The 62172-nt window shown below is 34.7% G+C and overlaps 2 protein-coding genes across 2 annotated transcripts; both read right to left on the bottom strand.

The window, feature by feature from the left end:
• Positions 1-8250: 8250 nt before the first annotated feature.
• On the bottom strand, positions 8251-12499 carry LOC107948488 (uncharacterized). The gene is made up of 3 exons (XM_016883050.2): positions 11937-12499; positions 11499-11870; positions 8251-8951 (listed from the first exon to the last, which is right to left on the bottom strand). The coding sequence occupies exons 1-3, from the start codon at positions 12270-12272 to the stop codon at positions 8454-8456; spliced, it is 1206 nt and encodes a 401-aa protein (XP_016738539.1). The 5' UTR covers positions 12273-12499; the 3' UTR covers positions 8251-8453.
• Positions 12500-24735: 12236 nt separating this feature from the next.
• On the bottom strand, positions 24736-27302 carry LOC107949301 (uncharacterized). The gene is made up of 5 exons (XM_016884020.2): positions 27108-27302; positions 26695-26759; positions 26265-26302; positions 25509-25587; positions 24736-25126 (listed from the first exon to the last, which is right to left on the bottom strand). The coding sequence occupies exons 2-5, from the start codon at positions 26741-26743 to the stop codon at positions 24972-24974; spliced, it is 321 nt and encodes a 106-aa protein (XP_016739509.1). The 5' UTR covers positions 26744-26759; positions 27108-27302; the 3' UTR covers positions 24736-24971.
• Positions 27303-62172: the final 34870 nt, after the last annotated feature.

Genomic DNA, 62172 nt, shown 5'->3' with positions numbered 1-62172 from the left:
TACGAAGTACTCATGATTTTAAATGGATTAAAGCCATCAGCTGCTAGCCCAAGCCTCACATTCCGAGGATCGTTTGCAAAGCTTGAAAATTTACTGTCAAATGATTTCTAAGTTAAAGAATTCGCAGGATGTCTTAATAATCCATCATCGGTCCGTTGATCATTATGCCACCTCATAGATTCGGCTATCTTTGACGACATGAAAAGCCTTTGAAGTCTTGGTATTAGGGGAAAATATCATAAAACCTTGACTGGCTTCTTTCTTAACTGTGCCCCACCTTCTTCTGCATTCACATCTTCTGTATTACTATTCATCCAACGAGACTTACCGTAAACATGACAAGACTGTTGGTTTTTCTGATCACCCCAGTACAACATGCAATCATTAGGGAAATTATGAATTTTATTGTACCCAAGGCCCAAATCTTTTATTAGTCTCTTCAGATCTTGACAAGACTGGGGAATTTTTGCAAATGGAAACATCTCTCTTAGAAACTCTAGCAGCATTGTAAAAGAGTTTTCGGTCCACCCTCCCAAACATTTTAAGTGAAATAGACGAAAGCAGAAGGACAATTTTGAATATTTTGATCCCTCGTAAAGTTCTTCGTTCATTTCATTAAGTAAATTGTAGAACTTCGCCGCTTCTTCATTTGACTCCTCATGAGGTACACTTGTTCCTGTTTCGCAAAAAACATTTCCACCAATATTACAATCATCAGATGCAATAAAGTCAGGTGGAAACAATTGCTTACCATGACTGTGCATATTAAACACATCCCGCAACATACCTTCCATGTCATCTTGTCTATCATACTGACAGTAAGTAGTATCAAGATAAGTCGGATTAATCATTGAAGAGGTTCTACTAGATGTACACTCTCCATGGAAAATCCATTTTTTATACCCCCGAATAAAGCCATCAACAATTAAATGTTCGTAGACTACTTCACGAACATGCCAATTGATGTTGCCACACTTCTTACACGGGCAAAGAATCATATTCTCTTGGCTTGCATTTTGAAATGCAAAATTTAGAAAAGTTTGTACTCCATTTCGATAGGCGTTGCTTACCCTTGACAATTTCATTCAACTCCTATCCATTTCGTTGTTCTTGAAGTCTAAAGTTTACAATAAATTACAGTTACTAAAATAGATAATACATATCAAGTACCACGTTTCTAATGGGTGTAAACTAATTCAGGTAAGTTGCGAGATTTTCAAGTGTATATTTATGTATTACGTAAGTTAAGTAAGTTTTGTAACTTTTGTAAGTTTTGTAAGTTTTGTAAGTTATGTAAGTTATAATATGATATAAACTTATGTAAGGTGTGTAAGTTATGTAAATTATTATATGAAATATATTTATTTATTACGTAAGTTATATATTTATGTATTATGTAAGTTTTGTAAGTTATGTAAGTTATGATATGATATAAATTTATGTAAGGAATGTAAGTTATGTAAATTATTATATGAAATATATTTATTTATTACGTAAGTTATGTAAGTTATATATTTATATATTATGTAAGTTTTGTAAGTTATGTGAGTTATGATATGATATAAATTTATGTAAGGAATGTAAGTTCTGTAAATTATGATATCAAATATATTTATTTATTACGTAAGTTATGTAAGTTATATATTTATAAATTATGTAAGTTTTGTAAGTTTTGTAAATTATAATATGACATATATTTAAGATTAAGATAAATATAATTTCACTTTAAAAAAATTATTTTAATTAAATAATATTTAAATAAATTAATCCAAATTATGTGATAATTTTTAATGATATAATATTTTAATTATTTTTTGTATTATATACCGAAATTAAAATATTGAAGTAAATTTAAGTTGGAAACTTTTCAAATTCAAACAAACACAAAACTGTAAAATAAACGAGTTTGATTGAAATTATGAAGTTGGAATAGTAAAACAATTTAATATAATTATAAAAATGTTACCCATCAACTGAAACTTAATTTAGTAAAAAATGTATTAAATTATTTAATTATTTTCAAAAATAATAAAAATATTGTAATTTTTTCTTTTTATATTTTTATATGAAATCTAGAAAAATAACGCATATTAAAACTTTAACCCAAAATCTCTTAATTTTTAATATTTGAACATTGTTATTTTGACTATAATCTTATTTGTTTTTGTATGAAGTATTTATAAGTACATTTGTTGTAAAAGGTTTTTTTCATCAGCATCAAAACATAGATGTATAATAGGATAAATACATAATCAAAGTTATGTTATTTGATTTTCATTTTTAAAATATCTTTGTTAAGGAAAAAATAGTAAGAACTAGCATTGGATAAATAGTTGCATTTCAAAAAAAACATAAATGATCTACTTTAGAGAAACAATGAGGTTCTGAGAGTTTAGACCTTGCCCGTTGCTGGTAAAGGTTAGCAGCCTTCACTTCAATGCAGCCCCTCAGATTATTTTGTAGAAACACCAACTGATCAACAGCAGCTAGATGCAACCTTACAGTAATAGGGTGTAAAAGTTTCAGATCATCAGAACAAGTCCTGCCTGAAATCAATGACAGCAGTAACAATCAGAATAGCAAAAATGGAACACCATGTACTCTTCCCTATGTTTAAAAATTTCCTTTTGACCACGATGCTAAGTATCATCATGTAGAACCCCAATGGCAGTGACCTAAAGCATTTACTAACGGCTAAAGAGGACTCAGTTGCATATCTCTACTCAATTTAATGTTGTTAAGCCTTTTCATAATCCTGTTAAATATTGACAAGAAATAGTTTCAACTTTATACTTGGAAACAGATTCATATAATTAATCTTAAATTAAAAACATTTAGATTCAATTAAATATGTTTCTTTTATCATATGTTCCATCTTGTTGATAAATAAGCACACATTATTGTTATTATAACAAGAGTTAAGTGCAGTGGTAAAATATATTGTACTCTCAAAGAATAACATAAGTTAAAAGTTTGGAAACTAAATTGTTAAGAAAGATAACCATAGATTCCCAAAAAGATTAATTTTCGTGTACAGTAAAGAAATGGTGATTTAGAAACCAAAACATAAATAGTTGAAACTCCACCAAATTTAAAGTAAATACTCTGGTTGTAATGAAATAACTCAATGAATGACTATACAATTAAAATTGGAGCCTCTGTTTACAATTATATCAGCAATCAATTTCACAAACAACTCATATTATATTATATGCTTATCAAGGTAAAGCTTTAAGAAGTAATGCATTAATTGCCTTCAATAGTGTATATTGATTTTTTCAGTTTCATACTTATTTGCACTTCGATTTAGAACGTAAAGTTTATTTTCATTACACACTTCACCCCCAAAGTGTTAACACAGTTTAAAAAAAATCAACCACTTCTTTCAGCTAATTAAAAATTGCCGCATAAAGAATCTAGGTAAAACCACTTTAAAATGATTAAAATTTTTAAAATGTAAAAAAAAAACAGCATAAAAAGTATTAAACAATATAAATGCTATTAAAAAGTATAAATATATTAAAAATCATATCTTCCTTCCTAACAACTAATTTGGTCTCTTAAGTAAAAGGATGAGGATTTGATATGGGGATTTCGATTCTTACTCCTTTTCAAATTTTATTAGTATCGTTGAAAGTGAATAACCGTTGAAAATGAATAGAACATGATTTGAGAATCATTTTCAAGCAAAATAACACACCATAAGGATTAAAGTAAAAAATGCCAATAATATGATGCACTTAGGCTATCTTGAAAGGCATGTTTCGATTATTGTCTAATGATTTGTTCAAATAACTATTCAAACAAGGGATAGAACATAGGGACAAAACATGGAGCTAAGGTACCAACAGGGTTACATGTATTAAAAACGAAATAGAAAATTATAATCTATTAAGCCTTTTTCCTCTCTTTAATAATAAAGTTTCTAACAGTACAGTCTCTATCAGAAAAGAAAGATTAGAAAGGAAAGCAGAACCATCACCAACATTGGATCTTTGCTAAATGAGAATATGAATAGGTGTCTCCTCCATTTGCTCAAATTTTAGCAATTTGAGACAGCTTTATTTACTAAAACAAATTTAACTCACCTACAAGCTTCATGTGCTTTACTAGTTAAAGCTGGATGCATAAAAGTAGAATGAGAAAGCACCCATACCTTGTGATCAAATTCAGACATCTTCAGAACTATGGGTATTATTATTGGTATAGGGCTAGATTTTTCTTTTCTACCACTACTTCCATTTACTTCTGGTACCTTAATAGTTTCACCTGCATGCACATAAACACTGTTAATAAATAAACTGTCCTATTGCACCTTCACATAGCCTCTAAAATCGACACATACACTATGCTTAAAATGGAGTGAGATGCTATACCAAATAAAAAGCATTTACAGCAGAAATCCACCTTTATTGTCAGAAGCAGTTTCTAGAGAAATGCACATAATATGAATGATTTACGTATGTAGTCGAAGTTTAATACTATATATGCTCCACTGCTAATAGTTAGCCTTCATAGTAAACCTTTTATTTCATGGGATTTGCATTATAATTTGAGGAAAAGAAGGAAAAGCAAGACTTTTTTTGAGAACCGAGAAGAAAATGGGTGAAAGAGTTGAGTGAGGGTTTCAGCTTACCAATTGGTTAGGAAAGAGGACTGCAAAGGTGACGCAGCAGATGTTCGAGTCGACGGCGATACAACAGATGGTCGGGTCCGGCGATGGAGAGATGGTTTAGGGATCGATTTGCTGAAAATTTAGGGTTAGAGGGGAAAATTTTAGGGAAAAAACACTTAAGGTTTTTCGGGTGTAATTTTGGGGATAAAAAGGTGGAAAAAAACGACGCCGTTTAGCTAGAAAACTGAATACCGTTTGCGGCCTTTCAACAAAGCGCCACTAAAAACAAAGTAAACGACAATGTTTTACTCACGAAAACACATATTTGTGGCATTTTTTAAACAAACGCCGGAAACGCATAGCTTATTGCGGCGTTTTGGAACAAACGCCACTAGCAACAATGATAAAACGTCGTTTCAAGGATTTGTAATACAAATTTTCGGCGTTTTATGAAAGTGCCACTAAATAAAAATGATAAAGCGTCGTCGTTTTGCTAACCGCTTATCATGTTTTGCGGCGTTTTCAGTAAACGCCACTAATAACAAGAGCAACACGCCGCCGTTTTATGGAAATCTCCACTAATGCCTTAAAAATTTAGATTTATTTAACATATAATTTAAAAATAATATAAATTAAAAAACAATCAACTATATACCTAAAAAACTTTAAAATCATTTTAAATAATAGTGTTTTAATTTTTTCCTTTTAAATAAATAATTTTTTAAAATTTAACTATTATTTAAAAGAATTAGATAAAATTTGAAATATTGAAAATTATTTAAAATTTGAAATCTTAAATATTATTCTAAATTCGAAATCTTTAAATTTTGAAATTATTTAATATATAAATTTAAAAAAAACCAATCATATACCCAAAAAAAAAACTTTAAAATTATTTTAAACAATAGTATTTCAAAATTTTCACACTAATTAATTAATTACCTTAAACCCCTAACCCCTATCCCTTTAATCCTATAACTCCTAAACCCTCAACACCTATCCATTTAAGCCCTAAACTCATAACTCATAGCCCCTAACCCCATAACCCTGGCCTATCCTATACCATTTAAACCCCAAACCATAAACCCCTAAACCATGAAACCTTAAACCATGAATAACCATTAACCTCTAAACCTTAAAGCCCAACCCTTAAACCATAAACCAAAATCCCTAAACCTTAAAACATTAACTCATAAACCATAAACCCCTTTCCCATGTCCCCTTAACCATTAATTAAACCGGCCCTTAACCCCTAACCCCTATCCCTTTAACCATAAATCCGTAACCCATAACCCTTAATCCTTAAACCCATAATCCATAACCCTTAACCCTTTAACCACTAATCCCTTTACTTTAAACCACAAGCCCCAAACCCATAATCCCTAAACACATATATAATCTCTAAACCTTAATTAAAATATTAGCTCATAAACCATAAACCCTAAACTATAATGATAATTAATGCAATATTTTTAAATTAATATTATGTCTTTTACGATCATATAAGAATTTCTTTAATATATATTTTGACAAACAATCAGTCATTTACCCAAAAAGCTTTAAAATTATTTTAAATAATAGTATTTTAATTTTTTTCATTTTTAACATATATTTCTTTATTTTCAAATTTTCAAATTTTTTCTACATGTCATTAGTTTTTTCTGAAGAATTTAAATATGCAATTTAAAATAAATTGTATTTTAATCAATATAAATATAAATAAACCGTTTAAATAATAAATATATACATAAAATACTTTTTGCGGCGTTTTTATAAGAAACGCCGCTAATGTCACTAAGGTTTAAAACAAAACGACGGCGTCTAGTTGTTTTTTTTTGCGGCGTTTAATGCTCAACCTATACCGGCGTTTTTTATAAAACGCCGCTAATACTCATCTTTTAGTGGCGTTTTTTGGAAACGCTGCTAATGAAACTAAGGGCCGAAAGAAGCGTCTTGCTAAAATTATTAGTGACGCTTTTACACAAACACGGCTAAAGGTTGAGCATTTGCGGCGTTTGTTATAAAAGCACCGCTAATGCTCGATCTATAGCGGCGCTTTTAGAAAAACGCCGCTAATGTCCTATCTATTGTGGCGTTTGTTTAGAAACGCCGCTAATGCTGAACTCTAGTGGCGTTTTTTGTTCAAACGCTGCGAAAAACCTGTTTTGCTGTAGTGTTCGGCTTGGATTCGATTTGAATCCAAGTCTTTGCAATTTCAATATTTTAGTACTTTTCTTTTACTATTTATTTGCAAACAACGAAATCTTGAGCATTGTCAAATGATTTTGCTATTCTATGCACTCCAATATACTATACAAATAATTTTTTATCTTTTCTCTTTTATATTATTTTGTGTTTTTCCATGATTAATATAATTGTAGAAAAGATGGTTTTTGGGATGATGAGTGGCTAGATCCTTAAGGATATTAACGGGCAAAAGTAGGAGTGATTAACGAAAGAGTTAGGATTTTTCCAATAGGATTAATTGGTGTAAATACATGTGTTCTTAAACCCTAGGCTTGATGACCCTAGGAAGTAATATAGGTAAATAGATCAAGAGACAAGGATATTGAGTAAGTCATGTATGTATCTTAGTCAGGAAAGAAAGATCGGGATGTAAGCATGTATTAGTTGATTAGTTAGGCAGTAGAGGCCGAGAGGTAATACTGTGTAGGTAATAATTAATCTTCCCATAAAACCCCTAAATCTGAAGTTGATTGCAACCATAAAGCGAGTACTATTTAGATTTAATTTTGTTTTCCCATCTTAACCTTTAATATTGGTTGTCATAATATGATTTTTAATAAGTACTATTTAGAACTATTTCTATATATATTTAAATTTAATTCAACCTCTTTTAGGTACGATCCTCATAATACTTCCCTGTGTTCCATTGTACACTAATCTATATTACAATTCGACATATTCACTTGCAGATACCACATTTAATATATATATTTGTACAATTTTAACTCTAAATGTTCGCACGTTTGGAGGGGTTCAGTTATAAATGATGGTTTGATTGATATAATTTATGTATTTTCATTGGTAATTGTTTCGGTAACGTTTGTAGCATTCCGTAACTTGGACCCGGCGATTAGGTCGGACGAGGAGCGTTAAACATCAACTATGCTTTGGTGTAATTATACACATGAAATTTTAATTGTGGTTTAAATGTATACTTGAAACTTTGATTTTGGTTCAATTTTTGTATATTTAAAGAAATAAATACATCAATTTATATTTACATTGGATAAATATAATTACTTGTGTATGCAACGTATAAAAATAAAATGATGTTACATCGATAATAGTGTGATAAATTATGACAATAAATTAAAATCAAAATTTCATGTATAAAATTGTACAAAATAAAAATTTATGTATAACATTTTATATTAAACTAAAATTCATGTGTTGGTTTAATATTTATCCCTTATATAAATTTAGAATTTTTACAATTATAATGTTTGATATATTTTAACATAGTTAAAATATAATTAATTTAAATTTATTATATGAAATAAAATTGTATAATTTAATAAATTAGATAAATTTTAAAAAGACCGTCTAGAATTACGTATATATAAACACTTGTTCTATCAATTTAAAACATTATTACATGGGCAAGAGAGAAAAATAAAATTCCTTATTTCAAACAGCCACACCAAAAGTACCGAATTTATAACATTCTTTTAAGAGCATAATAAATAGGGTTAAAATTAAGATGCGTGATCGATCAACCTTACCCACCAATATTTTATATATATATATTCACGTGTTGATGAAGTTAGTTGTCATAGTGAAGTGGAAGATTAGTGAAACTAATATATATTAATTAACGATCAAAGATATCAGCTGGAGGAATGAAGGAATCAATGGAGAGTCCTTGAACATTGAAAACAACATCGTCAATGCTCCAAAATTCTTCCATTCGACTCCTGCTGTGCTGCATCGACAGCTCCCCGAATCGGAAAACAGTGGCGATTGACCTTCCTTGATGCGCTATCAAGACGCCATCCACATCTCTGTAATCTCCGATGCTGCTTCCGATGGTTGTTTCCCAATAGGCACAAGCACACCCACCTTCATTCTCTTCTTGGGTTTGAACTCTGGTTAGATGGGAGTCCTCCAAGTATATGAGTAACCCACTCTTTTGGGAAAAGTAGCCGTATAATACATGCCTCATTACTTCTGCTGGTCCTTCGTTTCGTTCCATCACCGCTGCACGGTCGGCGCATACTTTTAGGACGAAGCAATCCTCGTCGCCTATTCGTTTCTCGCCTAAGCATTGGGCTTTAGCAAATAAACTGGCTGTTGTCTTTGGATCTAGACCCTGAATTCATCATCCCCGTTAAACCCCATCTTTGTGTAATTAATTAAAATCATCATAACACGTAAAAAGGAATTAAATGAAATACAATACAATTTCTTGAGTCTCGTATATCAAAATCGATTATATATATATATCAATTAATAATGTAACTATGAAATTTTATATAAAAAATATTTTTACCTTTTGAAATAATCAAATATTAAATCCTATCACATATTAAAGCTCCAAAACAAGACAGAAAAGGTCATTCCGTTTTTGCTTTTTCTAATTTAAAAAAAAAAAAAAAGGATTGCGTTTGGATGAAGGATTAGAATGTAGGATTTCATTTTTTGTCAAGTTATCTATTTATTTATTTATAATTTCACATGAATTAATTTATTTGAGTAACAATATTAAGAATTTCAAAATTACATAAAAGATCTCTTAAGATGTTTCTCCTTAGTTAGGAGGGTATAATTGTAAAAAGCTTATTTCTTTCTTTCGGAAATTTCATTTATATTTATAATTTTAACAATATTTACCTACAGTCATGTATAGGGTTATAATATTATCTATTTTCCAAGGCTCATCCATAGCCGGGCTGACTAAGTTGGGATACATTTTATGTATGATATTAACGGTATATATATTTGCTAAGCTCGGTTGGATCTAAAATTCGGTATCCACCCAACCTATTTATATTTATAAATATTTAATTTAAGGTGATTTAGATTCACACCTTGATTTTTTTTCTATTTTTTAGAAAAAAATAATTTTTTATTTAATATTTAGAAAATTTATATATTTTTCATTTATCATTTTTTAAAAATAATTTAATATATTTTTCAATATTTACATTGTAATATTAGATATTTAATTTTTCATATAATATAAAATATAATATATAAGAGAAAATTAATATGCTTTTAATTTAAATGTAATTAGATTGTTAATTGAGTCTTAACTTGATTGGCATGGTATTGTTGTCAATGCATGAGGACATGAGTTCAAGAGTACTAAACCACTTTATCTTTCTATTTATGAGTTGTTCTAAATATATTATCTCAAAAAAAGAGAAGATATGATCAAAACTTATAATTCTATTTTATTTTATTTTATTTATATCTATTTTTATTTTTTAAAAATATTCTATTCAAAATAAAATAAATTCTATTGTGATTGCTAACCCTCCCTTTACTAAAGTTTTTTGAACATGTGTAATTTTATGTATTTGTCATCATTCCCATAAATTGGACAGCAAAAGAGGGAAAAGGATTAGACAAATAGTAAAAAGGGGATGATTTGAGATTAAGTGAATGAATAAATAAATAAATAAATAAATAAAAGAAGGGGGGAAATACCCATAAAAGCAAAGCAAATAATACAGGGTATAGTAAAGAGGGAAAAGCAAAAGGCAAAAAGCAAAAGGCAAAAAAGCAAAAGGCAAAAAAGCAATCCCAAGATGGAAGTGGAGGGTATTGATAGATGTACGTGATTGAGCAATTACAATACATGAGATGTGATGATGTCAGCTTCCAAATAATATAATCCCTACACTCAGATTTATTTTCCTTTCCCATGTTAAAGAAAAGAATATGTGTCTGCTAAAGCATGAGACAATCCCTCCATCCATCCTTCTCATTTATATTCCCATTTTCCTTGGGATTCTCCTCTTCATCTCCCTTCTTATTTTGTCTTTCTTTGCTTTTCAATTTATCCCTACCTTTAGCATAGTTTTATTTCCTAATCTCCAAACTCAATTACTTAGTTAATTTCTTTTCATAATATTGCATGGTTAAGTGGTCATCTAAATACATCAAAGCTATATCATATATAATGTATTTAACAAATATAATAATATAGCCAATGAGATCTTTATATTGTCACTAAAGTAGGGGTTTTAAGATTTTTAACGTTGATGTTTAAATTTTATTATATGAAATAATGTGTGCTTTAATCTGTCAAAACCTATAAAAGGAATGAAAAATACATATATAAATGCTATGAAACTTATGTCATTCCTATTATTACGATAAAAACGATGTCAATTAAAATAAAGTGCAATCAATTTTGTTAATTAATTTAGTTTAGTTTAATTAATTAATTCAAATTATTCAATACCTATAATTTATATGGAAATTAATGATATGTATTTTTCAAGATTTTAATATATTTAATAATTTGCATTACAATTACATCTATATTAAAAAAAATCTTAAACTAATACACTTTGTTTAATAAATCTTCATATTAATTTTTTATTACAAAAATAGTATAAAGACTTCTTTAAACAAAAAATAATAGTATTGTGTTTTTTTGATATATTAGCCATATTAATAAAAAAAATACCGGATGTATTTATACGAATTATTAAAGTTAATTACCTGGCCAAATAAATTATTGAAGTGACAATGTTGGTTTTAGTGATTCTTAATTATGAATTTTTCTCTCCTTCTTCGTCAATTTGTTGTAGTTTATTAATGTTAAATCAAAATAGGAAATTGAAAAAAAAAAAAACCAAGAAAGTTAATAATGGTAAGGAGAAAAATGAATGAAGTAGGTAGATACCTGGATAATGCGGCGCAAGGGACGTTGAGGACCCTTGGCAGCATGTGTGCCAAGCCAAGATGTGTGTCGCCACACTGTTTTGCCATCGCTGCCGGCAATAACCTTGTTGCCTCCGACAACAAGCTCAAGAGACCACATCTCAGGCTTCATTTGCCAAACCACAAAGCACCCACCCATTTCTTGACTCCTTGTCCCTAAACTTTTCACGATGTTCTTCCCTTTCCCTGACCCTCTTGATATCTCCGTCTCACAACATATCATCTTCACACTCCCTGTTGCATACATGTTTTTCGCCCCACATTTCTGCCGCTGTTTCAAGCATCCCGATGCTGCCAAATATTGTTGTATTATGTAATGCGCTGTCGATGTTTCCTACACCATCAAAACACATATATAAGATAATGTACAATATGGCAAGATTATATATGTGAAACTTACGATAGGAATGTCTTTGAGGCGAATGTGATGAATTGGGTGATTAAGTAGCGGAATAGGGGCGAGAGGGCAACCCAAGACGCCAAGCAAAAGTCTTAAATCGTGCCTCCTGGCAGGAGGAATGCTTCCGTTTCCATAAAAATATTTGGACATGGAAAAGCTAGTTGGTGATGATGAAAAAGACGATCCCTTCTGTGTTCGAAACCATTCTCGGATTACTTCCCAAGATCTCTCCTTCTTGTTTCCTTCTTCTTGCATTTCTGGGTCCATTGGTCCTTCCAATAATGGCGTTAGTGTCTGCGTGTACCAGCTTTGCTTCCTTCTTGCTCTTGTCCCCATAGATTTTGATGGATAAAACACAATTCAGTATATATATATCTTCTTTTTCTCCAAAGAACTTAGAGAGTGTGAGATATATAAAGGTTAAAGAAGCTGAGAAACTAATAGAAAAATGGGTTTTTTGTTTTTTTTTATGACAAGATTGAAAAAGAAGGGACTGCTTAACCGTTCAACTAGATAGAGAGAGAGAGAAGACCCAGGGGAGGGGAGGGGAGGGGAGGGGAGGGGGATATGTTAATAATAAATAAACGAATAAAACCCGAAGCACAGTCGCATGTTGGTCTGTCTTTTTCTTTTTCTTTTTTTTTTTTTGTATTTTAATGGAGTAACTTAAGGAAAAAGAGTTGTTAGATATACGAACTTTAATCTTTTAAAATTTAATTTGTATGAACATTTTCTATCTTTACCTTTAATATTCTTTTTGGCTTTTGGACTTGGACTTGATATTTATAACAATAATAATTTTAACATGTTGTGAAACTTTAAATATTGTCTTGAGCAAACCTTTTTTGTACAATCAGGCAGAGTGTCCTTTCTTGAGGCCCGCATTGCCTTTCATTTCCCACCAAATTAATTTACTAAGGTTGATGAAGGATTACCTTTCTTGGAAAATGAAACCATATCATACACCACATTAATTATATTATCATTTTGATTACTCCACCACAATTATAATTAATACAATGTCTAGTATATATGTTTTCAATCTTTGAAACAATTAATGGCCTATTTGTTTTGCTTTGGCCAACAACCTTTTGAAATTCATTAGGTGGCCATCTCGGACTTGACTCTTGAGCAAAGTAACATAAACTTTCTTTGATGTTGAATGAAAACATATATAGGATAAAGTGTATCCAATCAACTTATAAATTTAGTTCATGACTATCATTAATAAACATGAGTTTCATGTTGCCTTTCAATTAGTATCTATTCAAGAAAATTGATACTAGGTATTTAGATTTGTTAATGTGAGCTTGGATCAATATAGATTTGGGTTGATAGTTGAATTGTGAAATTGAAAAAAAAAAAGAGCAATGAGAACATTAGAGTTATGAAAATGTAAAGACTTACAAGAGAAGAGGAAGAAAAAATAAACCTAAATCAATATTGGATTCAGGATTATGTAAAGACTAAAAAAATAAAAGATGATTAATAGTTAAGTTGTCCTAAAGTTTTCTTCAAGAGCCTTTTTTTGCTTGCCTTCCCTTTGCCTTTCATGTGATTTTCCTTGCATTGGAGTCCAAGTTGTTTTGGGATTGACTCCTTTTGTAACACCTCATATATGTCCTGATGACTAGTACGGTTAGGAGATGCTACCAAACACTTTCTTAGCTTATACAAAAAGTTTCTTTTAAAAAACGCCATTTAAGAACTTAATAAAATTCTCTTTCAAATATATTCCAACCTTTAAGAAACTTGAATACATTTTTAAAATTACTTTAAAACATTTCTCATATGTTTGGACATGCACAAAATATAAAATGGGGTTTCGGGGGCTCAAAAAGATAAAAAAAATTTTTAAGTTGCATAGGTGCAGAGACTACAAGTCTCGAGACTTAGGCAGCAAGTATTAAGACTTGGCTTGTAAGTCTCGAGAATTAGATCAAGACTTAGGTGCAGAACTATAGATTTTTAGCTTTGATGGTTGATCTGTCGTAATTCAGTGTAGCAGATTAAACTAGTTTTCACAATCAAGGAGCTTGAATACAAGCATTTTCGTTATGTTTTATTAGTTTTATTTACATTCAATCAAATGTGCAAATTGATTCTTTTATTGATCTTAGGGGCCGAATGAGGCCTAAGGGAGAGCTAACGCACTTTGCGAGTGTGCGGGAGAGCTTTAGAAGGCATACTAAACCAATACTAATCGTTATGTCGCAACACGGGATGTTCGATGTCGCAACATAGGGAGCAGAATGGAGAAAGCTCATGACTGCCTTCGATGTCGTGACATAGATTAAAGGTGTCGCGACATACCTCTAAAGATAGCCCAAGAGGAGTATATTGATTGCCATGTCGCGACACAGGTCCTGGTGTGTCGCCACATCAACTCTGTGACGAAAATTAAACACGAAGCAGAGGTGTTTTGGTCTACACAATCAAACTTAAAGCTCGAGAACATCAACTAACCTAGGGTTAAGGATGACGACAACTTAGAATCTATAATATAGGCTTTTTTAGCACATGTGATGGACACCATTCACTTAGCCTAGATTTTCTTTAGTAAATTTAGTTTAGTTTTTCTTTCATTTTTAGGTTTTAGAATTTATTTCAGTTGTTCTTCGTTGTTCTCAAGAGATTTGAATTATGGAAAGCATTCAAACTTTGTGGATTTGCAATTAATCTCAATACAATTAGGCTTTTTCATATACTTTATACTATCAATTTAATTAGCATGCTTTCTCTTTGTATTGATTCTATATTGTCTATGAAAACCATGAGGAACTAATCCCTCTATGAGGGATTAGCGAGTGGAGGTATGATCTATTGACTATTCTGTAGGGTTACTCAACGGATCAACTATTTAGGAAAGGAAGAACATGAAACAAACCCTAGGCCTGGCAATCCTGGGAAGTCATCAAGGTAGGAATTAACCTAAAATTGGTATGACCCATCTGTTAATACCTTCACCCCAAGCCGGTTTGGACTGTGAGGTCGGAAGATAAGTAGTCTTTGCTGACTCGTTATGTTAGTGGAAGATCGAAAGATCTTGCTAAGGTAGCGACTAGTTGATTGACGAGGAACCTGAAACGACAGTTGATGGGGATTACCGAAGTGAGCTAATCACCCATAATCAAGAATTGATTCATTCTCCTTTTCTATCTCTTGAAGTTTATTTCTTTTATGATATTTTATTTTATTATTATAAAAACCCTAAAAATAATTTATTTTATGTTTTTGTACTATAACTAATTTAAAGTACTCATTAGATCTTTTAGTGTTTAAGTTAGAATTGATTTAGCACTCGCCTCCCTTGGGTACGATCCTCGGAGTACTTACCTATTTTGTTGTAAAACTATATTACAACTCAGCCGGTATACTTGCGGATATCGCCTCATATTTTTATTTTTTATTACAGTATATACACTCTAGACGTTAGTACGTCTGGAGGCAGTCAAGTTGTTGACGCCATTGCTAGGGAGGGAACGTCATTAGTTTATTTTTAATTTTTGCACATAAAAGAATAGTTACAAAATTTTTAAGTTATAGATATGATTTTATTTTAATTATTATTACTAATATTTTCTTTCTGGGTTAGTGTATGACTTGTAATAAGGGTACACCAATTGTAGTTGTCACAAATCCAAAGAAAATAATCCGAAGAAATTGTCAACAGCAACAACAGCAGCAACAACAGATGCAAGTTCTACCACCACCTGTTGCAGGTAACATACAATGTGAAAGTCCACTATTCGGTGATGCTGACGATAACGCCCTAAAACACCTACTGGCACCACAGCTACTCGTAAACATACACATCGCTTGGAGTGAAAGAACCCTAAGGGATTATGCCTTACCAAGTTTAGACATGGTTTAGGAAAGTATAGCAAGGCCGGTAATTACAACTAATAACTTTGAGATAAAAACAATGATGATTCAGAATAATCTGTAGTTTATGGGCACTATGAAAGAGGACCCTAATCAACATTTAAAACGGTTTCTCCAACTCTGTGATACTTTTAAGTATAGCAGGGTCACTAATAACGCTATTCATCTTCAGTTGTTCCCTTCTCTTTGATTGATAATTCCATTTCTTGGTTAAACTTGCAAGCATCAAGGTCTATCACAACATGGGGTAGATTCATATCTCGTTTTTGTTTCTTTGGAATGGAACTTATTTTGTGATTCCTCAAGTTGAATAGTGGATTGTGTTTTTTTTTGTCAACATGTTGTTAACATGAAACTTAACATAAGATGACAACAAGAAGTAATAATTTCCCAAAATCTAGTTAGAAATAATTCAACATTAACAATTCATGCACAATTGAAAAAGTTAAACAAATGAAATCTAAATAAAGCTTTTTGGGAAAATGAAATTTCTTACTACCTTTTTTATTAACCATTAAAAACACAAAGGAGCAACTTTAGAATGCAACAAAGTGGTGGTGTTGGGTTGGGGTTTTAGGGTGATCAATGACAGCTTGGGTAGTGGTTTGGTTGAAGGTCAAGTGCGACAACTTGGTGGTTTAAGAGAGTAGAAGTTACGATTTAAGGAACTTAATGGTGAATTCTTTTTTAGAATTTAAGGGTGGCAAGTTGTGGGTTTATGGAGGGTGAATGACTAAAGGTAGGTGGTAGATTGAAGGTGCACTGGTGGTTGCTGTTGAAAAGGGCAGGTGCTACTGGTTTTACAGGTTGTAGTATCGAGTTTAGAGAAAATGGTGTTAGGTACGGTAGTGGAGAAGTTTACTAGGGTGGTTGGCAGTTTTGGGAGATGGAAAAAGGTGTAATGTGCGACTGCTGGTTGTATTTGTTGTTATGGAAAGGTGGTGAGGTGTGGTGCAACGATGCAAGGAGTTTGTTAAGGTCGCCGACGACTTTAATAGTTGGAAGGAGTGTGAAATGCTGCAATAGAGGGTTTAGATAGGGCCGACAATGGATTGAGGGTTTATGGTAAAAGGGCCAATGATTGGAAAAATAAGAGGGATGAAAAATTTCTAGGGATTAAGGTGTTGCAATTAAAAGTCTAATTGCGAAATCTTATACAACTTAGTAAAAATAAAAAGCGAATATTATCAATCATAATTCTACTGAAATTCTAATAACAAATAATATATATTATTACTTATAAAATATGTGTTTATATATTTTTATTAATTGTTAGTTTCTTGAAAAATATTTACAACAACACAACCATTTATTTAAAATAAATAAATAATGTAACTGCATGTGAAAATTAAAAAAATAGAAAAATTAGGTTAGAACTAACCCTTTATTGAACAAAATCAAAAATTTTATTAAAACACTTAGAAAATACTTTCTCAAAGAATTATATAAAAAGTATTTCTTAGAAAACATTGGAGGGGTCACAAGTGGTCTTGCTTAAAATCTAATCTCCTAGACAAAATTTCTTTGAATATAATAGTTAAGAAAATAGTGTCTAAGTCGATTATTCGAAATCAAAGTGAAAAGTTTAAAGATCCAATAAAATGAAAGATTTTTTATTTCACTTAGCTTTATCACCCCAATAATGTTTAAGGTGTTGACCATTGACTTTAAACCTACCTCCTTTACTGCCATGTAGTTCAACAACCCCATATGGAAAGACTTGACAAATGGTGAATGGACTGGACCAACGAGATCTGAACTTATTGGGAAAGAACTTTAATATGGAATTGAACAATAACCTATTAACCTACTTCAAACTCGTGGATTTGGATGTGTTTTTCATGCCATATTTTTAGTTTCTCTTTACATAGCTTGGCATTTTCATAGGAAAACATTCGAAGTTCATCTAATTCATTGGGTTGAAGCATTCGTTTCTCTCTCGCAAGTTTAAAATCCATATTAAGCTACTTGAGAGCCTAGTAAGCTTTATGTTCTAACTCCAAAGGCAAGTGACAGACTTTCCTAAGAACAAACTGATAGAGAGACATCCCTAAGGGTGTTTTGTAATCTATCCGATAGGTCCACAAAGCATCATCCAATCTCTTGGCCTAATGTCGTCCATTTGGACGGACTACCTTCTCGAGTATACCTTTTAGCTTCTTATTTTCTAACTCAACCTGCCCATTTGTTTGTGGATGGTAAGCTGTGGCAATATTATGTTTCACTCCATGTTTTTTGAGCAATCATTTCAACCATTTGCTCATAAAGTGGGACCCTTCATAACTGATGATAGCTCTTGCGGTTTCGAACCTTGAGAACACATGCTTTTGTAAGAATCTCATCACCACCTTGGCATCATTTTCCAGACACACCTCGGCCTTAATCCATTTAGATATGTATTTTCCATTGCTATTAGAATATACCTCTTACCAAAAGAAGAAGGAAAAGGACCAAGAAAGTCAACACCCCAAATGTCAAATAATTCTACCTTAACAATGTTTCTGTTAGATATGTTTCTAGTCCTCTGGAATCGATAACAATTCTTTACGTAAGCATACATGTCTCTGAACAAAGTTGGCTAAAAGAACCCAACTTCTAAGGCTTTGCTCGAAATACGTGATCCTCCGAAGTGTCCCCCACTGGGAGCTAAATGACAATAATATAAAATATCGTTTACCTCATTTTCTATCGCACATCTCTTGATCATTTGGTCTACGTATTGTTTGAATAGGTATGGTTCCTCCCAAAAGTAGTAATTCACATCGTGAAGAAACATTTTCCTTTACTAGTACGACTTATTAGACGACATCAACCTATAAACAAATAGTTAACATAATCAACAAACCAATGGGTATTTTAAAAATCAAAACCTGTAAGACTGACATTCTTCTTTCTCCCTTCTCATATCTTGGTTTTGGTTGAAAGGAGAAGAAAATAATCTTTTTTTATTCCACCATCTTATATAATTTATGTAATAATGATTTTATTATAATGTTTTATTTAATTTAATGAGAATTTATCAATTAATCATCACTAAAATATCCATTACCGTCCACTATCAATAACACAGTGGTTTATTTGCCATTTCAGTTCCTTGTCCATGTCTTAATTAAAGAATACTCTAGCAAGTTACTTTTACTAGTTTTACAATTTAGTCCAGGTACCTTAATTAATCACTAATTCAACAAATTTACTTATCCAAAATTCAATTCACTTCTAAACTAACTCCAAAAGTATTTTTATTAAATATTTATGGCCTTGGTTTTCGGAAACAAGGTCCCAAAACTGCATTTTCTAAAACCACTGACTTTAGGACCGATACATTTGTACCCTGTTTAACTTTCCAAATAACAGAATAGTATCGTAATACCCTCTTGAATATTAATCAATAATATTCATTGACTCTATCATCTAAAAATAGAATTCTGAACCCACTATTTTCCAACTCCACTGACTTTTGGGTCGTTACATTTACTGTCTCAGCAGACTACCCCGTGTTTACTATCCCGACTGACTTTATTTGTTTCCATAGCCGAGCTATGGTCCTATATCTTAAGCCTTTTAGAGGCGTTGCCTCAAAAGACATTATCGTCATCGCGGTGTCGCCTTATAGAGCCTACTGACTGCTATCACGATGTTGCTTTATGGAACCATATAACTATCGACATTGATTCATCTCGTATCTACCTTTATGCTTGAACACCAAAGTGTCTTCCCCCACCCCCACGCCCCCTAAGGCTCGGAGCTTCGAACATTACAGTTTGCACCTAGCAATCTGAGATGGCGAAATCTTAATCGAATTCCAATTTCCATATTCTTCCGCCCATTCCTCTATATCACTATTCCTAACCTTGATGCTCAAATACCACAATGTCCTATTTGCAAGGCCAAGAGCTTCGCACATCACGAGTGCACTCAGTATCACTATATGGTAGTATCTAACAAAATCTCCCTTTTATCCCATTCATAACTTTGTCTAACCCATCAATAAATCCCTTTCATATTCTACCATTATAAAATAGAATACATGCATATCATAGATGAGATAACATGGAATCATAGTTAATTCATGCATACTAAGCTAAATGGTGGATACCTATATGTCTATGCGATCTAGAATATACTAAGCCTTTCTATAGTTGAAGTGCAGAAACTCACTTGATGCTTCTTTCCTTATCAATTTAGCTTTTCCAAACGCCAAAGTTTCCATTCTCTTGGCAGCTAAACATGACAACCAAAATCATATTTAGACTTAGTATTCTCAGTTTCCTAGAAACATGCAAAACCCCTAGAATGGTTCTGAAAACCCTTAACTTTATTTTCTAATTCTTACATACGCCGATGGACTCAGAACCTTACTAGCTTTATGGATTCTCTACTTTTCCGACTCCAACCTCCTGATTTCTACTCTATGCAGAACTTTTCGTAATCATCTTGTCTTCGAAGCAACAAAGAAGATAAATAAAAAGAAGGAAATGAAACAGGAACGAGAATAATTCTCTCCCCAGGAAGTCATTTCCTTGCTATATATAGTCCTCCCCGCTCAGTTACCAACCTTCTAGAGACCACCTGTTGATAAAAATTGTCTCCCATTAAGGAAACTGTTGGTTCTAATCCAATCAAGCTAAACTTTGATCTCAATCCTGTCCAATTTTAGTTACTAACTTTTACTGATTTTCCAATATAGACCACCAACTTACGATTTCTTTCAATTTAACCCCCAATTGTTCAAAATTTTTGGGTTTACAGGAAATTGAGTGTGAAAAAACCCTAGTAGACTTAGTAGAATAGTAAGGATACAATTGGCATGCCATAGGGATTAGTGTCCACGTTTATATTGAAGACAACTTTTAGTATGAAGACAACGATTTATGTCGTCATAACATGTAAATGCATATTGGGCCTATATTTTAGGGTGTTTGGATGGATGCGCGTTGCAAACAATATGTTTTAGGGTGTTCAACTTGAATCCCAAGTATCCAAGTGTATTTCACTAAGGTTTATGAAGGGTAAAATAAATCAAAATTTTGATTATAAGGCTTCTTAATGGGCATAATGAGCTATAAGTGTAATAAGAGTGATATATGTTAAAAGTGGGGCTAATAAAAAATGATACACAAATTGAATAAGGTGTTTAAATGGCTAATGATAATGAAAAATGAAAACTTAATACTTGTTAACTTTTTCATAAAATTGAGGTGAGAATGTAACACCCCTTGCCTAACTCGATTGTCGGGTCCGAGTTATGGAATGCTACATTCATTGTCGGAGCAACTACATTAAAATATATAATAAATAATCCTTTACACATACAACCCAATTTCCAACACATACAATTCAATTATAGTAATTAAATTTGAGTCTTAATCGAGCTTACGAAAGCTCTTTTATTAATTCGAGCATGAAATAGGATTAAATTGCAAAATTTTAAAGATTCAGTGTAGTGATTTCATCTATGTACTTGTAATTTTCGAACAAATTGGTTTAATAAAAACCCATAATTATGATTAATATCTTAAATACAATTTCCCAAATGGTTTTTCCACGCAAAGCAAAATAAAAGAAAATATTGACTCACTGTAAACTATTACTAAGCGGCTTTATGTGGTCGGATTGTAAGTACGACAAGAAATCTTATATTAGTAGATAATCTAAACACATCCTAAGTCTAATCAGAATTGAACAAATCAATTAAAAATTAATATGTCATCTATCAAGTCCAAATGAAGAGATACCTTGTCTTAGGTATCGAAGCAGTTGACTCCCAAAAGATAAAGGCATAGATGTGATTGACTGGATTGATAGTTCATTAGATAGAACTCAAGTAGAATAGATCCTAGATCCGATTATGGATTTATTCACTTATGATGTTAATGGTGTGGCATACCTTAATTTGAGTGGATGATGGGTCATGTATGTGTGACCCATATAATTTGACGTAAATGAAAGATTGAGTTCAAATAGATAATGAACCAAAAGCTGGTACATTAGGTATACAAATTCTGTATAATGTAGCATCATTCCATTGTTAGGATTAATATGGTGAATTAGGCCATTTCCTCACTCATGGAGCTTGTTTTCAAATGACATTTAGTCATTTTATAAACTTTGCAATAGTTTTAGAATTTGAATTAAATGTTGTTGTCAAGTAAGTTATTAGTATATTTTGAATAATTACATTAGTTGCCTTCAACCATGTACTTAATGGTGTGAAAATGACATTGTAGGTTTCGATAGAGCAATGAAATGAAAAAGAACTTAAGAGGTGAAGGGAAATAAGACAAAGAAGATGCTTGTCATGACCATAAGATGCATTGTCACGAAAATGACCACACTGACTTGACAAGGAGTTTTCTCCCTATCATCCCTTATCGTAACCAAGAGCTCATTGAGTTGAACACCAAGATTGCTTGGTCATTTAGGGTTGTGACAATGAAGTTAATCTTCCCATAACCATGGAGCCACTTACTTCGAAGTGGTTTCAAAGGTTGGAGTCATTGTCGTGACCACAAATAAAACTTGTCGCAACAATGACTATATTATAGATGGTACCCAAACAATGCAACTTTTCTCATAAATATAGTATTACATAATATAATAATATAAAAGCCTATATTATATTATATAAGTATTAATATAAATTTTAATATATATTATATAGTATTAAAGTTTTTACTTAAATTCAATTATATTGTTAATTATGCTCATAATGTTTATATATATAGAATATTTTATTAATAATAGTATGCACAATATAGTATTATATAATATAATAATATACATTATAGTATCAATATTTATGTGTAATTTAGTATATCGCAAAAAATGTATATAACTAAGAATAAATAAAATATTATTAAAATTTTAATATATTAATAAATATTATTTTTATTACACTAGTTTTTGAATTGGGCTTTTAAGTTTTACAAATTGTATTTGTGTATTGGGTTTATTGTTGTTGTTGTTTTGGACTTAAGATAAAATTAGTTTATTTTGGGGTTGAATAACAATAGGTATGTTATTTGGGTTTGGACTTAAGATAATATATTTGGGTTTTGAAATAATTATGAGTATTAAGTTTATAAATTTAGTAAGAAAAACAAAAGCTATTCAATTGTCAATATAGTACTATAATAAATAATAAAATATATTTTCGTCAATTTAAAACCTTTTTCAAATATATACTTTTATAGATACTATCTTCTAATGTTACATGTGTTGCATGTGATTTTATATGTTTAATATTTAACTAATTTTTTAAATATTATATTTTTAATTGTAGTAATTAACGTAAAATAATGTTTCTTATTTGAATTACTGAACGTAATTAAAATATATTAACTTATCCATTCAAATATTATAATAGAATTTTTTTTCAAATTATAATTATACCCTTTTTAACATACTGAAGATATAATATAGTTTTAATTTATATAATTAATGCAAAGTATTATTATTCAAATTAATAACAAATTAACATAATTAACTCTAATATTAATTAAGTGATAATTAAGATGCTTAAAATTTTATTTAGTAATAATTCTATTTTAAATCAATAAAATTAGCACAACTTTTTTAAAAATAAAATTAGTATTGCTTCTATTTTAAAATTACCACAAAATTTTTAAATAATAATTTTAAATTAAATTATAATTATTTTTAAATGTGTAATTCTCACAACTTCAACTTCTAATAAATTATAATTATTTTTAAATGTATAATTATGATAATTTTTATTTTATTTCAACTATTTTTATTTTTAAATGTGGATTTACTAATATGTTGAAAAATAAAGGATATTCTTATCGGTTCAAAAATATTTCTAAACTCATGCTTTTATAAATAAAGAGTGAGATTATAGATTATTATAATAAATCAAATATATAAAATTTATGCATATCATATATTGATATTGTTTATTAAATTCATACACACATCATATAATCATAAATTTTACCTATAAAAAGAATTGTAATTGTTTTGTATAAAATATCTCTATTAAGGTAATCAGTGTCGTACTAGTGAGTGTACCATTTTTGCCCTGATATTGATATGTATCAATGTTGGTGTTTTTAGTTTATTATTTGGGTTTAGTATTTTTTTCACATATATTTATATATTTATAGTCTAATTTTTAGTTTCTTCATAAATTATATATATACAGATGGAAATATATCTTAATTATTATTTTTTAGGTTATTAATAAACTACATTAATGTAAATATAATTATATGCAAATATAATTTTTAAAATTATTAATTGAGTACAGTAACTTTAAAATGTTTAAGATAAAAAAAATATAAGTTATGTTTAAAATATTAAAATTTTATACAAACCGATATTGACTGTTATGCACCAGTATAAGTCGATATAGGCCAAAATGAGTTGAAACACATTGGGAACAGTCAAAACACACATAAACCTGGATTGTACTGAACCTAAATTACTTGATATCAATTGAGGAACATGAACCCAAATTACTTGGCTTCAATTGAGGAACTCTCAAGTATGTATCATCTACCTTTGTTACATATATATATATATATATATAATTTATGTTTTTTATAAGACGAATTTAAACTGATAAGTGTTATATTCAAAATTAAAATATCTATAACTTAAAAAATTTAAAATAATTTGAATTGATCACCAGTCTAAAGCTATCCGTGCCCAAAAAACCAAACTAAAAAAAATTTCAATTCCAAAAAAACCCGATAAAAACTTCCCTGTTTACCACCTCTAATATACATATATATATATATGTATACACTAAAATTAAATAAAATGACTTTTATTTAAGTTTATTTTATAATTAAACAATGTAAATTAAATACGAAAATTTGAAAAAAAAAATTAAAAGCTACAAATTTAAATGAAATTTGAATTGTTTAAATACCTTTTAAAATTTCATATAAATCTTAGAATTCTTCATTTTTTATACGAAACAAGATAATTCAATTTTGGAATTTTTAATATCTAAATGAATGTCGAAATTTCAAAACCTTATCAGAAATTAAATCCTTTCTCTAATTCCCTGCAAACATACCTTGAAGATTATTCATTATCAAAAGGACCTCAACATTAGAATCAAGGTGCAATAGGTCCACAAAATTTTATCAATCGGCTAATCTATCTCCTTCGACTATCCTGCTAATCCTCTTCACTTTCTTTATCCTTTAAGAAGCCTAAAAACGTAAGAGATCCGAGCAGGAAGAATCCACCTGACCAGTTGCCTCCATCAACGTCGTCATCACAGAGTGCAAATCCAGAATCACCGCCATCAAGTTGTGGCAACTTCTCCTCTGCTGCAATTCAATAAAACCATATTAAGCAATTTAAATGACACGTTCTCGTAAACATTTGAAGAATAAAGAGTAGATCGAATCCATGGACTTCAAGTGAGCAACTTATAGTTATAGCCCAAACAAATTATTTATCTACCGCCGTAAGATGCAGCATAAGATCGTGCAAGCTTGGACGTCGCATGGCAAAATGTCAAAAAAGCATGAGAATTGTCTACCGCCATATGTCTTCAATTATTCTAACAAAATCATCTAGCCCTTCATAGCCTTCCTAGTCACCATTTTGGTTAAGGTGGGGTGGCTCTATGTTCACTTGAAAAACACAAAAAGGAATACATCTAACAAATTTTAGCAAAGTATTGAAAGTTTATATGTTTGTTATTACAATGGACAGGAGCTTGGGTGATTGTTGGTGCCTCGCGAGTAACGGTCTGAGTTTGCCCAGATGCGCTGCATGTTGCATTCTGCAGGAAAAAACAAACCAAGTAAAAAACTCAGTGCCAACATCATTAAACCGTCAACTTTTAGCATGTTGAAAGCAGTACACACGTAAACATAAGCATTTATGAATACAAGTTGTGAAGTTTTTCCCATCCAGGGCTCTTGTATTAGAAGATATATAGTATTTTATTTCCTTTACTTAAAAATTGAGAAAATTAGTTCCTATACATTAAAAAATTTCATCCATATCTATTTTTAAAAATTAACTTATTTGACAAAATAACCAAATAGACATGTATCTCGTTAACAGGGACCAATTTTTAATAGTAAAAAAAGATGAATTTTTTTCCAAGAAAACTAGTTTACTCGATGATTTAATGTATAAGAATTAATTTACTCATTTTTTTAGTAGAGGGGACAAAATACAATCCGACTCCTAATACAAAGGTTTCCTTGATACTTTTAGCTTTTCACTATAATTATTTCAGGATTTAAATATGTTTATAATAGTAGAAAACAAACACACATATAATTTTGAATTTGATATCCAACAAAGACAAATAACATTCTCTCTCTATGCTGTTCTTCCGTCCATGATCATTTTAACCATTCTAAACGAACTCGAGTACTTTTCTTTGTATGAAAAATTTCATTAAGTAGCAAAATGAACGAAAAGCAGTTATTATAGTGACAAGCTTACCAAAGCAGCCAGAAGCGAATCCAGAGTGTCAGCCCCCCCTAAAATGAAAAATTATTGTTTAGATCATTTAAAAAATTTTAAAATTTTAAAATAATAAATGTAAAATTGTACTTTGATCTCCTTTAAAATTATAAAAATTTAATTTAACCCTTTAAAAATTATAAAATATAGAATATTAAAAATTAAAATTTCATTTTAACCCCTAAACAAATTTTAGATTGCCTTCTATTTCTTCCAACAATAGACTATAATTCCAAGCCAAGGCCTATTGGCTTAATTCGCGTACAAACTTTGACGGTAAGAAAGCTATCACTGCATTTATTTGCAACTTTGACTGTGTCCCCGCTGAAAAACCGTGACAAAATATTATCATAAAGCAAACATAATCAAATGAGTATTGGAAGAAAATTGGCATAGGAAAAGAGCATACCAGGAGATAGTAGTGGTGGCGACGGGGCACAATCACTCGCAGTCGGCATTTGCAAAGAATAAAACCTGAAATTATATCAAAGCTTGTATTGTCATATTATATATAGATTTTAAGATTAGAATGAATCAAATTCCATCCAAATAATTCATTTTCTAATAACAATAAATGTCATATATGGATTACAACTAAAAATCCTATCGACTACGAGCACATGGAGAAAAACCAATTGAGAGTCGATCCGAAATTCGGAATGAAAATCACCAAATTTCTTTCCTATTTCCGAAAATATAAAACATCGAACTCACAAACACAATTGAAATGGCTAAATCAACTTAATTTAACGAATAAATCCCCGAAATTCGCTAATACAGATTAAAATATAAAAAAGAAGGTGGAAAGGAAAATTGACATACGACAAAGCCAAGAAGAAAAAGATGTTCCCGACTTTGAGCAAGATTGAAGGAGGGAAAGCTGGGAAGTGGAAACTCGAAGAACAACCCTAACTGGATAGCGCTTCAAAAAAACAAAAAAAATTGAAAACAATGCCTTTGGAAGTTTTTTTTTCTCTCTTGGGAAGCAGAAGGAATAGGGGCAATGTGGTATCGAAAAATGTGGTTCCTACACCTATTTTTATAAAGATTGGTCGAGTAATTTTATCTAATTAATAGTTTATTAAGGCTCAAGGACTAAATTATAAAGTTTAATCGCTATAAAATTTTAATTGACAAAAGACTTGAGGATTTAAATAACAATTAGTCAAAGGTCCAAAATGGTAATTAAACCATTTTTAAATGAAAGTTAGTGGATGAAGATGAAATCTTCCACTAAACTTGATTAATGAAAGATTAAGTAAATCAAACTATGATTAGATTACTAAAATTAAATAAGTTTTAAACCTTGTATAAAAGTCAAAGTTAGTGGACACATGCATAATTTTCTTCCGTCTTCACTGTCCACCATATCTAAGGGTTGAGAAAACTTCAAAAATCTTCATTTTACTTTCGGCTATCAATTAGGCATGAAATTTTCAAGTCATTTTCTTATAATTTTTATAGATCGGGGTCATGAGAGCTTGTTTTAGCTAGTCCATGTGCCAATTTGATAAATTGTTAGAGTTTAGAAAGTTTTCATTGTTGATTAATTGATGAATTAGACATTAAATTGATAGATTTTAATCTTAGATTATGAAAATGACTAAATTTTAAAATTAATTTAGCTTGTTTGTTAAATTTGTTCCATTAGAGATCAAATTGAATAAATATAAAATATGTCATGAAATTATATTAAAAACAAAAAGTATAAAGTTTCTAACGAGAATATATGAAATCAGGTTTTAATCTGAAGTTGCTTTTCTTTAAAAAACTAGCTTCCCCCTACACCACCTACAAGAGGGGATCATTACACAACCCCTGCACGAGGTCAACCAACAAGTAGCTATTCAGGGATTGAATCGGGATGCGTCGCATGCTTGATTTAATCAAATTAGCAACTTGGTAAACTGAAACATTCTAAAGTTACCAATGTAAACTAGATGGACTTTAGCTATGCCTTGTTCAGCTTAAAATCTCATAAGTGACCAATGAAACACCGGAACCCTCGGACTACAATCCTTGGGATAAGCTAAACACAATGATTTAGACCCTACCTGGTTGTAGGAAAATCAATTTTTAGTTGTAACTCACTCAACAGAGTCAAACTCGGAAGTCTGGTTGAACGAGTACAAGAGTTTCAATGATGAGACATTATAAGAATAATAAGTTATGATTATTCCAAGTTCAGAGATTTAATTGAATAAAATATAAAACATAAGATAAATAAAAAAATAGATTTATATAGGTTCATGCATATCATGAGATTATGTGAAAATGTTGGTATTTATTTTTTATATAAAATAATTTTATAAATCAATATTTGGATAAAAAAATAGATTTATATAGGTTCATGCATATCATTGTTGCTCATTGACACTATCGCTACCTAAGAGGAATTTCTTTGGCTGTTCTTGAAAAAGAACATGCCCATTGCAACTGTACTTAATGCCTATGAAAAATTGTTTGATTTCCAACAAAAAGAGACCGAAACTTTAGGCCAAACATGGGATAAGTTTAAAAGGGTTTAGAGAAGCCTAATTGGGAATGGGGTAGAGAGAGCCGCGCAATTACAATGTTTTTATGTTGGGATGGATATGGACAGTTAAGGCAAAATTTTATATAATTTCTAGGGAAAGTATCTGGACTAGAACAATGAGAGAAATAACAGTTCTACTTGAGAATGTCAGCATCAGTTATTCTTTTTCTAGGGACAATCAAGCCTTCGACAATGATAAATCTAGTAATATGTCCAAAAGATTGGAAAGCCAGAAAGTTGAAGTCATTCAAGGACTCCCCATACCAGGAACGATCTTGCTCCAGGAAAATCGCAGAGCTTCCGCGCAGAAGGATTACGAATTGGAACCATTTTCATATATCAGAAGTATTGCGTCTATTGAAATTGAGAGTAAGGAAGAATGCCAAAAACTCTCTACTCAAGACATAAACAATTTAACTGAAGAAGAGGATAATGACTTGCGTGAAGACATGGAGATTAAATTAAAGTAAGAGCATGGGCATTAACTTGATTAGTGGAGAACCTACAAAGAACCTTTAGAGCCTTTGGAAGATGCGCCTAAGAAAATTATTCCTTCGACGATTAAACCTCCTAAACATGAATTAAAACCATTTCCTGAAGGTTGAAGTTCGGATATTTGGGTGAATATAACACTTTTCCGGTTATTATCTCTACCCAGCTAGGGACGAAAAGGGTAACTGCTCTCATTCGTGTATTAAGGGCACATAAAAAGGCGATTGGATAGACAACTGTTGACATTAAAGGCACAAACTCATCTCTTTGTCAACTTAAGATATTCTAGGAAGATGGAAAAAAGCCAGTAGTAGACACTCAACGATGTCTCAACCTTGCAATGAAAGAAGTTGTGAAGAAAGAGCTAACTAAGTGGTTACACACCGGTATCGTTTACACTATTTCTGATAGTGGTTGGGTAAACCCCATACATTGTGTCCCAAAGAAAGGGGGATGTCTGTGGTCTCAAATGAGAAAGATGAACTTATCCCAACTAGAACAGTGATCGAGTAACATATATGTATCGACTATAGGAAACTTAATGACGCTACTAAAAAGGATGATTTCCCCTTGCCATTTGTTAACTAGGTGCTTGATAGTTTAGAGGGGAAAGAATTTTACTATTTCTTAGATGGGTATACTAGATATCATCAAATCCCTATTCACCCATATAATCAAGAGAAGACCACCTTCATCTATCCATTTGGTACTTATGCATTTCGGATGATGCCTTTTTGGGTTGTGTAATGCTCTTGCCACGTTTATGAGGTGTATGACATCTACTTTTGTCGACATGATAGAGGAAGGATTGGACATATTTATGAATGAATTTTCGGTATATGGGGATTTCTTCACTGAATGTTTGGGAAACCTTGAGAAGTGTTGAAGTAATGGTCAGCATGCAGCAACCAAGACTGTCAAAGGCACTACATGCAGAAGCTGCTGGTTCACCTAGTCAGCAAGCTGTTTATGTTTCATTTTGTAATTTTAAGTTAGAGTAATGTAACTTAGTTGCTTTATAACTATGTTAGGTTTATGTTTGATGTAATTTTGATGTTGACTGAGCTGATAAATCAGCTTTGTTTGTTTGTTCAAGCTAATTAGCACAAGTTACTATGTGTATTAGTGGTAGTAGGTGAAGTTTAGGTCAACCTACTGTTTTGTCAAGATTGTAAACTTGTTTTATGTATTGGCTTTGTGCCATATTTAGTTCATGAAATGAATTCAACAAGTTATCATCCATATGCTCTCCATTTTTAGTTTTGCTTAAAAATCCATTTGAGTTTTCTGCTTTGTTTCTCCTACAAGTCACGAGACTTGCTCGACAAGTATCCTGTTGAAGCTTGCTGCTGCTGCCTCTTGATCCAACAATTGGTATCTAGAGCCACATTCTTAGAGGACCTGTTGTAGTTCAGTATCAAAACGATGGCATCATCAGGTTTTTCACCAGCTTCACCACCTGTCTTCAATGGAGAGGGCTTCAACATTTGGGCAGTTAAGATGAGGACTTACCTGCAGGCATTCGACCTATGGGAAGTTGTTAACTCAGATGCTGAGCCAGCACCTCTTCGAGCTAATCCAACAGTTGCTCAAATAAGGCAACACACTGATGAAAGAACAAAAAGGCATAAGGCCATGTCATGCATACAGAATTGTGTGACAGATGTGATCTTTATGAGGATCATGGCCTGTGAAACACCAAAGGAGGCTTGGGACAAGCTGAAAGAAGAATTTCAGGGGACTGAGAAAACAAGGCAACAACAGCTGTTCAACTTGAGAAGAGATTTCGAAAATCTCAAAATGAAAGAGGAAGAAACAGTTAAGCAGTACTCAGATCGGATTATGGCTGTTGTAAACAGCATAAGGCTCCTAGGAGATCAATTCAGTGAAGCTAGAATGGTTGAGAAAGTCATGTCCACTCTACCAGAGAGGTATGAAGCTAAAATTTCATCTATCGAAGACTCAAGGGACTTGACAACTATCTCCTTAACTGAGCTAATCAATGCCTTGTATGCACAAGAGCAAAGAAGAGCCAGCAGACAAGAGGAGCACCAGGAAGGGGCTTTTCAAGCCAAAGAAGCCTCGAGCATCAAAACTCATAAAGGCAAAAAGTTCTGGAAAAACAGGCCTAAGCCTGATGCTGCTAGGAGCAGTGACCAACTCTGCAGACATTGTAAAAGAGCTGGTCATCCAGAAGATAGATGCTGGTTTAGACCAGATGCAGTATGCCAACACTGCAAGAAAAAAGGCCATGTTGAAAAAGTTTGCAAGAATAGAAGCAAACCAAGACAGAATCAATTTCAGCAACAAAAGGTAGAAGCTCGAGTAGCTGAAGAAAGCAGTGATCAAGAAGAACATGTTTTTGCTGTGTCATGTGCAGCAAATCAGAAGAAGGGTTCAAAGGGCTGGCTTCTAGACAGTGGGTGCACAAACCACATGTCACCAGATGCAACTATCTTCAAAACCCTGGACAGAACCTGCAAAACCAAAGTAAAAATTGGAAATGGTCAGTTAATCAATGCTGAAGGAAGAGGAGATGTGCTGATTCATACTTCTACAGGTGGCAAAATCATTTCAAATGTACTTTTGGTACCTGAAATCGATAGGAACCTTCTCAGTATAACTCAACTACTTGAGAAAGGTTACTCAGTTGTTTTCAAGAAGAAAGAATGTCAAATTTTTGATCCAAGTGGATCAAACCTTATAACAGTCACCATGACTGATAAATGTTTTGAAGTAACTGGCCAAATGACTCACATTCAGCCTGCATAGCCTCCACTGATGACTCGAGACTCTGGCATCAGAGGCTTGGACATGCAAACTACAAATCCATAGCCCGCATGGTCAATGAAGGTCTGGCAGAAAATTTCATCGATTCAGTGAAGAATGATGAGCTTTGTGAGATATGTCAGCAAGGAAAATTGGCAAGATTGCCATTTCCAACAAGCACAACATGGAGAGCATCAGAGAAGCTCCAGCTTGTGCATACAGATGTGTGTGGACCAATGAAGACTGAGTCTCTCAAAGGAAGCAGGTACTTTATTCTATTTATTGATGACTTAACAAGATACTGCTGGATTTATTTTCTAAAACAGAAATCAGAAGTTCCATCTGTGTTCCTGAAGTATAAAGCTGCTGTTGAAACTGAGTCTGGTTGCAAACTTAGAGCAATGAGGTCAGATAATGGAACTGAGTACACCTCAGCTCAGTTCCAAGCCTACTGTGAAGAAGCAGGTATCAAACACCAGTTGACTAATGTGTATACACCCCAACAGAATGGGGTCAGTGAAAGGAAAAACAGAAGCTTGATGAACATGGCAAGATGTCTTCTGTTTGAGAAGAATTTGCCCAAAAGTCTGTGGGCTGAAGCTGTTAACACAGCAGTTTATCTCCAAAACAGGCTCCCAACCAAGGCTCTGGCTGAGAAGACTCCATTTGAAGCCTGGTTTGGGTTTAAGCCATCACTGGCTCATCTCAGAACCTTTGGTTGTCTGTGCTACACACAAGTTCCAGCTGAGAAGAGAAGCAAGCTAGATAAAAGAGCTCAAGCAGGGATCCTGATCGGCTATAGCTTGGTTAAGAAGGGCTACAGAATCCTAGAACCTGCTACAAACAAGATATTGGTTAGCAGGGATGTTTTCAATGAAAAAGGACACTGGAATTGGGAGAAGGCTGAACCAGAGGCAGTGGCTGAAGATCTCGCAGTGGACCAAGTTGAAAATGATGAAAACACATCTGAAATGGATGTAGATGATGTTCCAATCAGAGGCACTCGATCACTGGCTGATGTTTATGAAAGAGCACAAGTGGCTACTGTTGAACCAAGTTGCTTTGAAGAAGCAGAAAGCCAGGAGGACTGGAAGCAAGCAATGATTGAAGAAATCAGAATGATTGAAAAGAATCAGACCTGGAGTCTGGTTGATAAACCAACAAACAGGAAGATTATTGGTGTCAAATGGGTTTATCGAGTAAAGAACAATGCTGATGGTAGCCTAAACAAGTTAAAGGCTAGATTGGTTGTGAAAGGCTTCAGTCAAAGGTATGGATCAGACTACCTGGAAACCTTTGCACCAGTGGCCAGGCTAGACACTATTAGACTGCTAGTTGCCTTAGCAGCACAAAAACAGTGGCTGATACACCAACTTGATGTAAAATCAGCATTTCTGAATGGATTCCTTGAAGAGGAGATTTATGTGGAGCAACCTCAAGGTTTCAAGGTGTCTGGCAAAGAAGAAATGGTGTACAAGCTCAACAAAGCCTTGTATGGCTTGAAACAGGCTCCAAGGGCCTGGTATAGCAGAATAGATGGCTATCTGACCAGTCAAGGATTTGAAAGAAGTCTCAGCGAGCCAACTCTGTATGTTAAATCAACTAGTGCTGAAACTCAGCTCATTGTCTCAATATATGTCGATGACCTACTGGTGACAGGAGGAGATCATGAGATGCTAAGCAGCTTTAAAGTCAAAATGCAACAGCACTTTGAAATGTCAGACTTGGGATTGATGTCTTACTTCTTAGGCATGGAAGTAACTCAAGCTAAGAATGGGATTTGGCTAAGTCAAAAGACCTTTGCTATGAAGGTTCTCAACAAATTCTCAATGGAGAATTGCAAAGCAACCAGCACACCAGTTGCTGTTGGAGAAAAACTCTCAAGCCAAGACAAGCATGAAAAGGTTTGTGAAACAACCTATCGAAGTCTAGTTGGATGTTTGTTGTATTTGACTGCTACTAGACCTGACATAATGTATGCTGTGAGTCTACTCTTGAGGTTTATGCATTGTTCAAATGAAAGTCATTTTAGAGCTGCAAAAAGGGTTCCAAGATACATCAAAGGAACTTTGTCCTATGGAATGCAGTTTACCAAGGCTGAGAACTTGAAGCTAGTTGGATATTGTGACAGTGATTGGGCTGGTTCCTTGGATGACATGAAGAGCACTACAGGTTATGCATTCAACATAGGCTCTGCTATGATTTGCTGGAGCTCAAAGAAGCAGGGTGTAGTGGCTCAGTCGACTGCAGAAGCAGAATATGTGGCTGCTGCTGCAGCAGTCAATCAAGCCATATGGCTTAGAAAAATTTTGAAAGATATCAATCATGAGCAAAAGGAAGCAACGAGATAATGTGTGACAACCAATCAGCAGTTGCTATTGCAAAGAATCCTGTTTTTCATGGAAGGACCAATCACTTCAACATCAAACTTCATGCAGTTCGGGAAATGGAACAGGCTCATGTTGTTAAGCTGATACATTGCAGTTCTGAAGAGCAAATTGCTGATATTTTAACAAAAGCACTAAGTGTTTCCAAGTTTCAACACTTGAGAGCTAATATAGGAGTTTGCAACATGCTAACCAAGGAGGAGTGTTGAAGTAATGGTCAGCATGCAGCAACCAAGACTGTCAAAGGCACTACATGCAGAAGCTGCTGGTTCACCTAGTCAGCAAGCTGTTTATGTTTCATTTTGTAATTTTAAGTTAGAGTAATGTAACTTAGTTGCTTTATAACTATGTTAGGTTTATGTTTGATGTAATTTTGATGTTGACTGAGCTGATAAATCAGCTTTGTTTGTTTGTTCAAGCTAATTAGCACAAGTTACTATGTGTATTAGTGGTAGTAGGTGAAGTTTAGGTCAACCTACTGTTTTGTCAAGATTGTAAACTTGTTTTATGTATTGGCTTTGTGCCATATTTAGTTCATGAAATGAATTCAACAAGTTATCATCCATATGCTCTCCATTTTTAGTTTTGCTTAAAAATCCATTTGAGTTTTCTGCTTTGTTTCTCCTACAAGTCACGAGACTTGCTCGACAAGTATCCTGTTGAAGCTTGCTGCTGCTGCCTCTTGATCCAACAAGAAGGTTCTTGAACAATTCGAAGAAACGAATTTAGTGCTGAATTAGGAAAAGTGTCATTTCATGGTAACGGAGGGCATTGGCCTGGGACATGAGATCTCCAAAAAAGGATTAGAAGTTGACCAGGTAAAATTTAAAGTTAATGAAAAACTCCGATCCCTGTCTTTTCTGCGTAGAATCCATAATTTTCTGAGACATGTCCAATTTTATCTGCATTTCATTAAGGATTTTTCGCACACCTCTAAACCATTAACTCATCTTTTGCATAAAGATGTTCCGTTCATCTTTGACAAAGAATGTAATCTTACTTTCATAGCATTTAAGGAAAAAATGGTAATCGCCCCTATTATTTGTAGCCCTAATTGGAATGAGCCATTTGTTGTCATGTGCGATGCTAGCAATTTTGCTATCAGGGTTGTTTTGGGTTAAAAGAAAAAAAAGGTTTTCATGCTATTCATTATACTAGCAAGACCTTGAACCCAACCCAATGTAATTACACCAACACCGTAAAAGAAATGTTAGCAGTCGTATTTGTACGTAAGAAATTCTACCCGTATTTGATGGATAATTGGGTTTACGTATACACAGATCATTCATCCTTGAAGTATGTGATGAAGAAAAAAGAAACAAAGGGTTGATTAATGAGATGAGTATTATTTCTTCAGGAGTTTGATTTGTAGATACTGGATATGAAGGGGACTGAAAATCAAGTGACGAATCATTTATCTCGTTTTGAGTATGAAGATAACCAAAAGGAAAGTAAAGCAATAAATGACACCTTCATTGATGAAATTATTTCGTGTCGGCTATTGTTTGGTGAAGAGAAGAACTCTCTCGACACCTTGGTACGTAGACATTGTAAATTAACTTGTACGATGAGTCTTTCTAGTAGAAACGTCCAATCAGTGGAATAAGAATACAACTCATAACACGTGAGATTATATTTGGGAGGATCCTTATGCTTTCTAGCAATGCATGGATTAACTAATACGCAGGTGCGTGGTTGAGGAGGATATGAAGGATATTCTCATAGGGTGTCATACATTTCCATATAGAGGCCACTTTGGTTGAAAGAGGTCTATACAAAAAATCCTACAATCTGGTTTCTATTGGCAAACGATGATTCCTGATGTGTATGAATTTGTTAGAATATGTGATCGATGTCAGAAAACTGGGAACATTTCCATGTGAGATGAGATGCCTCAAAAGGGAATTCTAGAATTGGAAATCTTCAATGTGTGAGGAATTGATTTCATGAGACCCTTTCCCAACTCTTTTGGGAATCAATATATTTTGTTAGCAGTGGATTATGTTTCCACAAGAACATCATTTCAAGAGTTGGGGCACCTAGTGCTCTGGTAAGTGATGAAGGGACACATTTTTGCAATAAACAACTAGAGAATGCACTCTCTAAATACAACATGAAGCATCGCATTGCTACAACCTATCACCCGCAGTTTATTGGTCATGCTGAAGTATCGAATTGATAAATCAAGTATATATTAGAAAAGTCAATAAACCCTAATCAGAAGAACTGGTCCCTGTGCCTAGATGATGCTTTATGGGCATATCTAACAGCTTATAAAACATCTTTAGGGATGTCACCTAATAAGTTACTTTCTGGAAAAAACTGCCACTTACCTATTGAGTTGGAAAAGAGAGCATACTGGACAATCAAAGAACTGAACTTTGTCATGAACCTTGCAAAGGAAGTGCGTCTGTTTCAACTACATGAACTTGAAGAGTTTTGATTCTTCTCTTATGAAAAATCTAATCTGTACAAGGAGAACAGAAAATACACCACGATTGTATAATAAAGAAGAAACATTTTGTGCCTAGAAAACAGGTTTTTTTTTCAATTCTCGTTTGAAGTTGTTTCCAGGAAAGCTAAGGCCACAGTGAACCTGTCCATATACTGTCACTCAAGTGCTAACCAATGGAGTTATGGAGCTAGAAACTGACGAAGTTTGGAGATTCTTAGAAATGGACAGTAAGTGAAATTATATTTTGGTGGAACATCGGACGCCTTCAAGAAGGTTCAATATTTGAAATATGATGCCGATGATTACAAAAGTGTAAATCTTAAGTTGAATGGGGGAGAAGGACTTGAGGAAGTGTCTAACCTTCTTAAGGAAATCTAAACTTCCATACATTGTAGTAATGACAACTTGTTTTGTTTCTAGACTATCTTTTACATTCAACAAACTTACTTTAATAATTTTGATTGTTGTTAGGTTGATGCATCTAACGCTACACAATATGGTGTCAACTCCTTTTTTATTTTTATTTTTGCACTTAGGATAGGGTTTGAATTAGCTTTGTTTAATGTTAGGGCTAGATTACGAAGGGTTATGTTGTTCGAAAGGAATTTTGATTGTGATGTAAGTATTTTGGGGCATTATTCAGTGAAATCGCGATATCCAAGGGTTTGCATAGTGAAATTGTGACTCAACTTGTGATATCACGGTACCTTTAACAAATTTGGAAATTATGGGTTCTATAAATAGGGGAGTATCACGATATCTATTAATGGGTATCGCGAAACCCAATTAGGGTCGAGCTATACCTGTTTAGGGCATTGTGACCTACGTATTTTTGAGGTCTTTTAAACCTCACAACAACCCAAAACCCTTATTTTTCCTCAAACTTCTCAAGAGTCAAACCTGTAGCACCCAAAACACCTTCCCCCATCCTTATTCTTTCGATCCTTTTCAACTTTTCACTTTGGTTGTTATCTATTTTTTCTTGTTTTTATCCTTTTTCTTTTTCCTTGTAGGGGCTAGTTTATGTTGGATTAATGTAAAGACTAATTTTTCAGTAGTATCGAAAATAGTGATTTTGAGGCCACAAATTCGACGAGCAAGTCCGTAAATATTATTATTTAATATTTACGAGTAATATGATGTATTAATAAAATTTAATGTAATGATTTTTGTTAAATTGAAAAATAATTAAGTTAAAGTGGTAAGACCCTAAAGTCAAGTGGTTTTAGAAAATGAGGTATCAGGACTTCATTTCTATAAACCAAGTCGTAAATATTGTATTAAATATTTACAAGATGTTATTAATGTCGTATTAAAATTTGGTTAAGGAATTTTAATGTTTCGATATTTAATTAATTAAAAAGAACTAAATTGTAAAAGGATGCAAAAGTTAATCGCTATAAGTTTATTTGTATTAAATAGGTATAAAAGTATGAAGTGAGGGTTTTAAAGTGTAAATATACCCTATTATTGTGATATACGGTTAGTGGGTGAAAAAATAAGAAATATTATGTATTTAAAATGTATTAATTAAAAGAATTTATATGTTAAGTTAAAATAATGATAATAAAACAGAAAGCCAACATTTGTAATTTCTTTTATGTCTTCTTCTTCCCCATAACCGAAATCTCCATGGAATGATAGGGAGCATTTGGTCAAGTGTAGTTCTAATGCATATTGAAAACGAGATGAAAATCGAGGAGAAGTGAAAATTGCGATTTAGCCCTAGTAATTTGTCATTGTTGCAATTTAGCCAGGTAAGTTCATAGTGATTTGTTATTTAATGTAATTCACTTGTGATTATTATTATTATTCTCTAGTTAATTGATTTATATATATGTAAAATTAATTCAGTTATTTATATAATGATTAGTGTTGCAAATCCTTATGTATATATGAAATTGAGAAGATATTACTAGTAGTGTTTTTCTTGGAATTGTATTAAAGTTATATGAGAATGAGATGAATTTAAGTATGTATACAGAAATGAAAAAGTGCCCCTGAATGCACATTTGTGCCCATGTTTGTACTTCGGTACCCTTGAATGCACATCTGTGCCCTTGTTTATACTTCAGTACCCCTGAATGCACATCTGTGCCCTTGTTTGCACTTTGGTGCCCCTGATTGCACATTCGTGCTCCTGATTGCACTTTGGTACCCCTGTTATACATCTATGATGGCCCTAGTATGGTGTTGTTACCCGAGTATCCGAGTCAAGTTACTAGTTCATCAGGCTAAAGGTTAATGGAATTTAAAAAATTATTTATGTGCTTAAAGGCTAATGTATAGATAAGATAGTAGTAAATGTTAAATGTTCAATGATCTATTTGATCATAAGTAAGTATAATTATATCGATGATTATACGTTAAACTTAGATATTTATATACATATATGAATGAGTTTGGATTGAATTATTATAGTACAGGAAACATACAATGAACCATTTTCAGTACTAATTTTATAAGTACTTCGTGAATGAATAAAATGTATGATTAATCTGTTTATTTAGTTTTCACATTGTTTAGTGAAAATAAGTGATTCTGGATTGATATGTTTATATGAAACTTTGAAATAAAACATGAATTAAAGAATGATTATATGTTAAATATGTAAGTATTATGGTAAGGAAAAACATTTAAGTGAAATGGTTATATGAAATTCTTATAAGGAAAAGTATAGATATGTATATGCGAAGCTACACCAGGTGTCCATGAGAGGTGTATTGAATAGAAAAATGAAATTAGTCCATGATATAATAAAAATTTATCCCTTAGTTGTTTATTCTAACATGTTCAGTAGTTAGGTTACCTTTTTACAAACTTATCAAGTATTATTGCTTACGTTAGTTGTTTTCTTTTCCTGTAGATCATCAAAAAGTTCGATTTGGTTGGAAGCTCATTGGAAATCTATCACACTATCTAATAGTCTATTTCGGTAGTTTTTGATGTTTTGATCAAGGTTATAATGGCATGAATAGGTGGACTTGTGTTTGATGTTAGTTGAAAAGTTTGACATGTATATGTTATTTTGGTTTATGTGCTTTGGTACTTTTGGTGCCTTATTGATATGTGTTGATATGACTAAGATATGATGCATTTGAGTGACCAAATGTTATGTTTATGTGGAAGTTATAATGATCATAACCATGGTATGTTTTGGAAGTGGTAATGAGTTATATGAGTATGATTGAGATGTGGTAAGTGTACATGCTTAAGTATGATTGAATGATTGTATTTGAGGTGCCTTGTATGGCATATTGGTTGAATGTTAATGGTCTATTGAATTGGTTATTTCATGTATGTTTTAGTAAGGTTTTAGTGCTTTGAATTTGGGTGCAAATTGATTTTAGGTACATGCCTGTATTGGTGGTAGAAATGGCTTGAATTTAGCCAATTTCATGTCCACAACCTGAGACACGGGCGTGTGACTTAGCCGTGTGTGACACACGGCAATGCGACACGACCATGTGTCCCTTGTAAATTTTAAGGTTTGCAAGTTAGGCTGTTACACGGCTTAGCACATGGCTTGGCACACAAGGGTGTGAGGCCATTTCGAGAGTTACACGGCTTGACACACAAGTGTGTGGCTTGGCTGTGTGACCTAACTTCAAAGGTTACACAGGCACAGACACGAGTACGGACACGACTGTGTCACCCTATTTTGATTCTTACATGGCTTGGCCACATGACCGTGTGACCCCTGCAATTCAAGTTTTCCAAATTTTTCTTAAATGTTCGAAATGTTTTCAATTTAGTCCCAAATTGTTTCTAAAGTGTTTTTAAGGCCTTGAAAGTCGGTTAATGGACTATATGCATGTAAATGAATGGATTATGCTATGTTAATATTAATGTTTGGAAATGTATGTTTTTATGTTATGTTTATATGGTAATGCTCCGTAACCCTATTCTGGTGACGAATATGGGTTAAGGGTGTTACAATTAACATGATGATGACAAACATCATTGCATAATCCTCCATCAAGGTTCCTAAATATTACAGTGAGTCCCTTACCATCTAGTAAAGTATTGAACTCTTATTCCATCTTTTTGTGTCAATTGTCTTTGTATTGCCTTTTTGCACTATGCCCTTATGTTAACTAAGCTTGAAGGGATCTCACGACATGTCGACGGAATCTATGGTCTCTAGAAGAAAAAAGAGTTCTTTTGATAGCTCCATGGAAGACCATTCATCCAAGAACGTGGCTTCGATTTTGAAGATTATTTTGAAGAGGAGTTTTGGGGACTTGTATGATCATTAGGATGGAGAGAGTTTTGTTTTTGGCCCCAAGGATTTGTAGAATCTTCCATGGTGTTGGAATTTTATGCTAATTTGAAATTTTCTAGGCCACACAGAGTTATCGTAAGGGGTCATATGGTAGGAATTTCACCTTCTATAATTCCTGAATTTTATAATGTCTCGTATTATGAAAATGACGATGTTGAAATACTTAATTTAGGGAATTTTTATAATGTTGATTTGGATAGTATAATCTCGTATTTAATAGAAGGAAAGGGTGAATGGATACGGAGTGGAGATTCGAATCTCCCACTCCTATTATGACCATATTGACCCGCTTAGTGAAACTGTTGATACAATTCAATCAGATAAGAATTTGTCCGTCTCTCAAGTCTAAAACTGTCGACCTCTTTCGTGCCATTTTGTTACATGCTATTTTTCAAGAAAAACGAGTCTGTATAGGGACATGGATTTATAGATGCATAATGCATTATGTAGTACAAAATAAAGTTGGGATATTCTTTCCGAATTTAATCACTAATTTATGTCAACTGGCTAGAGTCCCTATGACGCCAAATGAACAAGTAAATTGCCCAACAAAAAGTTTGAAAGGAAACCCCTTGTACGAAAAAATACATGAAATTCAAGAAGAGTTGCATAATGAGAGAACGTGGAAGCGCAAAAATAAGGAAAGATCATCACAATTGTCACTTAGAGATTCAAATATAGAGAAAATGTTACAACACCTCGTGACAAAGGTAGATGAGCTAATTGAATGGAGACAATATGAATCAAGAATGATTGAGCCGATGAAACCTTATGTTGAGTCTTACGCAAGTAATTAAAGATTGAATGATCTGATCTGGTCGGAGAAACTAAATCACTATAGTGTTTAAGAAATATGTGGAAAAGAATATCAAACAAATAAAGAGACAAATGCAGATGAAGAAATGAAAAATAGTCTCTACCTCAAACAAAGATGAAATAGAAATTATGTTTTCTCTAACGTGACCTTCCGAATGGGGTAATCTTGAAAGATTCTAAAGAGTGACTGAAACGAGCCCTAAGGCTGGCAGTGGTGAATAGTAAAAGAAAACAATCTCTGATAGAGGAAGCTAATTCCAACTCAGATTAGTTACATGCGTTTTAATTTTATTTAATTTTTATACGGTATGTAAACTATTAAACACTTTTGAACTTGTTTTTGGATATTTTTATTTTTTGAATTGCGTGTTTATAAATTAGTAAACACTTTTGAAAGGCTACATGACATATAGAGCTTCATCGAGGAGTTGGATGCCCAAGCTAGTCTGATGCTCTATTCTATGGAAGTTTGACAACATCTTATCCTTTCTTTTAAACATATTGGGGACAATGTGTAGTCTAAGTGTGGGGAGGGGGGCAGGGGGTGCACATAATCTTTATGTGTGGTTATTTTTTTTTCTTGTTTTTATGTTTATTTGTGTGTTCATTTTAGTTTTTATTCATTTTTCAAAAAAAATCACAAATTTCAAAAATATTTTTTGTTTTTTTAATTTTCCAAAAGATCCAAAAATATTTCTTATTTTTGCTTTTATTTTTGTTATTGCATGGTGCTTGGGCTATAATTAGGTAATAAGTTAGTAGTTGTATGTGACAGCTCAAAATTGACCCTAGTCGGGAAGTGGTTTCGGGACCACAAAACCGAGTCTTATAAATAATTAAAGATTATATTCTGTGTTTATGATGTGCGTAAATGCTTGTGTGATAGTTCCATACTTTAATTTGGTCAGTGTATGTGGAATTTATTAGTAGGGACTTATGTGAGACAATTTAGAAATATGCTAGGCAAGTGTTCAAGTGGCCCATTAATATATGTGGGAAAGTGTTTGTCCTTGCATGTCAAATTAGCCAAATTAAAGCATAGTGGCTGGCCATGCTATGGGTGGAAACATGTCACCAACATGTTATGCTAGTGATGTATGCTAAGAAAAATAAAATAAAGAGCATGGTAATTAAACAATGAAAAGGAAGGGTGATGAAAAAAAAATGGTCTCATCCATACCCCCCTTGTTGCCGTGAGTTGAGGAAAGAAAACAAAAAAAAAATGTGTTCATTCTTGAACACCTTTGGCCGAATAGAGGAAAGAAAGGAAGGGGAAGAGCTTGAGAAAATCGGCTATGGTGGTTTGCTAGACTAAGGTATGTTTGATGTTGTTCTTGAGATGCATGCATGTTTTAGTAGTTGACTTGAGTTCTAAAAACCCATGGTTCAATTTTGTGGATTGATGATGATTTTGTGTTTTGCCATTGATGAGTGCTTGAGCTTTTTGATAGTTGTTGATGAAAAGTGAAAGATATGTTAAAGATTAATATGTTAAATTAAGGCTTGGTAAGCTAGCTATTAAGGTGAAATGCTAATGTTAGTATTTGATTTGGTAATAATCTGTTTGGGGACAGCAGCAGTAAGGTGATTTTGGAAAATCGCCATAATTTGTAGGAGTTGAATTAGAAGCTGAGTGAATTATGCCATTAAAGCTTGAAGAGTCTATTTTCTTACAAAAGAAACTATAAAAACAAAAGAGTTACCGATCTTGAGATATTTGAAGTATTGTGGGGCTGAGTCAAAATGACTACTAGATTCCCTGTTCTGTTTTTAGGAAATCATTATAAATTGTACAAAAATGATTATAAGATAAAATTTATATGCTTAGACTCCTTAATGAGTCTAGTTTCAAATGAGATCAAATACAACACATTTTGAATTCTGTAAAATGAGAAATTTGATTCGTAGTGAAGAGTGGTCAGAATAGTCAAACAGTGAAACAGGGGGAACTTTAAGAAAAATCTGGTATTGATTGGCCAAGCCAAAAATTTTGAAAATTTTATGGATGGAAGATATACGAGTCTATATTCAGGGAAAATTAACGGCTAGTGATTTGGAGTTTTTTAGCTCCAGTTATAAACAATTTAGCGACTACTTCTCAGGAAAACAGCTCGTAGTGAATATGTGATTTTGTTGTAAACATTAGTGAAAATTTGCCAATGAGTTATTTATTGACTATTATAAAGCTTACTATAATCTATGTGTGTGAAGGTCAAATCAATATATATATTATTCTGAAAGTAATACTTGAATAGTCGATTAATGACTATTTTAAATTTTGTTGAACTTAAGCTCAAGAGCAAAAGGGAACTAGATCCGATAAAGGCAAAGAAAAGATCACTGAGTAGTCGAGTTGGAACCGTCTTACCCAACACAAGGTAAGTCATTAAGCATGTAGTTGGTATTATTTCAAATGGTCATAATGTTTATGTATTGATGCTGAATGGAATGAATAAATATACATATATATATATATGCATGTACGTATGTGATGATGAAATTGTTGAATGAAAAGAAAAGAGGTAAGATGTACTGAGTTGTTGATCTCGGCACTAAACGTGCGGGTATAACCATTTATGACCATGAGATTGGCGCTAAGTGCGCGGGATTAAATTGTGCAACACTAAGTGTGCGATTTGACTATGTTGCACTAAGTGTGCGAAATGAATATGATGCACTAAGTGTGCGAATTGACCATGCGGCACTAAGTGTGCGAGTTTGACTATGTAGCACTAAGTGTGCGATTTGATTACGTAGCACTAAGTGTGCGAGTTGATTATATAGCACTGAGTGTGCGGACTCAATATACATTCGTGAATCATTATGGACACTATGTGTGCGACACTATTGAGTCGATCGCGGACAGCGGATCGGGTAAGTGTCTTGAGTACATGGCTAATAGGTGCTATGCTTATACTTGGTGTTGAGCTCGGTAAGTTTGAACCTATGTGACAACTATACTTGAAGTCACGTACATAAAATTTATCGTAGGATGGGTGAAAGGCCGTTTAGTCGTTTGATTGTAACGAAAATAAATTGATTTATGAAAATGCTTCAATGTCCTATTGATGAGTATATGGAATGTGAATGCATGAATTGATATGAAATTGAATCGATAGGTTGGAGGAACTATGGTATGGTTCGGAATGGATGGAGTAATTAGCCTCGTTCCATTTTGTTTTCTCTTGTGATAATGTTATTGATGGATGGTAGTGCATAGCTTATGACTTACTGAGTTATAAACTCACTCGGTGTTTCCTTGTCACCTATTCTAGGTTTCTTGGACACATCTCTTTTTGCGTGATCGAGCCGTCATCGAAGTCATCACACCGGATAGCAAGTTTTGGTACTTTCTTCTTAGTTGGCTTAGAAGAACATTTTGGCATGTATAAGCTATTACGTTGTGTTTGAACTTTGGCATGTAAACTTTAAGCCATGCGAAAATGGCACGAATGTTCGATTGAGTTGGATCAAGGGTAGGCATGAAATGGACCTAGTTACTTTCGTAACAGATGCTGGCAGCAGCAGTGTCATGAGATTGAAAAATCACTAAAAATAGTAGGAGTGGAATTAATTGATGAATAAATTATGTAATCGAAGCTCGATGAGTCTGTTTTCATGAGGAAGTAACGAAAAGACCATATGGGCAGTATATTAAGAGATAATCAGATTTTTGTGGGACAGGGCCAGAACGGTTTCTGGATTCCCTGCTCCGACTTTGGAAATTCATTATAAATTAACCAGAGATAATTAGGGGTCGTACCATATATGTATAGATTCCTCTCTGAGTCTAGTTTTCATAGAAATAAACGGCATCAGTATTGAAGCCCCGTGCAGGGAGATATCCAAGTCGTAATGGGCAAAGGTCAGTGTAGTCGACCCCTGCAACATGGGAGACTTTGACTAATAAACTGTACTAATTGGCCTGACCAAAAATTCTAGAAAAAAATACATAGATGGGCACATGAGTCTAGTTTCTGGGAAAAATTACGAAACTGATTTTCGAGTTACGAAACTCAAGATATGATTTTTTTAAAACGACTAGTACACAGATTGGGCAGTGTCTGGAAAATAAATTTTATAAGGGGTTAAAGTCAGTTAACACCTCGTGGTCGACTCCGGTGTCGGTTTCGGGTTCGGGGTGTTACATTTGATTGGTATCAGAGCTATGGTTTAGTCAGTTCTAGGACTACCATAGCACGTATGAGTCTAGCTATACATGCCTTAATGTTAATGTTTAAAAGGGTGATGACTTCTGACGGTTGAAATGTTTTTGTTTTGATTAGTAAATGGATCCCGGTGTAGAAAGAACCCTAGCGGATGACGTTGAGAGCGTAGCGGCTGCTCCTGCACAAGGGACGCCGCCTGTTGAACCTCAGTCATCTGCGAATAATTAAGGTGAGGGGGCTAAACAAGCCTTCTTTACCATGATGAATGAGTGGGTCGCGCAATATGCCCGAACCAACCCGGCTGTCCAACAATTCCCAAATTTGAATAATCCACCCCAAGAGCCTGTAATGCCATCAGTCGCTGATCCTGTGAGGCTGAGTAAGCCACCTGTAGACTTGATTAGGAAGCGTGGGGCCGAGGAGTTCAAGGCCATAGTAACTGATGATGCCGAAAGGGCTGAGTTCTGGCTTGATAACACCATTCGGGTGTTCGATGAATTGTCATGCACACCTGACGAATGTCTAAAATGTGCTGTATCTTTGTTGCGAGACTCAGCCTACTATTGGTGGAGGACCTTGATTTCCATAGTCCCGAACGAGCGAGTAACTTGGGACTTCTTTCAAACGGAATTCCGAAAGAAATTTATTAGCCAACGGTTCATTGATCAGAAGCGTAAGGAGTTCTTGGAACTCAAGCAAGGCCGTATGACTGTATCTGAATACGAACATGAATTCGTAAGACTCAGTAGGTATGCCCGGGAGTGTGTAGCTGATGAGGTTGCTATGTGCAAAAGATTCGAGGAAGGATTGAATGAAGATTTAAAGCTACTAATGGGTATTTTGGAAATAAAAGAATTCGTAACACTAGTCGAACGAGCCTGCAAGGCGGAAGAACTTGGAAAGGAGAAGAGGAAGGCTGAATTTGAAGCTAGAGATTATCGTAAAAGATCGATGGGTAAAGCTCCGTTCTCAGCTGTAAAGAAGTTCAGGGAGGACATTAATAAGTCGAGGGCGACTGCGGGAATTTCTATCAGGGCAAGACCATCGATGGGCTCCCGAGCTACTTCGGTAGCTAGTGTGGGCAATAATCGTCACGAGAAACCTGAATGTCCCCAATGTGGAAGACGACACCTAGGTGAATGTTGGGGCAAGTCTACTAGCAGGGCCTGTTACGGATGCGGTTCGAAGGACCACTTCATTAGAGATTGCACGGAGCTGGATGAGAAGAATAAGATTCAAGGTGCAAGACCTAGTGGAGTGACATCTAGAGGTAGACCACCGAGAATTTTAGGAGGCAGGGGTGGTAGTCAGAGGGGGGCCTCTGATACGGCCGATCGAGCCGAGAACCGTACTCCTGCTAGAGCATATGCCATTCGCGCACGAGAGGAGGCATCCTCCCCCGACGTCATCACTGGTACCTTCACTCTCTTTGATACTAATGTGATTGCATTGATTGACCCTGGTTCTACTCATTCATATGTATGCGAAACCTTAGCAACCAGTAAGACTCTACCTGTTGAGTCTACTGAGCTCGTAATTCGAGTATCAAACCCTTTGGGTCAATGCGTACTTGTTGATAAAGTGTGTAAGAGATGCCCTCTAATAATCCGAGAATCCTGTTTTCCGGCCGATTTGATGCTTTTGCCGTTCGACGAGTTTGATGTTATTCTTGGTTTGGATTGGTTAACCGCGCATGATGCGGTTGTGAATTGCAAAAGCAAGACTATCGATTTGAGGTGCGCAAATAACGAAATAATCCGAGTTGAGTCTGCGGACTTAAGGGGGTTGCCAGCTGTAATATCAGCAATGTTGGCCCAGAAATATGTAAGGAAAGGGTGCGAAGCATACCTCGCGTATGTACTTGATGACAAGGAGTTAGAAAAGAAACCCGAATCGGTGCCGGTGGTTTGTGAATACCCGGATGTTTTTCCTGAAGAGTTACCGGGTTTGCCACCTGTTCGGGAGGTAGAGTTTGGTATTGAGCTTGTACCTGGAACTACGCCAATTTCGATCGCTCCGTATCGTATGGCACTAACCGAGTTAAAAGAGTTGAAAGCTCAGTTGCAAGAATTGACGGATAGAGGTTTCGCTTGACCGAGTTTCTCACCTTGGGGTGCACCAGTATTGTTCGTGAAAAAGAAGGACGGAACCATGAGGTTGTGCATTGACTATCGTCAACTGAATAAAGTGACGATAAAGAATAAGTATCCGTTACCGCGTATTGATGATCTGTTCGATCAATTAAAGGGAGCATCGGTGTTTTCAAAGATAGATTTGAGATCGGGTTATTATCAGTTGCGGATTCGAGATTCGGACGTACCCAAAACTGCTTTCAGAACGAGGTACGGTCACTACGAGTTCTTAGTGATGCCGTTCGGGCTCACTAATGCCCCTGCGGTGTTTATGGATTTGATGAATCGGATCTTCAGGCCGTATTTGGATCGGTTCGTAGTTGTGTTTATTGATGACATCTTGGTCTATTCAAGAGATGAGACCGAACATGCTGAGCATCTGAGGCAAGTGTTGCAAATTTTTCGGGATAAGCAGTTATATGCTAAGTTTAGTAAGTGTGAGTTCTGGTTAAGAGAGGTTAGCTTCTTGGGTCATGTGGTATCTGCATCGGGTATTCGAGTTGACCAGAGCAAAATTTCAGCCATACTTAACTGGAAGCCTCCGAGAAATGTTACCGAAGTCCGGAGCTTTCTAGGGCTCGCCGGTTATTACCGACGATTTGTCAAAGGTTTCTCGATGATAGCCACACCAATGACGAAGCTACTTCAAAAGGATGTTAAGTTCGAATGGACGGAGAAATGTCAGAAAAGCTTCGATCAACTAAAAACTCATTTGACTGAAGCTCCAATTTTGGTGCAACCCGAATCGGGTAAAGAGTTTGTCATTTATAGTGACGCATCCCTACTTGGGTTGGGTTGCGTATTGATGCAAGAAGGTCGAGTTGTGGCCTATGCGTCAAGACAATTGAAGCCACACGAGAGAAATTATCCGACCCATGATCTCGAACTAGCCGCCATTGTGTTTGCATTGAAAATATGGCGACATTATTTGTTTGGTGAGAAGTGCCATGTGTTTTCGGATCACAAAAGTCTCAAATATTTGATGACTCAACGAGACTTGAATCTGCGACAAAGACGTTGGCTTGAGTTGTTGAAAGATTACGAGCTTGTCATTGATTACCACCCGGGAAAGGCTAATGTGGTTGCGGACGCCTTAAGCCGGAAATCACTGTTTGCTTTGCGAGCGATGAATGTACACTTGTCTGTTCTACCTGACAATGTGTTAGTAGCTGAATTAAAAGCCAAACCATTATTGACTCATCAAATTCTTGAAGCTCAGGAAGTCGATGATGAATTGGTTGCAAAACGAGCTGAATGTGTTCCGAACAAGGAATCGGAGTTTCAGATTGATGATGATGGTTGTTTGAGGTTTAGAAGTCGTTTGTGTGTTCCAAGGAATTCGAGTTTGTGTTTGAGCCTTTGTGTTTGAAACCTTGAGTCAAATTTGAGTTCAAAACTCAACCCTTCACAGTCCTTAAACTTTTTATGCTCTATCGAATGGACGTCAAGCCATGAACATCGAAGGTTAGGTAGGAACATTATGGAGGGTTCTTACAAAATGTTCTCGAGTGAATAGTGAAGATGGGCTAAATTAACTTGTAAGTGATTCTTCCAAAAAAAATTGTGCATTAAAAGAAAGAAAAAATATGAAAGAAAGAAAAGCGAGGATCAAAATCATTATGAGAGAAAAGAATAAAGAAATGGAAAACATGCTCAAAACAAGAAAAAGAAAGGAGCATAACCTAATTTCTCGAAGTCATAGTGCACAAACACGAGCTAATATCAACCACCCTTTTTCAATTTTTTAGAAAAATAAGGAAGGTGAGAGAAGGAGAAATAAGGCAGTGAGCTGAAATGATCACATTTGGGAGGAATTGGAAAAAAATTAGTGTGCTATACTTTTCATAATGCTTGAACCATTTTAAGATGACCTTTCCTTGAATCCATACCAAACTCAGCCTTACAACATTACAAGCCTAGAAGACTTTTGGGACTCGAATAAGTTACAAACACATTAATTTGTGTATAGCTTACATTTGTTAGAATGAACATGATCAATTGTTTTTAAATATCTATGTCCGATCCGTATAATTTATTTTGACAGATATGTTCATTTACATTGTCTCTACGTCTATTGACACTTCAACTTTTTTAACTAATATTGACACTTCAACTTTTTTAACTAATCATGTTTGCACTAGGAGTAAGAAAATTAGCTAGATATCATTCTTAAGTTGCATATGAAGTAATTCTCATACAAGTTTGATGTTTTACTGCTATGTAACTTAATTGCCTAATTTAGTCTAAGAGTCATCTTTTTGCATGTTTTGTGTGTTTGCTTAAGGATAAGCAAAGACTTGAGTGTTTGAGAGTTGACCTTACACAAATTGATGTGGAAAATTAAGCTTTTTCGATGCACTTGAAAAGCTTTTTCTTGAGCAAAATAGTGTATTTAGTATAGTTTTTCATTATTTTTATATTTTTGGTTTCATTTTTGTCTATTTTGTGACCAAAATTGGCTGATAGCGCCATTGGGAGGCCTAATGTGTGTTTGAGTGATGTAGGGACATGTTAGAGGTTGAAAATGAGTGAGAATGAAACCAAGGCATAGGGTGTGGCGATATCCACAACTTAAAATCATGATACCTCTAACGGTATATAAGAGTGAAGACTTCCTTTAGTGGTATCACGATACCCTTTTTGGGTATCACGATATCCTCCTCCCAAGGAAGACCTCAAGGCTCAACACTGCCCAAGGTATCGCGATATCCATTTCTGGGTATCATGATACTTTATTCATTAGGGGGAAAACTTAGACAAAAAGGGTAGTCTTTGTCCACCTAGTCCAACAATCACCCAAGGCCAATGTAGGGGAATTTTTAGCAACAAAAATTCACACTTCAAAACAGCCAAAAATTGCAAAGGAGGAGAGACACACACATTAGCTTAGTTTTAGGTTTAGTTTTCTCTAAGTTTTCTTTAGTTTTTCTAAGCACTTTTTTAGGGTTTTTATTTTTCTCTTCTTTTACCTTAGTTTAGGTTTTATTTGTGTGCATTTACTTTTTGTTCTTGTTGTTCTTAGTGTTAGTTATTACTGTAGCTAAGGTTTATTTATATTTTCAGTCCCTGTATCTTGCTTTCAGGACTCTTTAAGCTTTAGTTTAATATATTTCAATTTATTTTACTTTAAATCTGTTAAAGCTTGTTTCTTTTATGTTATTTGCTTTAGATTTCCTGGTTAAATGCTTTTAGTTTCATGTTATTTACATTTTCTTGCATAAAAATCTCAACTTTCACATTTTTCTTAAGTTTTACTTTCATGGCTGCCTTGTTTTCTATTTTCATGTTTATTTCTTTCACTTTAAGCATGAGTAGATAAACCTCAAAGTAGGTTGTAAACTAGACAAAGGACTAAATTGTAATAATTTGGAAAAAAGACTAAATTGTAATGTAACAGCCCGAATTTTAGATTAGTGAGAATGCAAAACTATTTAAAAAATATGGAAATAGCCTAGTGCTTAATTGATAAATGGAAAAACATGGAAAGTAAATTAAAGTCCCAAGTTCGAATCCTTTCCCTTGCAAAATAATTAAAATTTACCAAATCCCTTCTTTTTTTAAGCGTGTGTTGCCCATGCCTAACTAAACCTAGGTATAAATATTATTTTTAACAAATTTGATCAGCCTTTAATCTCATTTTATCCACCCTAGTCGTCTCTCCATTCTCCTCTCCTCCTCTCTTTTCAATTTTTATTTCTTTTTTCCTTGTTGCCATCGCTCGGACCTTTGCACCACCATCTCTTGTTCTTTTCTTTTTCCATAAGATCTTGCACCATTCTTCCCCCAATCTTGCTTTCATTTTTCCTTAATTTTCCAGCCCCAAATTTGAAATTTTAGACCTCCAAGAACGATTCTCATTTTTGCCAAGAAGGGCCCCTTTCACCTAACTTGTGTAAGTTCTTATTTTCTGGCATTTTCTTGATGAATCTTGTAAATTAAATACCCAAAATTTCAGATCTGGAATTTGGGTTATTTTAAATATTTAAAGGGTATTTTTCCATCTTGCTAAGTGTTTTTAAACTTTTTTTTTTTAAAATCAGCCTCAATTTGGCCATTGTTGATGGTGATGCACGCGCTTAAAGGCTCAGAAAAAGGGGTTGTTTTTTCTTTATTTTTTCCATTTATTTCTAGTAAAGTCTTGGGTTCTTAAACCCTTCCTAATTATCCTTCAATCATGTGTGATTAGTAAAAACATCAATCTTGATTAATCGGCGACTCAGATTTGACAATTTGGGAAACATGTTGTTGATTATGGATTGGTGTGTAGTTTTGGTTTAGATGTTGGGGAAATTTTTAATTGATCAAATGAAAGATATTAGTCATGGAATAGCTACTAATTTTTCAGTATTTAAATGTGTTAGGTGACAACTTAAATTGTAATACGTCTAACTCATATCTTTTACTGGAATAGGGTTACAGAGCATTATCGTAAAAACATAACTTAAAAATATTCATTTCTAGACATTTCATTAATCATAGCATAATCCATTCATACAAAAGCAAATTGTCCCTTATTCGAGCCCTCGAGGCCTCGGAAACACTTTAGAAACGATTCAAGACTAAATCGGGAACATTTGAAACATTGAGGAAAAAGTTAAAAAAATTCAAGCTGCAGGGGTCACACAGCCATGTGGCCAGGTCATGCGACTCACACGGCTGAGACACACTCCCGTGTCTCAGGTTGTGTGACTTTCAAAATACGGACACACGGCCATGTCTCAGCCCGTGTAACTCTCTTACTTGGGTTACACAACCAAGCCACACGCACGTGTGCCAGGTCGTGTAAGTTTCGAAATGGCCTCACACGCCTATGTGCCAGGCCGTGTGCTAGGCCGTGTAACTGCCTAACCTTCAACCTTTGAAACCTACAGGGGACACACGACCATGTCGCATGGCTGTGTGTCACACACGGCTAAGACACACACCCATATCTTAGGCTATATGGACAAGAAATTAGTCAAAATTAAGCCATTTCTTTCACCCATTCAAGCATGAATCTACAAGCAACTTGCACATATAACAAAGACCTTAAAACATGCCCAAATTATGCATAATAAGACCAATTCAATAAGCCATTTAACCATCCAACCAATATGCCATAGAGGCATCTCAGCCACAACAATAAAATATACCTAATCATAAGCATAATTAGCCATATTCATACCTATAACACCCCACACCGGTACCCTATGCCGGGACAAAATACGAGGCGTTACCCAACTTGAACACATACATTCTTACATTTTCAAGTCACCAAAATTAGGTCAAACTTAAAAATTTTCGATCTTTATCAGGAACTTAATAACAAATGCCTACGAGGCTTCAAACGTTCATTCAAAACCATTCGAGAATGATTCGGATCTTTCCACAACTCGGAAAAATATTACTGGACACAGGGCACACCCCCGTGTGGGAGGGGCAACACGCCCGTGTGACCGATTTGACATGGTCGTGCTGTTGGCCTGTGTGACTCACACGACCTAAGCAGTACAAGGACACGCCCGTTTCCTCTACCCGTGTGGAATTAATTCTAAATTCACACCTACAGGGGTTTTCACACGGCCTGAAACATTTCCGTGTCCCTAGCCCGTGTCCTAACCCGTGTGCAAAAACCTGGACATTCTGTTTCTGACGTCAACAATTCTTAAGGCTTACACGACCAAGGCACACGCCCGTGTGCTAGGTCGTACCCTTCACACGGCTGAGACACACGGTTGTGTCGCTACCCGTGTGTTTACTATCATGCATATTGACTTGCAAATTTTACGTGCAGGGGACACACGGCCGGATCACGCGCCTATGTGGCGGGCCGTGTGCCTACTCGTGTGGACAAAATGAGGCTATTTACTAAGCCTCGTTCTCACCCTTACATACATAACCTGCATAAAATCACTCTATGCCACAACAAGGGTATATAACATAACCAAAATAGCCACAATGGAGAACATTTCATTTGTGCAATTTACTCATCCATGAAAATATCAACTTCTATTTATAAATCAAAATGAATATTGACCATTATCCATGACCTTATACAAAATAAAGGGATTTACCCCAAGTCAACACATTTGGCTATTTCTCAATGACACATAACATTAAAGTCTAGTCCTATACATGCCATTCACAAAACAAGGATTATAACTATACTAAGTGCTCCAGATGGTAGTTTGATCGTAGTCTCCAACGTCTGTTGAATCCCCGAGCTATTTAAGCAACACTATAAGGAAATGGAGAAGAGAGGGGGTAAGCATAAAGCTTAGTAAAAAGCATACAAATATATAAAAACAACTTTACCATTTAACAACATGATCTTAATACAAAAGTAGGCATAAGCATAACTTATGCATCACTATCCAATTCCCATCATATAGCATATATCGAACTCTCATATTATATATGTAACGAATAGGTACCTGTATTACTCACAACATGGTTATACTTTTCTCATGATCTTAAACCATAACTCTGACCGTTGAACCATTTGGAACATTACTGGATATTCATTAAGCCTCAAACATGGGGTAGGATGCCGATGCCATGTCTCAGACATGGTCTTACACTGGCTCATCATATAGCCGATACATGTCCCAGACATGTCTTAGATTGGCTTACATCTTAAGGCCAATGCATGTCCCAGACATGTCTTACACTAGCTCTCGTCTCAATGCCGATGCCATGTCCCAGACATAGTCTTACACTAGCTTACAATAACCCATATGTCATGGAATGAATATCCGATTTATTTCCTATGGTTCAACCGAGAATGTTACTATCTCAATTGTCTTCATGCATTCTCATTTCCACAATCAAGCAATTCATGCTAAATCAATTCAACACATATAATGACAATGTAGTTGTGTTATTTGCATACAACTTATCTCATGTTACAAAATATGGCGACTAGTCGGTCTAATCAATTTGCTGAGCCTTCCCTCAGTCTAAGTTCAGATTTTGAATTTCTTGATCTATAATAAAAAAATTCACACCTTTAATCATTTTATCGATCTAGGCATTCAATAAATCTATATTTGGGAAAAATGACTATTTTGCCCCTAGACTTTTGCAAATTGACCATTTTACCCCTAGGTCTGAAAATTAATTTTTATTGAATTTCCTTATCATCCAAGCCTAATCTACCATTTATCTCTCTTATGAAAACCCTAAATTTCCAATATTTCACAACATTACTATCTATTTTACCAACTTTTACAAAAATGGTCCAATTAGGGTTTTCATGAGAAATCCCTTAACAAAAGTTGTTTATTTCACAACCAAGACTTATATTCTTCCATAAAATTTCAGAAAACAACCTATTTACTCTTATAGAAAAACCCAAGACTTTTAACTATTTTGCAAAATATTTCCCTCATTTGAAAGCTCATGCTTCAAAGGGTCCAAAAATGCAAAAATCATCAACAAAAAGTATGTGCATCACTTACTGGCAAGAGGAATAAGTTGCTGAAAATTTTGAAGCTCAAAACCCCCAAGAATGGCTAAAAAATCGGTTGTAATGAAGAAAAAATGAAAGAAAAGATGATAGCTATGCTTAGGCATTATTTTATTACACATTATGTCATCCAATTACCTAATGTTGACTTTTCAACATTTTTATCTCCCATGGCTGGCCAAGCTAAGATCCAAAGGTATTTTTTTCCCTTTAAAAAACCCCAAATTAAGATTCTTAGCAATTTAACACCCTTAGCTATCAATTTAAGACTTTTGCATTTTATGCGATTTAGTCCTTTTTTACAATTGGGCTCACAAATGTCAAAATTAACTTATCAAATTTTTCATGCACTAATATAAACATGCTATGACTCTAAAATAACAATAAAATAATTTTCTCAACTTCATATTTGTGGTCTTGGAACCAAAGTTTCGACTAGCCCCAAAATCGGGCTGTTACAACTCTCCCTCTTTAGGGATTTTCGTCCTCGAAAATCTTACAAGTGAATAAGTTCGGGCATTGATCTCTCGAAGTCTCCTCGGGTTCCCATGTGGCTTCCTCGACTCCATGTCTATGCCATAAAATTTTCACGAGTACTGTACTCTTATTCCTCAACTGTTTAACTTTTCCAGCCAAAATCTTGACCGGCTCTTCACCATAAGTCATGTCCGGATGAACCTCAACCTCTGTTGGTGCAATCACATACGAAGGGTCTGATCTATATCGGCACAGTATGGTCACATGAAATATGTCATGAATCTTTTCCAATTCTGGTGGTAAAGCTAATCAATAGGCAACCGGCCCTACTCTCTCGGTAACCTCATAAGGTCCTATGAAACGAAGACTCAACTTGCCTCTTCTACCAAATCTGAGAACTTTCCTCCACGGGGATACCTTCAAAAACACTCGATCATCGACTTGAAATTTGATCTCTTTCCGTTTTAAATCTGCATAGGATTTTTGCCTATCCAAGGCGGTCTTCCAACAGTCGTGAATCACTTTAACTTTCTCTTCAGTCTCCTTGACTAAATCGACCTCGTGAATCTGACTCTCTCTGAGTTCGGTCCAATATAAGGGCGTTTGACACTTTCTCCCATATAACGCCTCATAAGGCACCATCTTCAAACTTTACTGATAACTATTGTTGTAGATGAATTCAACCAATGGTAAGTACCTTTCCCAACTACCTTGAAACTCAAGAACACAACACTGCAACATGTCTTCTAAAATCTGAATCACTCTTTCCGACTGACCGTCAATTTGCGGGTGAAATGCTGTGCTAAAATATCGAGTCCCTATCCAAAATAATCGACAAGGGTACGCCGTACAATCTCACAATCTCAAAAGCGTACAAGTTAGCCAATCTCTCAAGGGAGTAGTTGATACACACTGGTATAAAATATGCCGACTTTGTTAGCCTATCCACAATAACCCAAACAACTTCCTTTTTCTTTGGGGCTGATGGGAAACCAATCACGAAATCCATAGTAATCCGATCCCACTCCCACTCGGGGACCGTGATAGGCTGAAGTAGACCTGAAGGTACTTGGTGTTCGGCCTTTACTTGCTGACACACAAGACACTTAGAAAAGAACTCTAAAATGTCTCTTTTCAGTCCCGACCACCAGTACATTTTCTTCAGGTTGTTGTACATTTTTACACTATCCAGGTGGATGGACAAACAACCACTATTTGTCTTTTGTAGAATCTCTGTACAAGCTCATTATTCTTGGGTACACAAACTCTATTTTTGAACGTTATACATCTATCGGTATCAACACAAAATTCAGATTCATTTTCCATCTCGCACTGAGCCATCTTAACTTGTAACTCCTTATCACCTTTCCGAGCTTCACGGATATCTTGTGGGAATGTCAGCCTAGCTCTCAACTCTACTAGTAGCAAATCATCGTTAGACACAATCAACTGAGTATTCATGGCCCTCAAGGCAAACAATGGCTTTCTACTCAAAGCATCGGCGACTACATTCGCCTTTCCCGGGTGATAGTCAATTATCAGTTCATAATCCTTTATTAGCTCTAGCCACCTTCGTTGCTGTAGATTCAACTCCTTTTGAGTCATCAAATACTTGAGACTTTTGTGATCGGTAAATACTCGGCATTTCTCGCCATACAAATGGTGTCTCCAAATTTTCAATGCGGACACGATGGCAGCCAACTCTAGATCGTGCGTCGGGTAGTTTTTCTCATGAGGCTTTAGCTGTCTCAAAGCGTAAGCTATAACCTTACCTTCTTGCATAAGCATGCACCTCAAACCATTCAAGAAGGCGTCGCTATATATCACAAACTCCTTACCTGACTCCAGTTGCACTAACACTGGGGCTTCGGTCAACAAAGCCTTTAATTTCTCGAAACTCTGTTGGCACTTTTCGGTCTATTCAAACTTGACATCTTTTTGCAGCAGCCTTGTTATTGGAGTAGCTATCATAGAGAATCCGTTTACGAACCATCTATAGTATCTAGCCAAACCCAAAAAGCTTCGAACCTCTGCCACATTCCTCGGCGGTTTCCACTCAACAATAGCCGAGATCTAGCTTGGGTTAACTTTAATTCCATCTCCCGACATGATGTGCCCTAAGAATCTAGCCTCTCTAAGCCAAAATTCACTCTTATAAAATCGTTATCAGATGCTCCGCGTGTTCACCCTCATCATGCGAGTAAATCAGTATATCATTGATAAAGACCGCTACAAACTTATCTAAATACAGCCTGAAAATGCGGTTCATCATATCAATAAACACCGCTGGGGCATTAGTAAAACCAAATGTCATGACTAAGAACTCATAATACCCATACCTCGTCCGAAACGTAGTCTTCGATACATCTTGCTCTTTAAATCTTAGCTGATAGTAGCCAGACCTCAAATCAATATTAGAAAACACGGTGGCTCCCTTGAGCTGATCAAACAAATTATCAATCTTTGGCAAAGGATACTTATTCTTCACAGTTACCTTGTTGAGCTGTCTATAGTTGATACATAACCTCATCGACCCATTTTTCTTTTTTACAAAAAGTACCGGGGCACCCTACGATGAATAGCTCGGTCTCGCAAAGCCCTTATCCATTAACTCTTGCAACTTTACCTTCAACTCTTTCAATTCCGTCGGAGCCATTTTATACGAAGCGATTAAGATAGGTGCCGTACCAGGGACCAACTCAATACCAAATTCAACTTCCCTAGTTGGAGGTAATCTAGGCAATTCTTCTGGAAACACATCTATAAACTCACAAACCACTGGTACAGATTCAATCTTTGACTTAGATGCTTGAGAATTTAGCACAAAAGTGAGATAAGCCTCATATTCTTTCATCAAATACTTCTCAGTAGTCAAAGACAATATTATCACAGGCAAGTTATCCGATTCATTTGGCCCAACCCAAAGAATATTTCTGTCTTCACATTTCAACTCAATAACTTTTCTCCCATAGTCCACTACAACACCATGAGAAGTCAACCAATCCATCCCAAGGATTACATCAAATTCATTAAACGGCAATAACATTAAGTTAGTCGGAAAACAATGACCTCTAATTGTCAAAGGATAATTTCTACACACTTGGTCCTCTAAAACATGTCTACCTAAAGGGTTGGACACTTTTATCACAAATTCAGTGGACTCTACTAGCATGTTCATACGGGATATCAATTCCATGCAAATATAAGAGTGGGTAGACCCCAGGTCAATTAAAGCAACAACAGACATATCATGGATAGAGAAGGTACCCATGATCACGTCGGGAGACTCTGCTTCTTCACGGGCACGAATGGCGTAAGTTCTCGCAGGCGCTCTGCCTTCAGACCTCATTGTAGCATCTCTTGGCGTACCTCTACTAGTAGCCCCGCTTCCAGTGTTCTTTTGTGGTCTACCCCTCAAAGGAGCACTACTTGCTCTCACATCTTGCTTTTTCTCTTTGTCATCAAGCTTGGGACAGTGTCGGATGAAGTGGTCCAATGACCCACATTTGAAGCACCCTCTTTATTTATCTTGGCACTCACTGAAATGGCACTTACCACATCACGAACATTCTGGTGTATTTGGCCGAGCACTGCCGACACTTGCAACAAAAGTGGTCTGGGCCCTAGAAGCTGTGTTCTGCTGGTTCTTGTTTCTATTCGACAACCCCATCGAAGCGTTTGATCAGGTAGTGAATTCCTTAGATTTCTTAGATGAGGACTGATGCGATTTCCCATTTGTCTTTTCCTTGAATCGCGCGAATCAATAGTAGCATTTCTCCCATCTTTAACCAACTCTTCTGCTTTGCATGCTCTCTCAACGAGTACCTCAAATTCCCTTAACTCCAAAATGCCCACAAATACTCGGATATCCTCATTTAGACCATCTTCAAACCTTTTACACATGGTAGCTTCAGTGGATACACACTCCTGCACATACTTGCTGAGTTTCACAAACTCACGTTCATATTCCACTACTGTCATACGGCCTTACTTTAACTCTAGAAATTTCTTTCTCTTTTGGTCTATGAACATTTGATTAATATACTTCTTTCGGAACTTTTCCTGGAAGAATACCCAAGTTACTCTCTCTCGGTACAATGGACACGAGAGTATTTCACCATTGATAGGCCAAGTCGTATAGGAGCAATACCGCACACTTCACATACTCTTCAAGTGTGCACGACAGTTCATCAAATACCCTGATGGTATTCTTCAACCAAAACTTTGCTCTCTCTAGGTCGTCATCTATGTTGGCCTGGAATTCCTCGGCCCCATGTTTTCGAATTTTACCTACCGGAGGCTTATCCCTCCTAAACACGTCTGCTCATTGCGGAGCTACAGGGGCGTACTGAGGAATTGGAGGAGGTGGGGGAGGTAGAGTGTTCGGATTCGCACGAACGAAATCTGTGTACCAAGCATCCATCATTCAGAGATAGGCTTCTCTAGCCTCTCCGCCTTTGCCCATGGTCACGGGCTCACTCTCAACTGGCGCGGTCCCTTCAGCAGGAACCGGCGCGTTACTCTCTACGTCATTCGCCGTAGGTCTATCAGGATCCATTTACTATATGAAAATACAATTTATAATCGTCAGGAGTCGTCACACTATCAATATACTGTTATGGCATGTATAGCTAGACTCGTATTCATACTAGGTTAGTCCTAGAACAGACTAAACCATAGCTCTGATACCACTTAAATGTAACACCCCACACCCGTACCCCACGTCGGGACGGAATACGAGGCATTACCCAACTTGAACACATACATTCTCATATTTTCAGTCATAAAAATTATCAATAACTTAATAACAAAAACTTACGAGGGTCCAAGCATTCATTCAAAACAATTCGGGAATGATTCAGATCTTCCCACAAGTCGAAAAAATATTACTAGACATAGGGGCACACGCCCATGTGGGAGGGGCAACACGCCCATGTGACCGACTCAACATGGTCGTACTGTTGGCCCGTGTGGCTCACAAGGCCTAAGCCATACAAGGACACACCCGTGTCCTCTAACCGTGTGGAATTAATTTTAAATTCACACTTACAAGGGTTTTCACACGGCCTACCACACGTCCGTGTCCCTGGCCTGTGTCCTTCACACGGCCATGACACGCCCGTGTCCTAGCCCGTGTGCAAAAACCTGGACATTCTGTTTCTGATGTCAGCTATTCTTAAGGCTCACACGGACAAGGCACACACTCGTGTGCTAGGCTGTGCACTTCACACAGCTGAGACATGCAGCCGTGTCTCTACCTATTGTTTACTATCATGCATATAGACTTGCAAATTTTACGTACAGGGGACACACGGGCAGATCACATGCCCATGTGGCGGGTCGTGTGTCACACATGGCCTAGACACATGGCCGTGTGCCTACCCGTGTCGACAAAATGAGGCTATTTACTAAGCCTCTTTGTCACCCTTACATACATAACCTGCATAAAATCACTCTATGCCACAACAAGGGTACATCACATAACCAAAATAGCCACAATGGAGAACATTTCATTTGTGCAATTTACTCATCCATGAAAATATCAACTTCTATTTATAAATCAAAATGAATATTGACCATTATCCATGACCTTATACAAAATAAAGGGATTTACCCCAAGTCAACACATTTGGCTATTTCTCAATGACACATAACATTAAAGTCTAGTCCTATACATGCCATTCACAAAACTAGGATTATAACTATACTGAGTGCGCCGGATGATAGTTTGATCGTAGTCTCCAACGTCCGTTGAATCCCTGAGCTATTTATGCGACACTGTAAGGAAATGGAGAAGAGAGGGGGTAAGCATAAAGCTTAGTAAAAAGCATACAAATATATAAAAACAACTTTACCATTTAAAAACATGCTCTTAATACAAAAGTAGGCATAAGCATAACTTACGCATCACTATCCAATTCC

The sequence above is a fragment of the Gossypium hirsutum genome, chromosome A04, assembly GCF_007990345.1.
Source record: "Gossypium hirsutum isolate 1008001.06 chromosome A04, Gossypium_hirsutum_v2.1, whole genome shotgun sequence".
Lineage (NCBI taxonomy): Eukaryota > Viridiplantae > Streptophyta > Magnoliopsida > Malvales > Malvaceae > Gossypium > Gossypium hirsutum.
Note: the sequence above shows the minus strand (reverse complement) of the source record. Positions and strands in the feature narration are given on the sequence as shown.

Coding starts and splice junctions, on each gene's coding strand:
- LOC107948488 (XM_016883050.2), bottom strand. CDS start 12,272: ATGGGGACAAGAGCAAGAAGGAAGCAAAGCTGGTACACGCAGACACTA. Junction 11,871..11,936: donor GCCTCAAAGACATTCCTATC/GTAAGTTTCACA, acceptor TTGATGGTGTAG/GAAACATCGACAGCGCATTA. Junction 8,952..11,498: donor CCTTGCGCCGCATTATCCAG/GTATCTACCTAC, acceptor TGATGAATTCAG/GGTCTAGATCCAAAGACAAC.
- LOC107949301 (XM_016884020.2), bottom strand. CDS start 26,743: ATGCCGACTGCGAGTGATTGTGCCCCGTCGCCACCACTACTATCTCCT. Junction 25,588..26,264: donor ATTCGCTTCTGGCTGCTTTG/GTAAGCTTGTCA, acceptor TTTTTCCTGCAG/AATGCAACATGCAGCGCATC. Junction 25,127..25,508: donor CACCCAAGCTCCTGTCCATT/GTAATAACAAAC, acceptor ATTGAATTGCAG/CAGAGGAGAAGTTGCCACAA.